Genomic DNA, 72,089 nt, shown 5'->3' with positions numbered 1-72,089 from the left:
TACTTGAGGGATGGGATGAGGAGGGAGGTGGGAAGGGGGATCGGGATGGGGAACACATGTAAATCCATGGCTGATTCATGTCAATGTATGGCAAAAATCACTACAATATTGTAAAGTAATTAGCCTCCAACTAACAAAAATAAATGAAAAAAATAAAAATAAAGCTGCAAAAAAAAAGGCTATACTCTTCTACATTTTGTCACCTAACCAAATTATTTTACTCTGTATCTAAAATTTATGAATAGTAGTAACAATCTTCTGAGTTGGGAAGAGAGCTAGAATACATTTTTATAAGTGCTATATGATACATATATTTACTATTCTAATTGGGGCTTTATTCTATACTCTGTTTCTGTGATTTGCTGAAGGTTTACCAGAGTTCTGTGAAACCCAAACAAATTTATATGAGTAACCAAAATGTCACTTGCTTTTATCAGCACCTCTAGGAAAATAGAAAGGAATTTTATCAAAAGTGATTATTTTACTCTCACTTTTAGGGATCAAATATATGACCACAAAAGTATAACAACAAAAAAAGAAGTGTGTTAATAGCAACTTATATAAGGCAATTTTAAAATGAATTAAATTAATTAAAACCAAATTATATTATCTTTGCTAGCCTTCATATCCCTTCTGAAGAAATTAGTAATCATCCATCTTTACTTAAGAAATTATGCAATTTGGCTTTATAATAGTTTCTGTCAATGTGTTTAAATATGCAGTTTGTAAATCTGACATAATTTTAATAATAATAAACTATGCATTGCTTTGTATAGAATGGAAATTGTCAAAATGAAAACTTGTTCATATATGTGATAAATATTTAGCATTCAATATTAGTTTCATCTGCTTAAAGCTATTAATGATCAATTAAACTATTTTCATAAGCAAATGAATCTTTAATATACATAGCCTTCTGGATTCCATACTTTTTTCCAAGCAATATTTATTTCCTTCCTTTGTCCATTGTAATTAACTTTAATGACTTGAAGAGTTAGTTATTGCAAACTTTGGATGTTCTGCTTGAATTACATTAGCAACATTTGTGTCTTTATTTGTCCTAATTTTATAATTTGTGTTGGAATTCTCTGTCAGTTACACATTAAAAACTAGCTAGTTATCATTAATTGGTTAATGCCCATATGTCGAGACGGAGAACGCAATGGCAACTCACTCTAGTACTCTTGCCTGGAAAATCCCATGGACGGAGAAGCCTGGTGGGCTACAGTCCATGGGGTAGCTGAGAGTCGGACACGACTGAACGACTTCACTTTCACTTTTCACTTTCATGCATTGGAGAAGGAAATGGCAACCTACTCCAGTGTTCTTGCCTGGAGAATCCCAGGGACAGGGGAGCCTGGTGGGCTGCCGTCTGTGGGGTCACATGGAGTCGGACACGACTGAAGTGGCTTAGCAGCAGTAGCAGCATATGTTGAGAGCGATTCAAAACTAATTTTAAGTGGATTTATAAGTCTTGTTTACCTTTTGGTCTTTTCCATCATCATTACAGGAGTTGACTGTCACAGATTCCGTGTAGAATTTGAAGTGAACCCCCCCTAAAAATTCAAAAGAGATACAATTTGATTTTGTATTTCTATGTTTTATCTTCATTTCTCTCCTTGATTAAATCTCTAAACTCATTACCGCAATCCACTAGATTTGTCAACCATCTTCTTACCCTCTTTATCCAGAATGAGCACAGTCTCTCTTCTTTCTAACTACAGCTAGAGATTCTGCTAAACTGGATAAGATCATACAGTAGTTGGTTTGCAAACTTCATAGCTCAGTCACAAAGGAAGACTAACAGTTAATAATTGGAGAGTAAGAAGATGAACATCATCTCAGCGAGAGATAGGGATACCTTTAGCATTTCCTTTAGGGTAGATTTAGTATTGATGAACTTTTAGTTTTGGCTTGTTTGAGAATTTTTGTAATCTCTCCTTTTTTTCTAAATGATAGTCTGGCTGGTTAGAGTATCCTAGATTGCTTTTTTGCTTTCAGCACTTTGAATATATTCTTCTTTCAATTTTTCAACCTCTTAAATCTATTTTAAAATATTTTATATATATACATAATAAGAAATTTGTTTTTGATGAATTAATATGTGATGTAGAAATCATATAATTACACTTTAGCATACTCCTCTCAGGTATTTGATTGTCAAAATTATCTTTTCTTTGATTAATTTGAAAGGAAGCCAACATATCTATGGCTGCCTTAAATGATATATAGTAATAATAAGAAAGGTTATGATTATGACCAAATGTCTAAAAATTGTAAATGCTTGTCTTCAGGAAAAATAAAACTTGACTGCTTTGCAAGCAGATATTGAAGTTTATAGCACAGAAACCCTGTAATGCAGATATTGGTTGGTTATAAATATTTTATTATTGTAGGGCAAAGATAGAATAGGCTAATATTTTTAACCATATAGTTAATTCTTGACCTTGTGTTGGGTTTTTTCTTTAGTTCTTTGCATTTTAATCCATATTTTTCAGGAAAGAAACATGAGATTTAGTGAGCATTAAACAGCACAAGTACGACAGAATTAGTTTGATTTAGTTTCTCACTTATCATACCTAGTAATATTAAAAGGAAGAATAATGAACACATACTTATTTTCTGTAGTAAAAACAACAATTTAGTAAAAAAGGTCATAGATTGCAGAATATAGAAAATGGTATGCTAAAGCACCATTCCAAAACCTGATCAATGCAAGAAGCATCCATGGTTTCCTAACAAGTCTCTATTTCCGCATATCTTCTTTTTTTAGTACTGCTGCCCAAGAGACACCATAGTGGTCTCTACAATACATAAAAATATTATCAGGTGATATGCTTGAATATTAATCCACTACTATAAAGCATAGTTATATGCTTTCAAGGATTTATAAAAATCTGATTAAAGCAGAAATATATGTATTTAAAATAATTAATTATCTCATATGAAACATTTTCTCAAGCATTTAAATAATACAATTCAAAATCTATTCATTCCCTGGTATTAATTAAAGTTATTTATCTTTCCTCTAAAATAGTTCCCAGAAGTCTGGAAACTTACTCTTACACAGACACTGAAATATTTCACTATTAAGAGGGAACATTTTCCACTGCCATTACCAGAAAAGCATGGTAATATTTGGGCAGAATATGTTCTGTGATAGTAAGCTTATATGTGATTAGAACACAAAAACAATATTTAACTTTCATCTCTAAGTTTAGTGAAGTGGAAACCATACAATTTTTTTTCTGTCAGTGCTTACTAGCTTTCCTAACCTTGGAGTAGATCTTCCATAAAATGGGTTAGATAAACTATAAGGGGATGCATAAGCAGATAGGAGAAAACCTAGACAATTGAGCCATAACATTTTCTTTAGGAAGTTGATTTTTTAGAAAAGATTTCTTTTGAAACCTAAAATAAATGTGTGCTGATGAATATTAATGTGCATAAGTATTTAGTAATTTTTAAAATATGTCACTATTCAGAACTTTGTATAGGAAGCTACTTCTTAAAGCAAGACCTTTTACTCTTGAATTTTAAAAACATCAGTGTATTAATCAGAACCAATACATTTCTTTTAAAACTTAGTCCCCAAAATATTTTTAAGTTTTTCTCCTTCTTGAGGAAGCTATTTTGAATATATATATATTCAAATAAATAACATTTGACACCAATATTGATTGGATAGGGGATACAGAAATAAGTACTACAAGTAAATTGTAATGTTAATGGTCATAAAGTAATGGAAGCATAGCCACATTAATGTGCAGCCCAACAACTTTCCTATTTTTTGCCTCATCCAGTATCAGTTAAGATGAATATTATACAGTATAAGGATACATATAACCCACAAGAATGAAACAGGATTCTAGGAAATTAATGGCAATCATGTCACAGTTTTTTAATATTCCTGAATCCAAAGACAAAAACAGACTGAATAACCCAATAGAAAACCAGAATCCCATTGACAAACTTTATAATGAAACTGGGCAATGAGATATTACTATGAACCACAAGATAAAATGAATAGGAAAAAAAATCAATAATGAGAAGTCCTACCTAAGTATCAATATCTTTGGTGCAGAAAGAAAAGAAAACAATAGAGAATCTAATAGATCTGAGAATAATAGAAGTCCAAATAGCCTATGTACTAAAAATCATAACATATCAATTCATATGCAGGGAGTAAAATTAAGAGGAGGTTTACCTACTGCAAAAGTACGTAAGTGATTATGAGATGCTGTGAAGGGTTTGGAGCAGCCTCACAAAATTGAACATCCAGGGTTCACTGCACAACAGCAAAATACTTTAATAAATGACATAAAACATGAACATAGAGAAACTAGGATTACAAAAATTCTAAAATGAGATGTTAGACCACAGGACATAATTAGAAATAAAAAATCATTTCAGATATGCAAACCAAACTAAAGGGAATGAAAGAACAGATAAATAAAACAGACTAGAGTTCTAAAATAAATAAATAGTGAAAAAGATGAAGTTTTGAAAATAAAAAGATTGAGAAAAACTTTTACGAAATGTTTTGGAATAAATGAAATTGCTAAAAAATACTTTTAAAAAGAAAGAAAAGAGACAGAGAGAAGAGAAGAAGAAAGAAAGTCCAAACTGGATAATAGCAGTATCTAAGGACAAATAACAAAACAAGGGAACAGAATAAATATCAACTCAACTATAATTCAAGTATTTTTTCTGAACAATTAGAAAAAATTAAAGTGTCATAAGTGAAAATGACAAGGTGGGGAACTCCCAAAATCTGACATTCCACAGAAGTGGATTAGTTGTGAGGATTGTCAAGAGTACCTTTATTGGAACTTAGAAACTAATCAAAGATTTCCAGCAACCAGGTGATGGTTTAATGGAGAAAAACAAGAAACAGTCTAGTCTGAGTTAAAGAGATGAATGGGGTTTTAATTTGAACGACCTCATCATCCACTCTCCAGCTGTGCAGCAGTCTTGAAGACAATAAATAGCCTCTCTTCTTTGTGGAGATTATTAGTTTCCTAGGAAAGAAGGGAGGGAGCAAGATGAACCTTACTCTCAAAGAATTTTGGCTCTTTGTTTTGAAATATCTTGTGGTTACCAGAAGAGTCAGCTCAAAGGACTTGGCTTTACTTTGCTTAACTCTGAACTTTCCTAAGACTGAGATGGCTCTTCGAGAATGTGTTTGTCAAAACATTTAAAGGCAAATGCATTAGCCATTGCTGCTTGGGGTGACTGATAAATAGTTGGGGCAAATAATAGACATAACTGAAAGCATAGTAAGAAAGTCTAGGGAATGAGATATTTCTGGGAATAAGAGCTATGACAAGCTCCCACATACTATGGAGAATCAAAAAGACAACTGAATGCCCATGGCTGGTGTGCAAAAGATGTGTTCAAACAAACAATCAGATCACAGCTGCAAGTATTTGGATATTTTGTTCTTTCTTGTTTCCAAGTATTTAGGGAAATTGCTGTCAAATCACAAGCTGACCACTAGAATAATGAAATAAGAACTTTAAGGACTATACAAAACCAGAAATATAGACTTTACAAAATTTATGTGGAAAATCAACTAAACAAACAATCAAATGAAAAACTACAACAAGCAGAACAGCAACAACAACAAAAAATTCCTGGGGAACAGAAGAATACAATTTTAAACACAAAAATTATGAGAAATACTAAGAAACAAGAATGTATGACCCACATGCAGGGGAAGAAAAAGAAATTAGCATAAATTATCCTTGAAGAAACCCACGAGATAAAGATTTTGTCAACTATTTTACACATGCTCATATTGCTAAATAAAAGCATGGGAAAGAAACTAAAGGAAATAATGAAAACAATGTCTCACAAAATAAAACCAACCTGTGTCTGTGTGTTCGTCACTCAGTTGTGTCTGACTCTTGCAACCCCATGGACCGTAGCCCACTGGGCTCCTCCATCTGTGGGATTTTCCAGGCAAGAATACTGGAGTAGGTTGCCATTTCCTTCTCCAAATAGAACCAATGAAGGGATAGAAATTATAAAAAGGAACCAAATTGCAATTCTGGAATTAAAAATTATGATAACTAAAATAAAAAATTCACTAGAGAAATTCAGCAGTAAATTTGAGAAGACAAGAAAATTTTAGCTAACTTGAGGATAAATAAAATGAGATTTGGAAATCATAGGACCAGAAAGAAAATAGAATGAAGTAAATAAATAGAGCCTAAGAGACTTGTGGGACACCATGACACATGTCAACATACTCATAGTAAGAATTCCTGAAAGAAGGGAGGAAGAGAAAGAGAAACAGAAAGATTATCTGAAAAAGTAATGACTGATTTCCCCAAATTTGATGAAATATTCAATACATGAATCTGCATACCCAGTAAACTCAATGTATTTAAAGTAGGATAAACTAAAAGAGATCAAAATTGAGATACATTATAATAAATTGCAAAAGCAAACACAAAGGAAGAATTCTGAAAATAGCAGGGACACTCCATAAGATTAAAGCTGGTTTGTCATCAAAATCCATTGAGGCTAGAAGTTGTAGGGAGGCATATTCAAAGTACTGAAATAAAAAACAAAACCTGTCAACAAAATATATATATATCTGACAAAATTATCTTTCAAAAATGAAGAAGACATTCCCCCGCAAACAAAACCTGAACGTTTGTTGCTAAAAGACACGCCATGCAAGAACGCCAAAAGGAAATGCAAGTACAGTAGGCAGTAGCTCAAATCCACACAAAGAAATGAGAACATCAGTAAAGGTAACTACATGAGTAAATATGGAATTTAGCATAAATGTAATTTTGGTTTTTAATTTCTCTTTGTTCCTTATTGATTGACAAAAATAAGACAATAGTTGTAACTATTTTTTTTTTATTGTTGTTGTTTAGTCACTAAGTCATGTCCAACTCTTTTGCAGCCCCATGGACTATAACCTGCCAGGCTCCTCTGTCCATGGATTTCCCAGGCAAGAATACTGGAGTGGGTTGCCATTTCCTTCTCCAAGGGATCTTCTCAACCCACAGGGATCAAATTCAAATCTCCTGCATTGGCAGGCAGATTCTTTACCACTGAGCCACCAGGAAAGCACAACTGTTGATAGCCACAAAATATATAAAGATGTAATTTGCAACAATAACAACATAAAGAGGAGGCAGCTGGATAGGAAAAGAGTTACTAAGAATACTGTTATAATTTAAGATGGTATTTGTAATCTCCACAGGAACCACTAAGAATATAACTATAAATCATTTAGTACAAGATGAGAAAAAGAATCAAAGTGACAACTAGAAAATATTTAATAACACCAAAGAAGGTAGTAAAGGAGGCAATGTGGGACCAAAAAAAAGAAAAATATAAGACATATAGAAAGCAAAACGGCAAAATTAAGTTCTTTATTTGTAATCTTATTAAATATAAATTGATTAAACTCTACAATTAAAAGATAGACTGCCAGTAAGGAGTTTTTAAATTCAATTATATTCTATCTATAATAGACTCACTTCAAATTCCATGACACAAATACATTGAACATCAAAGAATGGAAAAACATATTTCATATAAAACAATAACCAAAAATTATATTTCATGTAAAACAAAAACCAAAAGAATGAAAAAATATATTTCATGTTAAACAGTAACCAAAAGCTGGAGTGCCTATACTCAGCTGGAGTGAGTTGCTAATATAAGGTGATTTATATTTTAAGTCAAAAATTGCTACAGGATATTACATAATGATAAAAGTATCAATCTATTATAAATATATAATAATTATAAGCATGTATGTAATAATAACAGTGCTTCAAATATATGAAGCAAAGACAGACATAACTAAAGGAAAAAATAGCTCAACAATAATTCTTATAGAATAAAAAATCTAGATAAAAGATAACCAAAGAAATATAGGCTATGACCACTATAAAACAATCATATCTAGCAAATATTTGGTAAACCCCTCACCCAACAATGGCATAATACACACTCTTCTTAAATGCACAAAGAGCATTCTTCAGAATAGACCATATTTTAGGTTATAAAAAAAGCCTCAATGAATTTAACAAGAATGAAACCATATAAAGTATCTTTGTGATAATAATGAAATGAAATTAATAATAAATAATAGAAATTTGGAAAAGTCACAAATATGTGGATATTAAAGCATATTCTTTACCACTGGGTCAAGGAAGATATCAAAATAAAAATGAGAATATACTTTGAGATGAACTAAAATTAAAACACAACGTATTAAAACTTATGAGATAGGGTGAAAGCAGTTCTCAGAGGGAAATTTATATCAGAAAACCTTGATTAAAATCAAAGAAAGATCTGAAATCATTAACCTAAACTACTACCTTGATGGTGGTGGTTTAGTCAGTAAGTCATGTCTGACTCTTGTGATCCCATGAACTGTAGCCTGCCAGTCTCCTCTGTCCATGGGATTCTTCAGGCAAGAATACTGGAGTGGATTGTCATTTCCTTCTCCAAAACTACTACCTTAAGGAACTGAATAAAGAAGAGGAGAATACTTTAGAAAAGGAAACTACAGACCAATATAGCTTATGAATATAGATGTAAAAATCCCTAATAAAATACTAGCAAGCTGAATTCAGTAGTATTTGAAAGAATTTTATTCTATGATCCAACGTGATCCATTGGATCCAGTATGTGATCAATTATGATCCAATTATCCTAGGAATGAAAGGGTGGTTCAGTATTCAAAAATCAACTAATATAATACACCACATTAATAGCATAAAATTTCTAAAAACCCACAAAATTATCACAACTAATGCAGAAAAAGCGTTTGACAAAATCCAAAGCCATTTAATAACAAAATCGTTATATACATATGCAATATGATTAAAAATACAGTACATCCCTACATACAAACCTTCAAAGATGCAAACATGCATTTGCGTGTCCAATCATGTGTTAGTTCACATGTCTGGTGCACATTGTCACATGCATGCATCCTCTAGGAGTGGCTGTGATTTTGTGTATTTACTGTGCGGTACTGTACGCTATCTTCATTTCAAGCTCAGGGATGTCTGGAAGCAAACATAAAAGCAGGGGTGGTGCAGCTGGTACCGCTGAGAAGTGCCAAGCAACAACAATGGTAACAAATGGTGAAAATAATTGAGAGAGTGGAGCATGGCAAAAAGATGGTGGACATCACTCATTCTTAGAACATGAATTATTCAACCATCAGCACAAGTCTAAAGAACAAGGACAAGATCATGGAACATGTGAAGTCTGCTATGCAGATGATATCAAGAATAATATCAAAGAAAGTGTGAAAAGGTGATTGAGGACACGGAGAAATTTCTCAGTGTGTAAATTTAGGATCAGCACCAGTGTCAAGTTCCTCTCAGATTAATGTTGATTTAAGAGAAAGCTAAAAACCTTTATGAAGACTTGCAAAAGAAACACAGAGAAGAATCAGAGGATGAATCCTTTAATGCCAGCCACACCTGGTTTCATCAATTCAAGGCTAGAACCAACTTTCACAACATAAAAATTAGTGGTGAGGCAGTGAGTGCACGTAATGTAGCTGCCGGGGAATTTCTGAAACACTTCAAGAAATTACTAGTGAAGGCACATATTTATCCAAACAGGCTTTTAATGTGGATGAGACAGAACTGTACTGGAAGAGGATGCCAGACTGAAATGACATCAGTAAGGAGGAAAAGTTGATGCCAGGCTATAAAGCAGCAAAGAATAGACTAAGTCTGTTGTTTGGTGGCAATGCTTCTGGCATTATGAAGCTAAAGTCTCTTTTAATTTATCTTTGAAAGAACCCAAGAGCTGTTAAAAACATAGCCGAAGTCTCTCTTCCTGTTGTGTGGAAGAGTAACCCCAAAACCTGGGTTACACGGGCCATTTTCCAGGACTGGCTTTTCCACCACTTTATACTGGAAGCAGAGAAATATTACTTGGGGAAGGACATCCCATTCAACATTCTTTGCTGTTCAACAATGCTCCACTCCATCAGAACATCTGCCACTGAATACTAAGTTGTTCATACAATCTGTGGACCAAGGACTCAAAGTGACTTTGAAGAAACATTATTTCAGGAAGTAAATGCAAGTAATGGATGAGGCATAACATTTGGAAGGACTATAACATCTATAAGGCCATTAAATCGTTGACGTTTCTTGGTGTGAGTTTACAGGTATCACCATGAATGGGGTTTGTAAGAACCTTTGTCCACAGTTCACAACTGTCACGGATTTGAGAAGTCCAAAGAGGTCTTCAGCAACTTATTAATGCTCAGCATGAAGCTGAAGCTAGATCTGAAAGAGGATGACTTCACTGAATTCCTTGCAGTGTGACATGAAGAGCTTACTAATGAAGACCTGGTGGAACTGGAGGCCTGGAGAAAGGATAGACAAGAGGGAAGAAGTAACTGAACAACCAAACAGATTTAGGATGCAGGAAACAACAAGGGGATTTTCTTTATTTGAGGAGGCACTGTTAGCTTTTTAGGCATAGGACCTGAACACAGACCAGTAAATGAAGGCTGCAACAGCCGTTTAGAATACAATCCGTTTACTATCATGTCATCTATGATGAGAAAAATAGAGCTACTACCCAGACATCACTGGATCATTTTTTCAACAGGGTAGATAGAATTGAATGCAGCAAGGAATCAGAACCTGTGCCATCAATGTCAGTCATGAGTGAAAAAATTATAACTTGCCCCCCATCTCCTATTGCTGAACATCTTTCAGCTCTGCCATCTCCCACTTCCTTTCCCTCCTCTAGTCCGTAACTCTTCTTGCCTATTCTCCGGATGCCAGCCTCTATATGCCAGCTGTTAGGTACTATACTATAAGGTTAAAGATATTTTCTTTATTTTTTGTGTTTATTTTTTATTTGTATGAAAAGTATTAGGAACCTATTACAGTATAGTACTATATAGCCAGTTGTGTTAGTTGGGTACCTAGGCTAACTTTATTGGACTTATAAACAAATTGGACTTAAGAACCCACATTCAGAATGGAACTTGCTGGTACGTAGGGGACATACTGTAATGAAATACAGTGGACTCTGGAAGATCACAAGTTTGAACTGAGCAGGTCCATTTATAGGTGGGTTTTTTTATAATAAATACATACTACAATACAACATGATCTAAGGCTAGTTGAATCCATAGATACAGAATCTCAGATACAGAGGGCACACTAAAATTATAGGCAGATTTTCCACAGTAAAGAAAGTTGACACTCTTAATCCCCATGTTGTTCAAGGGTCAACAGTATTTAGGAATAAATTTAACCGAGAAATTGCAAGATTTGTAGACTGAGAACTACAAAACATTGTTGGAATGAATTTTAAACCATCTAAATAAATAGAAAGAGATCACATGTGTTGACAGATTTGGAATATTTAATATTATTAGGATAGCTATTCTAAATTGATGTATCAATTCAGTGCATTCCATATCAAAATTACAACTGCCTATTTTATAGATATGGACAAGCTAATTCTAAAAGTAATATGAAATTACAAGGGCCACAAAGTAGCAAAACACTCTTGAAAAAGAACAAACTTGGAAGATTCACATGTTCAGGTTTCAAAATGTACTCTAAATCAACAATAATCATATCTGTGGTATTAGCATAAGAATAGATACATAGATCAATGGAATAGAATTTAAAATACAAAAAATTGACATCTATGGCCAACTTCTTTTTGACAAAGATGCCAATGGATGCCATTCCATTTTGAAAGAATAATATTTTCAACAAATGGTGCTGGGAAGCCTGGATATCCACATGGATACATACCTCATGCCTTATGCAAAAATTAACTCAGTGTATGAGCTGAAATTATAAAACTCTTAGAAGAAAACACAGGGCAAATATTCATGACTTTGATTTGACAATGGACTCTTAGATATGACATCAACGACAAAACCAACAAAAGAAAAAAAACTAGAATATTTGGATTTCAATAGAACTAACTTTTGTGGATCAAAAGACACTATCAAAAAGTGAAAAAAGACAACCTTCAGGATGAAAGACAATATTTGCAAAAATCCAGAATGCATAAAGAACACTTAGAATTCAACAAGAAAAAAGAAAACAACATTTTAAAAGGAACAAAGAACTTGAAGAGATATTCTTCCAAAGAAGATATACAAATGGCAATAAAAATATGAAAAAAAAATCTCAATGTCATTAGCCATGTAGGGAATAGCAAAATAAAACCACAGTAAGATATCACTTCATATCCACTAGGATGCTATAATCTTTTTAAAAAAGGAAATAAGTGTTAGTGGGAACACAGAGAAATTAGAAACCTCTTACATTGCTAGTGGAGTGCAAAATACTACAGCTGCTAGGAAAAACACCTTGGAAATTCCTCAGAAAACATGTGCACAAATATTTAGGTATTTATAATAGACAAAAAGTGAAAATGACTCATTTGTCAACTGATGAACAAATATAGAAAACACTGTATGTATACATAATGGAATATCATTCAGTCATAAAAAGAAATGAACTAGTGATACATGCTCTATCATGTGTGAACCTTGAGAACACTATGCTAAATGACAGACATCAGACATAAAATTTCACATATTGTGCAATTCCCTTTATAAGAAAGTGAAGATTAGTCAAAACCATAGAGACAGCAGATTAACATTTACCAGGTGCTATGAGGAGAGTGAATTGAAGAGTGACTGCTTAAATGACCATCACTTTTATTGGGGGGTGAGAAAAATGTTCTGGAATTAGGTGGTAGAGAAGATTATATAACTTCAGGAATTTACTAAAAATCACTGAATTGTATGCTTTAAAATGGCTAAGATGATGAATTCTATGTTAAGTGAATTTTACCTCAAAATTTTTTAATTCCACATTAAAAGTACACAGTGGCATATCTGAAAATACTAACCAACACTGAGATAAAGTATAGTAAAATTAGTTGACTTGAAAAGAAAATTATTTTGGACATATAAATAAGAAGAACAAGCTAATTAAGAAAAATAAAAAGATTATCATCAGATATTTGAATAACAACATTTTATGTTAGAATAATATTGACTGAGGTATTTAAGTATCAAGGAAAGAAAATGTGAGCCCAAAATTTTGTAACCAGCAATAATGACTTTCAAGTAAAAGGCACAAACTCTTTTTCAACACTCAAGAACTTAGGAATTGATCCTGTGAACTCTTCTTGAGTAATCTATCAATATTTTAACATAAGCTTCAGACAACAGAAAAAATCAAAAGATACTAACATAAGATCTGATGATGAGAACTACATATATTTATTATAGGACTAAAATTGAATAAGATTTTATGTATACACATTATACATAGTACACATGTATCACACATTATAAAATGTATAATCTATATTCTCTAACAATGCATATATAGAATAATTATAAAAACTGAGTCAATTTGGGTGGTTTATGCTTTACCAGAAATTTGCCCATTCCACTTAAGTTTTCAAATTTACTGACTTGAAATCAGTAGTACTAATCTCATATGTTTTAATGGTGTGAATATTTAGTTTCATCTCCTTTTTAATACTTAATATCATTCACTTGACTTCCATTTTCTTTCCTTTTCTTATCACTCTTGCACAAAGTTTATCATTTTTATTAGTCTTAGCAAAAAAACAACATTTACCTTTGATGACACCCTGTTTATTTGTCCCCACTAATTTCAACTCTATATTATTTCATTGCTTATATTTTCATTGCCTTTGTTCTTAGTCATTTTTTAAAATTTGTTGAGTTCAATGACAATTTTTTGCATTTCTCTTATTCCAATACATTGAAGGCTATAAATTTCCCTCAAAAATCCTTTATCTCCATCTCAAGATTTTGATAGGTATTATTTTAACTATCAGTAATTTTCCATTGTGAGTTCTTGTTTGGGCCTGGTCAGGCTCCAGACATTTTCCCCCATGTGATGAGCATGTGGACTGTTTAAACCCTGCCTCTAGTTTTCCATGGGTAATTGACATCTCCAGAGATAAAGCTGATTCCTGCATTGTCTTAGTTCCATATATTATTCCTTGCCATTTGTGTCCTTTGAGGATTTCCCTTGCATTCTGCCACATATTTGAAAATATTATATTGCATTACATTTCACAGGTGTATCATCCATACAATTACCAAAAAATAGAAGCTCAGCAGTTATTTCTACAAATATCTTTACTACTCTGCATTTCTAAACGGCAAATGTTGTCCCTAAACTTTTTCCTCAATTTGAAGACCTAACACAGTGCAATATATTTTGAATTGTGAATAAGTGAATGAATGAGTGTCCATGTGGAAAAGCTTGACAAGTAACTAGAAATTAAACCAAGAAAATCTACATGTTTTTAACTTCACACATTTTATAATATAAACACATGATTTAAATTTTCTAGCATCATTTTAGATAAAAATTCTAGAATCAGATTTTATTATGAATATTTTACATAGTAAAAGAGTAAGTCTGTCTAAGTACTTAAAATGCCTTGCAGAGGGCAATAGTCACTCTAGTTTCAGTAGCTTTTCCAACGGAACTAGACCCAAATATCACAAAAAGGGTTTTTGAATATTATTCTTTAGAGGTGTAATTTTAGCTGTGAATTTCTCCCTTTATCAATAATAAAACATCCAAAAGAGAAGAAAAATACCCTGGCCAGTCAAGAAAATAAAGCAGGATCTTTTTCCATGGCTTCAAAACAAAATATATTTAAAACACACACACACATCATGCAGGACATAGACATAATTTTTCTTTGTTGGAATCTGCCCAAGGTACAAATTTAACTCCTTTGTGTTAACCTAAATACCATGGGATTTTTAATGACCATGAATCTTTATGTCTAATCTAAGAGATGGGACCTCCAACCAGCTCAATTCACTAATATCCCACTGAGGCTGTGAATCACCACTGACTCAGATGCATACCCCCTAGTGAATCCCTCACAACACACTTCCCTTAGCTTTTAAAATCTAGCAGATCAATTTGGTACAATTGCACAGGTGGAATGTTTAGGCTTAAGTTCTTTTTTCATGTTCTCGCAAGTCATTCTCCCCTTCATCCCAGAGTCATTTTCCATGCTAAGAGAGGTTTGTTTTTTTTAACCTTTTATCTCATTCTTATATCCTTTCTTCCTTCCTATACCTTTCTTTCTACTTTATCTTTTCCTTGTCTCATTACTTCAAAATAATGTATCTCTTTTTTACTTTCTCTATTTATACCCTCTCTGCTATTCTTTGCAGAGGTTTGGTATTTGTACTGAACTTCTAGCCTCTTTCGCTTATCAAGGTTCAATTTAATCGACACGGTGAGAGGATGTATAAGTAAGATGTCCTTCTAAATCTTGCTTCCTGTTGTCAGGATGAAGGAGAAAAACAGGATAAATCTCAGCTTCAGTTGTTAAAAGGTGTAAATTTCCTTAGGAACTTGAATTTGATCACTTCAAATTTTGTCCTACAGCACATTCATTTCAATTCTTTTTTTTTTTTTTTTTTTATTCTTTGAATCAGCCATGGATTTACATGTATTCCCAATCCCGATCCCCCCTCCCACCTCCCTCTCCACCCGATTCCTCTGGGTCTTCCCAGTGCACCAGGCCGGAGCACTTGTCTCATGCTTCCCACCTGGGCTGGGGATCTGTTTCACCATAGATAGTATACATGCTGTTCTTTTTGAAATATCCACCCTCACTTTCTCCCACAGAGTTCAAAAGTCTGTTCTGTAATTTCTGTGTCTCTTTTTCTGTTTTGCATATAGGGTTATCGTTATCACCTTTCTAAATTCCATATATATGTGTTAGTATGCTGTAATGTTCTTTATCTTTCTGGCTTACTTCACTCTCTGTAATGGGCTCCAGCTTCATCATTCATTTAGGACTGTTCAAATGAATTCTTTTAAGGCGGTAAATTCCATGGTGTATATGTACCACAAGCCTTCCTTATCCATTCATCATGTGATGGGCTCTAGGTTGCTTCCATGTCCTGGCTATTATAAACAGTGCTGCGATGAACATTGGGTGCACGTGTCTCTTTCAGATCTGGTTTCCTCAGTGTGTATGCCCAGAAGTGGGATTGCTGGGTCATATGGCAGTTCTATTTCCAGTTTTTTAAGAAATCTCCACACTGTTTTCCATAGCGGCTGTACTAGTTTGCATTCCCACCAACAGTGTAAGAGGGTTCCCTTTTCTCCACACCCTCTCCAGCATTTATTGCTTGTAGACTTTTGGATAGCAGCCATCCTGACTGGCGTGTAATGGTACCTCATTGTGGTTTTGATTTGCATTTCTCTAATAATGAGTGATGCTGAGCACCTTTTCATGTGTTTGTTAGCCATCTGTATGTCTTCTTTGGAGAAATGTCTGTTTAGTTCTTTGGCCCATTTTTTGATTGGGTCATTTATTTTTCTGGAATTGAGCTTCAGGAGTTGCTTGTATATTTTTGAGAAATGAAGAAACAGACAAAGGATTAATCTCAAAAATATACAAGCAACTCCTGAAGCTCATTTCAATTCTAATTGATAAGTCTCCTTGCTGGTCAGAGTTCAATTCTTCCTAGAGCCCAGAAGAACTTCTCTACTTGATGCTGTCTTTAGTCACTATTTATGCTCTCTCTTGGCAAAGTCACAATGCACTTGCTTCCATTTACCACATTTGGTCTCTCTTCTCTTCAGTTTCCATGCTGAGTAACATTTTCTGGATAGTACAAATCCATTTTTTTTTTTCCTCCTGTAAGAATAGACACTAAAGATCTCATTAAGGTAATCTCAGCTCCTCTTCTTTTTGAGCATGGTGTATGATGTTTCTTGGAGTCTTCAGAGAGAACTGAATAACCAGCTCTGTTCTGCCATTGCTATTGTTTGGGTGTCATGTCTCTGCACCTGTTCTAAAGAGCGTGTGTTCTAGTTGTATGATTTAAAGTGTTTTATAACATGCTTTCACATATATCATCATTATCTATCACTATTTGAACATTTACCATGTACGTTATTATTCTAAATACCTTACAATATTACAGCATTTAATCTCTGTGAAATTGGTAAAAGTGTCCATCTGCAGTTGTAGAGGCCCAGGGAGAAGTCTGAGGTCTTCTGAAGCCTGTTTAGTCTAACCCAAGTTCTCACTTCTAATCATTATTCCACAGCTGCCTGCTTGGATAATCATGATAAGCTTGATTCTGGGAATTTTACATTTAAATAGCATGCCAAGTGCTTTATTATTTGGTTAGTTGCCCTTCTTATCAGCCCTGAGGAATACAGAAAATATTGTCATTTAATTTTATGGCTGGTGAAAATTAAACAGTCTGATTTAAGATTTCTTGATGTTCCCCAATAATGACTTCCAATCTGCTCTACAGACCAGCAAACATTTTAATTCTCCAAATAGCATGAGGAAGGTGAAAGAAATGAGTATTCATGGCATCTTTAACAGGGTATTTTTAAATTTTGAAGGAAAGATAAAAAATAGGAAAGTCTAAGGAAAAATAGATGTAGTTATTCAGTCTTACAAACTTACAAATATAACCATAAATGAAAACAAAGAGTGAGAATATTCTTTGCATCAAGAATTTCAAAATATATTTAACCAGCACTTACAGGGCACCTACTGTTTGCTAAGCATTATGTAAATTACAGTGAGGAGACTGGCACTGATTATAAAGGAACTCTTTCAGATGGAGGACTTAGGGAATGTGACTTGTGTATATACCTGGTCATGTTCAATCCCCTCTCAGGCGTGTGGTTGATGACAAACAGAACTCAAAGTATCATCACAAAATGTCATTTAATAATAGACCAGACAATCCTCTTGAACATTAATTCCTGTCCCAGTAGCCTCACAAATGGAAATGGAAGAAACACAAATATATGGATAGAATGGAAAGGAAAGCAGTTAAATAAAACTGGAAATCACTATGGTAGCCAAAGCAAATATAAAGAAGGTCAGATTCATTAAGCCTTCCATTAACCAGCTCTGCCAGAGCTTCTCCCACTTCCCCACTGTCTTTCCTGTTCAACACTAAGAATAGACCTTTTGACAAGAGATATCCTCAGGATCCTCCAAATCCTTGAAGTAATGTCTATTTTAAGACTTAGAAAGTAAGAAAGGGAGATATTTAAATCTCAGCATTATTTAGAATTAGCAGTTAAGAAGATGATTTTCAAGTTTTCCTCTCAAGATCCCTCACTCCTATTTGCTGTCATCCTGGACTTTACAATGACTGATCAAGAAATGACTCACAAGGTCACCTATTCCCAGACACTCAAAGGGCAGAGCAGGAAAAATGCTGCTCTCCCCATTAAGCCAATCGCAAAGTTCTTGGAAAGCTTACTGACAGCTTAACCAAGTGGTTCTGGCAGTTTTAATTCCTTGGACTGTTTCAGACTTGCCCTTAGGTAAAGGAAATGGAACTTGGACAAGCTTGAATTTGCAGTATCAATGTTGGCAAAGGGAATGCCAGTAGATTTGTTAGTCCAGAAGAACTAAAATTTCCTGAATACAGTTCATCACCTACATCTACACAAAGAAAGGCAGATGGAGAGCAGAAGAGATTTGAAGTTGAGAGAAGTGGACAATTTTTTGTCTTAAAGAAACAAAACAAAAATCTGAGTCTAAACCTCAGTCAACCAGGAGTTTATCACTTTATGTTGCCTTCCTTGCTTCTGGAAACAGAGAATTTAAGACACACACTGTCATCCAGTCCAGTTATTGACACAGGGCTGTTATTTCACAATAGCCCTTGTAGGCGATTTATCTAGACTCTACATGAACATGTCCAGTGATAGCAAAATCCATCATGGAAAAGAGCTACTCATTTCACCGCTTTGTAGATCTAACAGTTTAAAAACTAAAAAAGGGCTTTTTTACTTCGAGAAAGTTCTGTCTTAGTAGTGACCCTCATACATGAGACTGACCCTCACATATTTTGAGACAGCTGACAGTCAAATTCAACTATTCCACTTCTCTGTGGAGAAAATCTTCAATTCTTTATATATATATATATATATGTATATATATATATATATATAATATAATTATTTCAATTATATATTAAATAACATTTATTTATTGGCAAGATATTGCTCTGAAAACTTTAACTACTTTGTTTGTTCCTCAAACGTGATTTTAATGGTTAATGGCTCACAAAAATGCAGGATTCTGCAGAGTAAAAAGATATAAGCAATGTCTCCCAGTCAAAGGCAGGCATGTAACTACCAGACAGGTCTTGGTGTTGCCAGAAGCTGGCCTAGAATTCACAGCAAGCCTATGGTTTGTTCTGTTGAACATAAGCAAGTTCCCAGAACATCAATAGAAGACAAGGCTACTGTGACTATGATAGATTAAGCCAAAAATAAGGCCACTTTGTAGATTTTACATAGATAAGACCATACATCTTCTATCCTAATTAATATGGGTCCCTATTATTGGATTTTTTTCTTCTTTAGCAAGCTTCAGTCTCACTTCATTCCCTCTACCTTCTCAATAAAAGTAAGATGCCCAGTCATAATGCTGACAACAAAACAAAAGTAAGGCAAAAAAAAAAGAATTCTATTGGATCAGAGAAACGGAAATAAGGCAACAACAGTATTGTACTATCACTATCTCTATTATTAACATTACTAATAATTACAACATAAGCTTAGAGTTAATATTCACTAAGTTCTTGGTTTGGATTATGAAAGACCTTGTGCTAAACAATTTACCTACGTTATTTCTTCAATGTGCACAATTTATTAAGTTTACAGTTATACTCATTTTGCAGAGTAGAGAAAAAGTGAGACTTGTCAAAGCAATTATCACAGATCACTAAGCTAATAATTAAACATTGAAACCAAGATCCAAAATCTACATGCCAAGATTTTATTCACTCAGCTGAAGGCAGTGAGTAGGGCTGATATTTTTGAAGTGATGTGTCTCACCAAAAGATAGATGCCTTTTGAAATTTGTCTGACCAGAGGATGTGCTTATTACAAATGTTCAAGAGGTAAGTGTGTGCCAACTATGAATCTTCTTAACACAGGAAGAATCCATGCCAGTCTTGGCTTAAGCATCCATTCTTTGAAAATTTCTGTGAAGTCTGGATAATTTTTATTTCTATTAACTCTCAGTTCCAAGTGCATCTGCCAATTCTTATATGCCAAGTACCAACTAAAAGGTTATTATGTATCAGCCAAATTATCATTTTGTTCCATCACTCACTAAGCTCCCACTGCCTCATCGAAAGTTGGAAATATTGGTACTCAAGTTCTACTGGATAATCCAGGTTATTATTTGTCACTATGATCTTACTCTGACAAGGAAGATGATGCTATTTAATAAAATCTTTTCTAGATCACTTTTGGAAATTCAAATAATCTGCTTGGTGATTTGTACTAACTAAAAAACAAAGATCACAATCCAGTCATTCTTATTAGCAAAGGCACTTATCAATTACACATTTTCCAATTTAAAACTGCACATAATTATAAATATTACAAAACTATAAAAATAATTAGCAACTCTTCAATGAACCAAAGACACAGGGTGAAACTCCAAAACTAGTGTTAATAGAGGCCCCCAGGTCTTTTCAGAATAACAAAAAGAGGCAATCTATGTAGTTTGCCCTTTCCCAAATAAGTCAATAAACTCTGTTAGTAAATTCAGAAAACAGCTAATACAAACAATGCTGATTTGTGAGGAAAAGAAAGAACTTAGTTGTTTAGTTACCAAGACACTAACAATTGCTTGCTCCAGTTTCATTCTAAATGATACCAGGATGAAAGCTTCGGGAATTAAATAATTTTCTTTGCATAGTTCTTGTAGTTTAGTTGCTAAGTAATGTTTGACTCTTTTGCAACCCCATGGACTCTAGCCCACCAAGCTCCTCTATCCATGGGATTTTCCAGGTAAGAATACAGAGGTGGGTTGTCTTTCCTTCTCAGGGGATCTTCCTGACCAAGGAATCAAACCCTAATCTCCTGCATCAGCAGGTGAATTCTTTACCACTGAGATTACATATATTAGAGGGCACCTTCAGGGCAAATGACTCCACCCACTGTCTGAAAACAGTAATGTAAATTAGCATGGCCCACAGAGCAATGATCTATAAGAAATAATGCTATAGGCAATTGAGATGTGATTTTGTTAAATGGTAAAAAGAACACCATGCTAAATGTCATAGAATGAGAGAGAGAAAGAATCTTACATATAATTACTTGGTTTTATAATTTTTTTTTTTTTTTTTTACTATATCTCTCATCCATTTACTGTAAGCTGGATGAAGACAGACAGCATGTCAGCCTTGATCATAAGGAAGAGAATTAAAGAATGAAAATCTACCAGGCCTTTTGATATGTATATCTGTTATATTGTATTCCCAGCAATCACCCACATTTATCTCATAGAAGGACTTCTATTTTTCCCAAGGCACACACAGACTTTCTACTCCCAGACCATATGTTTCAGGTTAGACTATAAATACCAACCCCTCATGGTTAATTAAAGGCATGTTATGTGATACAGTGCAAACTCATCAACATACTTCTCCCTGGCTGTAGTAATTTATTCAGGAAAAGGCACATGACCCCAAAGAGTTAGTAAAACAAAATTCCAAAGATCTGCGGGAGTACTTTTAGGAGTCTTGGTTATAAGTCTATATATTTTTAAGACTACCAAATGATAAGTTCCTCTCCGGGAATGAAGTTAATATAAACCAATAAGGAGCACTAGAAATAGACAGAGGTTCCTTATACACATACATACAAACCCACCCACACATACACACACACCACACACACACACACACATGAAAGAAAATGATGGGAGAGTACCTGTTAATATTTCTTTATTTTGACCATTCTTGAAGCTTGGCTTCCCAAACAGGTAAATTATCTTCTTATGCTCAAATAATTTTGAATTGGACTACTTTCATTTATAACTAAAAGAATTAATAATATACTCTTCCTTGTATATATGGAAAAACTAAAATTCGAAGAAGAGAAATACCTTGCACTTCCTTAGGTTTAATGCCTTGCAGTGAAAGAAATGTGACTAGAATCATGGTTTCTAGCTTCCAGATCTTTCCCCCATGCCAGGCTGCCTTTATTAACTAATTCATTACATTTATTAAAGTCTTGGGAGATTAAGAACTCTGATACCTATGATTTTATATTTCAATTAATACAAAAATTTTCTTGGGAGAAGAACCAAAAACCTACTTCTATAAGACATACCCTCTTTTCTCAATTATGTTTCTCCAAGTTGAAGACAGAATTTTAATCTCTGATTTCATTTGGCCATTTAGCTTTCTGCTGAGACTCCCTGAAGAGGAGCCAATTGTGCCCAAAGGGCACTCTAAGAAATAAATTATGTAAAATTACTCATTGAAATTTGTATTACCAAAAACAGTACTTTTTTTGGTAATACAAATTACCAAAAATACAAATTACCATTCAGCAGATAATTTGCAATAATGTTCAGTAATTGATAGCTAGAAATTCCTTCACTTAACATAGGTTTCCCTTAGTGAACCTAGTACTAAGAAAAGAAATTAGTGGTTAATGACCATGTCTGGTATTTAAATGCTCTACTAAGCAGAGGAAGGATAGAGTTAAGGAAGAAGTGGCTAACACACAGGGTTAGATTGCCTAACTGGTTTCATACTGAAGTAAATTTCTCAGATTATATGATTAACAAACACTGGGATTTGAAAAGGAAAAGAATACATATTTGGAATGCATTGGGCCTTCCTACATACGCTAGTGGTGAAGAACTTGCCTACTAATGAAGGAGACTTAAGAGATGTTGGTTCAATCCCTAGTTGGGAAGATGCCCTAGAGGAGGGCATGGCAGCCTACTCCAGTACTCTTGTCTAGAGAATCCCATGGAGACAGGAGCATAGTGGACTACAGTCCATAGATAGGGTTGCAAAAAGTTGTACATGACTGAAGTGACTTAGCACCCATGGGGCTTTAATTAATATGAATTTCCATTTAACTTATTGCCTTTTAGGTTAACTCCAAATGCTCTATATTTTCTAGAGGGATAAAATAATTTAAACCTATTGGAAAGTTTTGTGAAGGATATTTAAACCCATTACACTAATTATCATTGTGATAATTAATGGTCATAGATCAGAATTAAATTTCTCTTACTAGAATGGAATCTCCTTAGCAATGCATTTTCATTTTGGTAGATCAAAGAGTAAAGTCACAGCCAGGACTATATCTATGATGTATTGAAAGTTACCCAGTTGTTAAAGGGTTCTATATAATCACTGAATTGACTTAATTCTAAGCTCCAATTGGCTTTAAATATCATTAATTTACTTCACATAAATGTATAAAACTTCAGTAATAAGTTTAAGTTGAAGGTTTGCACATATATACATCACAGTCAGGTATTCAGAGTCAGGTATTTTATTTTCTCTTTGAAGTGCTGACCCTGGACTTCCCTTCACCTCTGTTTCTACCTGCTTGATTTATCCCTCATTTTCTGTTCCTTCTCAGTCTATCTGGCAACTGTAGTATCTCATGGAATATTGTTTATTGTTGTTTCATGACCCTCTTCACAGACTTTTTCTTTTCTTGCAAAAACCCTTTGAAACCCTATAGATCTAAAACTTTGAGTACTATAATGTTCAATAACCAATACCTCATCTTAAGATGTATATATGATCTCAGAATAACAATTTTTAGCATCCATTCCTTCTAGATAAACAAGGAATTTGTATATTAGCAATTTAAAATCTCAGATATTTTAAAGCACATTGAAATGAAGTAAGCATACAAAATACCAAGTGTGAGAACTATTTTGACTTATTGGTTTGCTCGAAGAGTTAGTATAAGTTTTTCCATGAGGTGGTATGGAAAAACTTGAATGAACATCTTAGCCAATGCAATAATAATTACCTTTTTCTTTTAGATTTTTTTCATAATGTGTATGTGTGGTTTGGGTAAATCATTGAAGTTGTCAATCTAATTTCATTCAGTCTCTAAATATCTGAAAGAAGATAATATTTTGGCACTCTCAGTAAACTGGGGTGACTCTGACAGACAACCAAGGGAGGAGAGCTTCATTCCTAAGCCCGTGACCTCTTGAATCCTCCCAGGTTACTGATTTATTTAAACGCATAGCAGTTGAGCTATCATCAAAATGTAATGACCTCTCTGTCATTGAAACCAAGCAACTATATTTAGTATATGAGAAATCTAGTTACATAAGTACCTTGAAATGTTAAAAAAAGAATTGCACATGTAATTAAAAGTAGTTAGTTCTACTAAAATTATGAAGCAAGGGACTCTAGCTTCTGACTACTTTACACTTGCTCTTTAACAACTCTTTCCTTTTCTCCAGTAGCTCAGAGTATCTACATGGCTTTAACCCAGCTAGCTCCCTCTCATATTACTGTCTTAGAAAAATGCAATTTTTAATCTATTTTAATCTATTACTCCTTTCTCTTTACAGCAAATAATTTGCAATAATGTTCCATAATTTGATAGCAATTCCTAATAGTAATAGATAATTGTGGTGAACAAAAATAGACTTTATGGACAGACAATATTCAGAAACCTGGTCTAAGGTCTGCTAACTAAGTGACCTGGGGAAATAATTACCAACTTTTTGAAATTCAGTTTCTTTCTTCCTTTCTTTCCCATCTTCTTTCCTTTCTTCCTCCTTCCCTTCCTCTTTCTTCCTTCCTTTTTCTTTCTTATTGTAAAATAAAGATAAGATTCATCATTTTTGATGTTGCCTTGAGGTAAAAGTGAGATTAAATCTGCAAAAATGTTGTACTCAGCTAATGTGACCTAACTTAACATTTGTTTGTATTCAGCTCGGTATAAGTTAAGGAAAAACTGAACTAGTAACACTAGGTAATATCTATTGAGAGCTCACTACATATCAGGGATCCTTCGTGGCCTATTTTAAATGCCGCCTCCTTTCTAAAAAATTTAATAACATCCCCACTTACTATCATCTCTTTTTCCTTTGATAACTTTAATATCTTTTGTGTGTTGTGAGTTCATTCACACTTGTATTTGTATATATTCCTGTTCTTACAAGAATATAATTTCCTGAAAATAATACTCCTTTTTAGACATCTTTTTATTTCCTGTCTAATCACACAACTTTAATGTAAGTTGTATTAAGTCAAAATAAAGCAAATAAAGTCAAATTTAAAGAGATTAATAAACAACCTCATGCTGAAGTATAACTTCTTTCACTCACATACACTAACACATGTGAATACGTATTATGATGGTGAAATTTAAGAATCAAATATTGCTTAGTTGCTGAAGGGAATGTTTTGAATAAATCTAATTGGTGCAGCAGTGTTCTAATTTACATTCCACAAATTACTTCTGAAATTATTACAATTTAGACTCTTCAATTCACGTTATAATATGTCAACTTTGGTCATTATGTTCTTTTTGTTTTTAAAGCACATGAATCTTCATTCAATTAGCACAATAAACACATTTCAAAGATTTCATGAAAGAATTATAAGTGGAAAAGCTTTGCCATGATTATAAAACTGTTATCAGAGTTATGATCCAGAATATTGCCCAGAGCATTTCATGATGACCCTCATAATACTATCTTAGATTTCAGAGTCAGGAAAACATTAGTTTTCCAGGAAAAAGTTCATATTGTTATTTTTAGCTAATAAAAATCATGCAAGACTTTGTGTTTCTCTACTTTCTTTTGCTGAGAGGAAAGTTAGAACTATAGTTCACACTCAAGTAATTACTCCCCTGTCCCCACCCGATCTGATAGTTCTTTTTCTTTTACTAGTGTTTTAATATTTTGTAATTTCTTCACCTTCTAATAGAGTATATCAAATCCCTTTGTGGAGGTGAGCAGAATAAAGATAATAAATAAGTGAATGCAGTGCTTACTCTTCCATATGCCCAACTTCACTGTTAGATTGACTACTTTTAAACTACTGTCTTAGAGCCTGTAATGAAGGATTTGTTGCCCATCTCATAGAAACACTTGGTAAACAGAACTTTTTCTGTCTGCCTCTTCCAGAATTGCCTTACTGGCAGAAAACCCCCATTATCCAAGGTCACCCTTCTTCCTAGAGCAACCCACAAATGCTGACTGATCATTGAGAGTCTAAAGTCCAGTTCTTTCCAGTATAATCTGGAACAAGTCTGAAGGAACATTCTTAAGCTTCTCAGTTGCTACAAGGAATAGGCCAAAAAAGCAGGATCTAGGATTCTGGCTGGCACCATCAATGGTGGTTCATGGTACATATAGGTACTGGAACAAGTTGCCTATCTAAGTGTTAAACTTTCATTGGCTTTAAATTGGAACAATGTGCTACTGTAAGGGAATGAATTAGCTGGCTCAATGTATTAAGGATTTTGAGAAATATGGGTGAAAAGTAATTATAAAACAATGGCTTGGGATAACTATTCTGTTCTATTGATGTTCTGAATAAGAAAACAAAAATCTAAGAATCATTAATCTAACAGAAAGCTACATGTGAAAGCAGAGAGAGCTTTCTTGATAGTATACAAAGAAGGTCTCATTTTCTACAGAATGAAGGAAGATAAAGTTGAGCACTATATCCGAAACTCCCAGTCAGGGACTTCCCTTGTGGTCCAGTGGTTGAAAATCTGCCTTCCAGTCCAGGGGACAAGGGTTCAAATCCTGGACAGGAAGTTGGGATTCCATAGGCTGCAGGGCAGCTAAGCCCACACACCACAGCAACTGGGCCTGTGTGCTCTGAAGCCCACATGCCACAACTAGAGAGAAGCCTAAGCACCACAACAAAGAGACAGCACGAAGGGTGGGGAAGATCCCACATTCCTCAGCTATTAGTAAGACCTGATGCAGTCAAAAAAAGAAAAAATATATACATCTATATATACATATATATATATATATATATGTGTGTGTGTGTGTATATATATATATATACATATATATATATATATAGGCTTTCCCATTGGATCAGTGGTAAATAATCTAACTGCCAATGCAGGAGATGCAGGAGACAATGATAGCTTATGGTGAACGATGTCAGATTCGTGATCTCTGAAGAAGATTTAGCTTCGGGACCAGGGACCAGGCTTGATCACTCAAGAGCTTTTGTGTAGCTGAGTTTTATTAAAGTAAGAAAAGGAACAGAGAAAGTTTCTGACATAGACATCAGAACGGGGACGAAGAGTGCCGCCCCCCCCAATGTTAGCAAGTGTTATATACTTTAGTTAGCTATTACAATAAATCAAAAGAATGTCTCAAGGTTGTAAAAATTTTACCAGACCCACTCCCACAATTTACATTTTAGGATAACAGGATTAGCCAGAAGCTTTTTAGGAAGGAAAAACTGTCTTCAAGGAGGATACAGTGTTGTTATATAAACCTTAGTAGAGAGCTTAAATTGAGTTGTTTGTTGTGTAATCATCAAGTTCCGGGTTAAAAAAAAAAAAAAAATTTATGTGACTAAGACTAAGGAATGTAGAGAAAAATAAAATACTTGTCCTTTCCTTCTCCTTGATAATTCCAGACCCATGTCTCCTCCTCAAGAGCCCCAGACCCCTATCTCCTCCTTGGGGACCCCGAACTTCTTATCAACCTGCCTAGAAATTGACTCTCTCAACAAGGGTTCAATCCCTGGGTCAGGAAGATCCCCTAGAGGAGGAAATGGCAACCCACTCCAGTAGCCTTGCATGAAGAACCCCAAGGACAGAGGAGCCTGGCAAGCTACAGTCCAGGGAGTTGCAAGAGTCAGACATGATTTAGTGACTAAACCACCATCATGTGTGTGTGTGTGTGTGTATGTGTGTATTTTTTTTTAATTCCCAATCAAAGAAGACTTGCTTTGCCAATGTCAGGATCTTGGTTGGCAGAGTATGAGATATCATCAGATAAGCTAGACACATTTAGGATGATGTCCATGAATATCTATAATCTTCAGATTCCCACAAACCTTCTGAGTCTGTGAAAGCAGCCTAAAAAACCTCTAGTTAAATCTAGTATTCCCATCCTTCTTAAAGATGATTTAGAGAACATTCAAGATAACCTGTGTCCCCATTCCCCCTTCTTGGCCAGTGGTCTATAGCCAGAGTTAAGTCACAGTATAAGCCAGGTAGGGATGTGATGAGAGTCACATAGCTAGTGATTCTATCACTTGGCATTACAACCTGGAAGGCATGCAAGACATCAGTGATGATAAAAGATGTCATGTAGAGATTATGGCAGGTACCAATGAGAGAATCACAACATAGATTGCTGGGGGTCTGGAGGAAGTCATGTCATCAGAATTATGTGCCTCTTTTAAAGAACTATTGACATACCAATGAACCTGGTATAGATGGCATGGATGACCATGGGGCAGCAAATGATAGTTAAGCCTCAGCTGTTGATCATGAGCTGTGTACCATCAAACCCACTACGCTGTAAGGTCAGAAGGCTTCTCAACTATCATTGAAGGTTTTAAGAGGTATATCCAATATCAAGCTGAAGCAGGATTGGGGATCCATAAAAACTCCACAAACATATTGCCACAGCCCCTGTTTAATCCACCAGTGTCATTCCAGCACACAGATCTTTCCCATCTCATATCTATAACAATATAGGGGACTCTTATATCCAACATATGGAGGAAGACAAAGCACAAGATTTGTTTATGAAAGTATCAGTTCAGTATATGAGTACAGTCTGAAAATGGACAGCAGCTGCATTATAGCCTCTTTAATTACACTGAGAGAGAATAATGAGGGAAAATCTCCCCAATGAACAGAGTCTCATATGGGGAACCTGGTTATACATTTTATGTAGAAATAAAACTGACCAACGTTTGAATGTATATGTATTCAAAGGCAGTAGCAAATGGCTTGGCTAGTTGATCATGGGCCCAGAAAAAAAACAGAAGAAAATACAACAAAAGGAGTTCTGGGGTAGAATGAAAACATGGAAGAAAGCATGAAGTATGAAGATTTTTGCATCAGATGATAATGCTCACTGAAGAGCAACCATCATGGAAGAAGTACTGAACAACCAGGAATATATAACAATTTGGCCATTGGTGCCAGGATCTGTCATTGGCTACCCCATTGTTGGCACTTTGGTCTCATGAAATGGCCGAGGGTGCCAAGATGGAGGTTTCATATAAGTTCAACATCTTAAAATTTACTTGGCATACCAATGTTGATCTATACTGACAATACCAAATATCCAACTGTGATCAATAGAGTCCAATGCTGAGTCTTCAGTACAGCAACATCCCCCAAGAAGACTAGTTGAAGTGTTGGTGACCAATTATTGAAAGGATAAGTAACTTCAGTTCAGTTCAGTTCAGGTGCTCAGTCGTGTCCAACTCTTTGCAACCCTAAGAACCACAGCATGCCAGGCCTCCCTGTCCATCACCAACTCCTGGAGTTTACCCAAACCCATGTCCATCAAGTCAGTGATGTCATCCAACCATCTCATCCTCTGTTGTCCCCTTCCCCTCCTGCCCTCAATCTTTCCCAGCATCAGGGTCTTTTCAAATGAGTCAGCTCTTCGCGTCAGGTGGCCAAAGTATTGGAGTTTCAGCTTCAACATAAATCCTTCCAATGAACACCCAGGACTGATCTCCTTTAGGATGGACTGGTTGGATCTCCTTGCAGTCCAAGGGACTCTCAAGAGTCTTCCCCAACACCACAGTTCAAAAGCATCAATTCTTCGGTGCTCAGCTTTCTTTATAGTCCAACTCTCAAATCCATACATGACCATTGGAAAAACTATAGCCTTGACTAGATGTACCTTTGTTGGCAAATTAATGTCTCTGCTTTTTAATTTGCTGTCTAGGTTGGTCATATTTTGATATAAATAAATGTATCTTTTAGGTATGAGTTTGCTTTTTCAGCCAATTTTACTATCTGAATATTTAAAGCATGTACATTATACATTGTACATTATACATATTTTATTGTACATTGCACCTTCTAATTTAAAGTTTAGAGAGTTCAAGTATTTTTCCAATGTGACCAGAAAATGATAAAGCTAGAATATGAATCAAAGCAGTCTAACTACAACTTCTGGCTGCTCTACCACTCCCTGCTTGAGACATGGTAATATCAATATTATTTATCATACAACCCAATGCACATTGGGTAAGTTTTATTGAATTATTGAATAACTAAAAAATGTATATACATAATATGATGGAAGAGACTCTAGAAGAATAGTAAGAATGAAAGAAATAAGAGAGAGAAGGGAAAGGAAGAGAACAGTTTTTTATATTGCACCCACTAAGATTTAGAACAGGGGTGGCCAACAGGTTTCAAAAATCATTTGACAGTTACTGTCTGGCTCTCCAAGCTGAAGATTCTGAAGTCTCACTAAAGCTTCATTTCAGTTCAGTCGCTCAGTCGTGTCCGACTCTTTGCGACTCCATGGACTGCAGCATGCCAGGCTTCCCTGTCCATCACCAACTCCCAGAGCTTGCTCAAAATCATGTCCATTGAATCAGTGATGCCATCCAACCACTAAAGCTTAGGAAGAAAGAATTCTTGCTATAATCCAGGTAGGCAGGGTCCAAGGAATCACAGTAGCACATATTCCATGTAGGTGCTATATTCTTGCTAAGAATGATATAAATTTTTACAAACATTGTTAATACTTTAAAAAATTACATAAAGAACCTAAGAGATTATATTATTCCTATTCTTCAGATAAGGAAATTTACTGAAGTCCGTGAAGCTTGGTCTCTACTTACACTCTAATGACTGAATTAGGAAATAGTGATAAACCATCAGAACACTTCTAATTACTCTTTCAATGGGAACAAATGACTGGATGACTGTCCTAGAGATTCCAAAGGATTACACTATCTAATGATTATTTTGTTATCATTGTCTTTTTTGTGGCTGCCCCTCTTCTTAACCCTAATTCACATTCTTGGTTCCAGGCAAGTAAGTTCAAGTTCAGACAGATCCTCTTCAGCTTCCCGGAAAGCATGGAGAGAATTAAAATGAAAATATTTTCTGCTTCTTCCTCTCACAAAGGAAAGAAAGTTTTCTAGAAAGTAAATCTTGTCAATGGTTACAGCTTTTCTAACAAACAACCACTAGTGTGCAGTTTTAGGATAAAATAATAGTATTTCCTCAGTCACATAGGCATCTAGATTCAGGTACTTTATATAAGTTTACAGACATATTCTTATCTGTGCCCCATGAACCTCAGAAATATTATCTAGTACCTACAGAAATCGCCTTTCAATTTTTGAGAAATAGATAGTCAACTATTTCAGGGTAATTATCTCCTTCTTGCTAGTAGCACAAATTTTAAGGAGGTAACTTTTGCAAGAATGGAGTACCTTTGTTCTCTACCACTATCTCTAATATTCAGTAATCCTGGGCACCAGGAGCATAACAAAGCAATTAACTTCTGACAATGGTATAAATTTAGGCTTGTTAAGACAAGGATTATTAATATTCCCTTGGGTTATCACACTGACCTAACCTACCCAACCATAAAGTACAATAAGACACAGACCTGTAGTTTTGTGGTCACATAAAATGCCCAAGGAAAGAGACTAAAAAAAAGAGAAAGAGAAAGAAACACAAGAACATAGCATAAGAGACTAAGAAAGTGAAATAGATTAATCACATTTTAAAGAGCAGGGACTTTGCATTTTATTTTAAAACCAATAACTACAATAGTACTATAACGATTGTGATAACTTCTTAGAGTCTGTGATGACATTGTGCTCATAATATACTGGTCATTAAAATACCAGAAGCCTCAGGTCAAGCTTATCTCTGACTTTTTAAAAATAACCCTCTCTGGGCTTCTCTGATAGGAAACAAAAACCCAAAAGCATTAAATTGTATCATATTGCTACATAGCACACTTATCAGTCTCAGAGGTAGTGTTAAAGATGAAGAACTATTGTTCTCTTACATGTATTTTATAAGAAGCAAGATAAATTTGACAAGTCAAGCAGAGAAATGGAGATGTATTGGATAGAATACCAGCTTTTGAGACTTGAGTTCAAACTAAGTTTTGCCCCTGAAGTGCTATGACACTTCAAGTCTCAACTTCTCTACACTTCTTTGTCTCCTCATCTGTAAATTAGAAGAGGAGGCCTACATCATAAGTTCTGTGTCTTTACCCCCAGAGCATGGTATACAGTAATGAACACATTTGATAGAGCAATTACATAAGGCAATTGTATAAGATATATTAAGTATCCAGCGCATAGTAGGAACAGAATAAATGGTTGCTGCTATCTTCATTATGTATCATTTACTACAGTTTACTGATATTGGCCCCATCACTTCATGGTAAATAGATGGGGAGACAGTGGAAAGAGTGTCAGACTTTATTTCTGGGGGCTCCAAAATCACTGCAGATGGTGATTGCTGCCATGAAATTAAAAGACACTTACTCCTTGGAAGGAAAGTTATGACCAACCTAGATAGCATATTAAAAAGCAGAGACATTACTTTGCCAACAAAGGTACATCTGGTCAAGGCTATGGTTTTTCCAGTGGTCATGTATGGATGTGAGAGTTGGACTGTGAAGAAAACTGAGCACTGAAAAATTGATGCTTTTAAACTATGGTGTTGGAGAAGATTCTTGAGAATCCCTTGGACTGCAAGGAGATCCAACCAGTCCGTCCTAAAGGAGATCAGTCCTGGGTGTTCATTGGAAGGACTGATGCTGAAGCGAAAACTCCAGTACTTTGGCCACCTCATGTGAAGAGTTGACTCACTGGAAAAGACCCTGATACTGGGAGGGATTGGGGGCAGGAGGAGAAGGGTACGACAGAGGATGAGATGGCTGGATGGCATCACCGACTCGATGGGCATGAGTTTGAGTAAACTCCGGGAGTTGGTGATGGACAGGGAGGCCTGGCGTGCTGCGATTCATGGGGTCGCAAAGAGTTGGACACGACTGAGCAACTGAACTGAATTGAACTGAACTGATATTGGATGTCAGGAATGTTTTTGTTAGGCAGTGAGTAAAGTTCTTTAAAGAGTCAAATCATGCACACAAAGGAAAAAATGAAAGGAAAGATCAGGTCAAAATCAATCGCTCTGTGTGTATATTGCTATAAGCTAATTGTTTAACTCACGGTTTTACCCCACTTAATATTTTTTCTATTTTTTCCACCACTGGATCAGACTGTTAATACACTTAATGAGGCAAAGAAGAATAACAGTATATCTGAGCAATTAAAGCCCATTTGTTCAGACAGCAATAAAACCTACAATAGTCTCCTTTCTGCCTGGAAGAACAACTTTATAGTTTATTGAACAAGAGAGATTGTGATTCAGCTCTATCTCTTCTCCTCAAAAGTCTCTGCACTTTACTACCCTCATCTAGTTCTCTGAAAAGATTTTTTTATCAAATGGGAAGGATTACAAATCAATATTATCAGGACATATCAAGGCTCAGTACATTCTCCAAGCATAAGTCTTATTTGCAACAGCAGTCTCAATGAAACAAACTTTTCTCTCTGCTCTTCATCAAATTTTTGCTCTTCATCAAAAATTCTTTTACTTTCTCAATATGAAACAAATAGGGTAGAATCCAGAGACAGCCTTTTTTTTTTTTTACTCTATTCAAATGTTGCATTCTTGCAGATAAGACCTGCCCAGAGACTAGCACCAGATTCTCAGACAAGCAAATCCTACCCTCCACCAAGCATACTCTACCTGACATATGTGCTAACAGAAGAATGGAGAATATAAACTGGCCGCCTTTTATTTTGAACTTTATCATTTATTGTTTACTTGTACCAGGTCTATAATACCTTTTGTAATACATGTGGAGTTCTACCTTCTCTGATCAAAATACTGACGAGTATTTTGGTCATCTGATGAGAACAGTTGACTCATTCGAAAAGTCCATGATGCTGGGAAAGATTGAGGGCAGAAAGAGAAAAGGGGGTCAGAAGATAAAATGGCTGGACAGCATCACCGATGTAATGAACATGAATTTGGGCAAACTTCAGGAGATGGTGAGGGAAAGGGAGGCCTGGTGGCTGCAGTCCAAAGGATCTCCAAGAGTAAGACATGGCTGGGCAACTGAACAACAACATTCTCTGACATAAAGGAGGTCTGGAAAACTACAAAGGAAGCTCAGAAGTGTTCCACAAATTGACTAAAAGTTTAGAGATTAAATTAATTAAGCTAGAATTCTGCTTCCAATTAAACAGGCTGAAGGAATGATTTTACATTTTGAGTAAGGGATATTTCAGAAAATGATGACAAATTCCTTGTGTTCTCTAAGTACATAATAAAGGAAACAGGTTTAAATGGCAAGATAAAGGACCTAGTAAATATTGTTGATAATGAAATGGCCTCTGTATAGATGGACTCTGAAGTTACTTGTAAGTGAACTATTAATTGGTTCTACCCAGAGATTTGAGTAGATGGGTGTGGACTGTTACCATCTCAATTTACTTCTTTATTCTGTGATACAGTGTCAATGAGGTTTCCCAGGTGGCACTAGAGGTAAAGAACCCACCTGCCAATGCAGGAGACATGAGATGCGGGTCTGATCCCTGGATGGGGAAGATCCCCTGGAGAAGGGTGCGACAACCCACTCCAGTATTCTTGCCTGAAGAATCCCACGGACAGAGGAGCTTGGCGGGCTTTTGTCCACAGGGTCACAAAGAGTCAGACATGACTGAAGTGACTTAGCAAGTAGCACAGTATCAATACAGCAAAGAATAAGAACAAGAAGAATATGGAAGAAAAGATGGGGGTGAAAGAAGAGAAATTGAACCCAGATTCTTCTGGATTTAAAAAAGTCTGCCTCTTCCTGCAGTATGATGAAAAAGACAACAAACCATATTGAACTCTCTCTCTCTGATGCACTAGCTGAAACCTTACTATCTTCAGTAAGCAAAGCATGTTAGACATCCCATCTCAGTCCATTTATAGCACATGTTCAGGTCTCCAGAAAACAAGCATCCCAACACACTGTGATATAAAACACCACACACTAAGAAGAAAATGAAACTTATCATCACTCCTCAGGTTGAAAAGAGCTGTGGCACAGAAAATTATATGAACATTAAAACACACAGAGAATGTTTACACACATATCAGTTAATTTCAGTTCTGGACAGGGGCTATGCCTCTAGAAAGCAGAAGTGCCTCAAGTTACCAATGAAAAAGTAGCATCATTGAAACCTCCCTCTCCTTCTAAAGATAAACAATTCAATACCAGCTTCGTAATGACCACATATTTACAGCCACAGCAGGTTGCTGCCTAGTCCCCACAGGAAAATGACAAATGAATGCTGTTTAATATTTTGCTTGAACAGTTTTTTCTTTCAGAAAACTATTTGCAATACGATAATGAGAAGGGCATAGCTGCAGAGAGTAGCATTTTGTAAGGATGACTACCTTTCTGGGGCATATCATCTGATACACACTTTGTTTATCCAGAGTGAATTCAGTGATTAAAATGATTAATTGAAACCATTTTGTGTTACTCATACTAGTTCTTGCAAAGGAGGTGATTGCTATTTTTTCTTAGTGACTCATACAAAGATGCCAGCAGTACACTGGCAATAGCAAAATGACATTCCTAAATTTAGCAGTTCATAAATCTTATAAGATGCCAGTCACATCCCATCTCCCATCCCCCATGCTCTTCTTCCAGTACTTGCTCCTATGTGCAGAAGTCCTAAATGTGCATGGAGACAGGATGGAGACTTCCTCAGGGCACATTCCTCTGTTCCTTTCTTAGTGCCTACCAACACCTCTGTGCACTCTGGGAGAAGCAATATGTATATTTCCCAAATGATAGCTTTTATTATTCCATTAAGATGCTAAATTTGTCTGGCAAAAAAAATATAGAATATGTGCATGTTTCCAAAGATTCCAATTCAATGAATTATTTTCAAGGGGCAATGTGGAAATGAGCAAATTTCCTCCATCCTCCTATGTTATCTGTTATGTGATATGAAATATGCAGTAATTTCACAGTCTCAAGAAAATTTTTTGCCTCTATCATTTTCTCTGGTTTATACAAGGCATTTACCAAATGTATCATGCTCTCCTGATGTCATTTCGCCTGGTGTTCTAAGATGTCAGGGCTACAAATGCCCTCCAGAAATTTTACCAACATATCACTCACACAGTGTGCAAAAAAAAAAGAAAAGAAAAGAAAATATAGTAGAATTATAGTTGGTGCACTGAACATATGGCTAAAAGAGAGATTTCTGAGCAAAGTGACATACAGGTATGGACCTAGAGATTATCATACTGAGTTAAGTAAGTCAGACAGAGAAAGACAAATATCATATGCTATCACTTATATGTGGAATCTAAAAGCAGGGTACAAATGAACTTATCTACAAAACAGAAATAGAGTTATAGAATGTAGAAAACAAGCTTATGGCTGTTGTTGTTTTTGTTCAGTCTCCAAGTTGTGTATCACTCTTTGTGAACCCATGGACTGCAGCACTCCAGACTTCCCTGTTCCTCACCATCTCCCAGAGTCTGCCCAACTTCATGTCCACTGAACCAGTAATACCATCCAACCATCTCATCTTCTGTCACCCTCTTCTCCTTCTTCCTTCAATCTTTCCCAGCATCAGGCTCTTTTCCATTGAGTTGGCTGTTTGTATCAGGTGGCCAGAGTATGGGAGCTTCAGCTTCAGCATCAGCATCAGTCCTTTAAATGAGTATTCAGGGTTGATTCCCTTTAGGATTGATTGCTTTGATCTCCTTGCTGTCCAAGGGACTCTCAAGAGTCTTCTCCAGCACCATGGTTCAAAAGCTTCAATTCTTCGGCACTTTGCCTCCTTTTGGCCCAACTCTCACATCCATACATGACTGCTGGAAAGACCATAGCCTTGACTATATGGACCTTTGTCAGCAAAGCGATGTCTCTGCTTTTCAATACACTGTCTAGGTTTGTCATAGATTTCCTTCCAAGAAGCAATTGTGTTCTAATTTCTTGGCTGCAGTCACCATCCACAGTGATTTTAGAGCCCAAGAAGAGGAAATCTGTCACTGCTTCCACCTTTTTCTTTTCTATTTGCCATGAAGTGATGGGACTGGATGCCATGATCTTAGTTTTTTTTTTTTTTTTTAATATTGAGTTTTTTTTAATTGATTTATTTTTTTATTGAAGGATAATTGCTTTACAGAATTTTGTTGTTTTCTGTGAAACCTCAACATGAATCAGCCATAGGAATACATACATTCCCTCCTTTTTGAACCTCCCTCCCATCTGCCTCCTCATCCCACCCCTCTAGGTTGACACAGAGCCTCTGTTTGAGTTTTCTGAGCCATCCAGCAAATTTCCATTGGCTATCTATTTTACATACAGTAATGTACAAGAGAAGAAAAAAGATCTACAAAATCAATCCCAAACAATTAAGAAAATGGCAATAGGAGCATACAAATCAACAATTACTTTAAATGTAAATGGATTAAATGCTCCAACCAAAAGACACAGACTAGCTGAATGGATACAAAAACAAGATCCATAATATGCTGTCTACAAGAAACCCACTTCAGACCTAAAGACACATATAGACTGAAAGTGAGAGAATGGAAAAATATATTCCATGCAAATGGGAAGCAAAAGAAAACTGGAGTAGCAGTTTTTATATCAGACATAATATTGAGTTTTAAGCTGGCCTTTTCACTCTCCTCTTTCACCCTCATCAAGAGGATGTTTAGTTCCTCTTTGTTTTCTGCCATTAGAGTGGTAACATCTGCATATCTGAGGTTGTTGATATCTGTCACAGAAATCTTGATTTCAGCTTGTAACTCATCCAGCCCAGCATTTCACATGATGTGCTCTGCATGTAAGTTAAATAAACAGGGTGACAACATACAGCCTTGTGGTACTCCTTTCTCAAATTTGAATCAAGTCAGTTGTTCCATATAAGGTTCTAACTGTTGCTTCTTGACCTGCATACAGGTGATAAACCTACGGTTATCAGAGGGTAAGGGAGAGGTAGAGATAAACTGGAAGACTGGGATTGACATATACACACTACTATATATAGAAGATATAACTAATAAGGACCTACTGTATAGTATATGCAGAGAAGGCAGTGGCACCCCACTCCAGTACTCTTGCCTGGAAAATCCCATGGATGGAGGAGCCTGGTAGGCTGCAGTCCATGGGGTCGCTAGGAGTCGGACACGACTGAGTGACTTCACTTTCATTTTTCACTTTCATGCATTGGAGAAGGAAATGGCAACCCACTCCAGTATTCTTGCCTGGAGAATCCCAGGGACGGGGGAGCCTGGTGGGCTGCTGTCTATGGGGTCGCACAGGGTCAGACACGACTGAAGTGACTTAACAGAAGCAGCAGCAGTATAGTATATGGAACTCTAGTTAATGCCCTGTAATAACCTATATGAGAAAAGAATAATAAAAAAAGAGTGTATATGTCTATGTATAACTGATTCACTTTTGCTGTACACCTGAAACTAACACAACATTGTAAATCAATGATACTTCAATATTTTTTAAAAATAGTTGCTTTTAATCCTTCATTTGCACAATGTCTTAACCATGGAAATCTTCCCATCAGTGAATGTAAGAGTCCATCATGTGGACTTCCATCTACTTGAAATGACTTTCTACAAATGGTTAAGTATATAATAAGCCTTTTGCCTCTCTTCTGTTTTTCTTCACATATCTTTTTAAAATACCCCATTCTTGAGGTCAATGACAACAACAAAATTGTCATTTAAGTGGGATGGGGTGGGAGGAAGGTTCAGAAGAGAGGGGATATATGTGTACCTATGGCTGATTCTTGTTGATGTATGGCAGAAACCAACATAATATTGTAAAGTAATTATTCTTCCATTAAAAGTTAATATTTTTTTAAAAGAGAAAAGAATAAAGGTATTCAATAGATGAATATACTAAAAGGCTGAAATCAATAAGATAATTCTTTACAAAATACTAGCTTAATGGCAAAGCTTAAGTATAGAAACAAAGAAATTACTTACAAGAAACTGAGCTTTATTCAAGGTAGAGAATGCACATTTTGTGACTGTATAGAAGTGCAGACATTTCCAAACAACCTTCCTCCACTCACATTTGCTTTCTCTCTCTTTATTTAGTATTATGCTTCATTCTCCTTAGTTTACCTATTTCTCATTCCTCATCCCTCAACACTTTTTGTTGTTAGAACTTCTAGAAGGAAGTCAGCTGGATTAATTTTCTTAGATAGTAATTGTATTTTCTAATTTATAGAAGGCTTTCTGAACACATAAATAATTCTCTCTAGAGTAGAGATAGCACTGTATTGAAAAATGTAAACATCTAGGATACAAAATTTTGGTTGACATGTGACCAGATTAATCAAAACTTTCATCTCTCTTTGAGATGTCATATATCTCCATGGTGGAATTTGTCCTTAAGACAAGGGATTCCAGATAGGAAAAGAAGAAGTGAAACTCTCACTGTTTGCAGATGACATGATCCTCTATATAGAAAACCCTAAAGACTCTACCAGAAAATTACTAGAACTAATCAACGAATATAGTAAAGTTGCAGGATATAAAATTAACACACAGAAATCCCTTGCATTCCTATATACTAACAATGAAAAAACAGAAAGAGAAATTAAGGAAACAATACCATTCACCATTGCAACAAAAAGAATAAAATACTTAGGAGTACATCTACCTAAAGAAACAAAGGACCTATACATAGAAAACTATAAAACACTGATGAAAGAAATCAAAGAGGACACAAACAGATGGAGAAACATACCGTGTTCATGGATTGGAAGAATCAATATTGTCAAATGGCTATTCTACCCAAAGCAATCTATAGATTCAATGCAATCCCTATCAAGCTACCAACGGTATTTTTCACAGAACTAGACCAAAGAATTTCACAATTTGTATGGAAATACAAAAAACCTCGAATAGCCAAAGTAATCTTGAAAAAGAAGAATGGAACTGGAGGAATCAACCTGCCTGACTTCAGACTCTACTACAAAGCCACAGTCATCAAGACAGTGTGGTACTGGCACAAAGACAGAAATATAGATCAATGGAACAGAATAGAAAGCCCAGAGATAAATCCACGAACCTATGGACACCTTATCTTTGACAAAGGAGGCAAGGATATACAATGGAAAAAAGACAACCTCTTTAACAAGTGGTGCTGGGAAAACTGGTCAACCACTTGTAAAAGAATGAAACTAGAACACTTTCTAACACCATACACAAAAATAAACTCAAAATGGATTAAAGATCTAAATGTAAGACCAGAAACTATAAAACTCCTAGAGGAGAACATAGGCAAAACACTCTCCGACATAAATCACAGCAAGATCCTCTATGACCCACCTCCCAGAATATTGGAAATAAAAGCAAAACTAAACAAATGGGACCTAATGAAACTTAAAAGCTTTTGCACTACAAAGGAAACTATAAGTAAGGTGAAAAGACAGCTGTCAGATTGGGAGAAAATAATAGCAAATGAAGAACAGACAAAGGATTAATCTCAAAAATATACAAGCAACTCCTGCAGCTCAATTCCAGAAAAATAAATGACCCAATCAAAAAATGGGCCAAAGAACTAAACAGACATTTCTCCAAAGAAGACATACAGATGGCTAACAAACACATGAAAAGGTGCTCAACATCACTCATTATTAGAGAAATGCAAATCAAAACCACAATGAGGTACCATTACACACCAGTCAGGATGGCTGCTATCCAAAAGTCTACAAGCAATAAATGCTGGAGAGGCTGTGGAGAAAAGGGAACCCTCTTACACTGTTGGTGGGAATGCAAACTAGTACAGCCACTATGGAAAAACAGTGTGGAGATTCCTTAAAAAACTGGAAATAGAAACTGCCATATGACCCAGCAATCCCACTTCTGGGCATACACACCAAGGAAACCAGATCTGAAAGAGACACGTGCACCCCAATGTTCATCGCAGCACTGTTTATAATAGCCAGGACATGGAAGCAACCTAGATGCCCATCAGCAGATGAATGGATAAGGAAGCTGTGGTACATATACACCATGGAATTTTACTCAGCCGTCAAAAAGAATTCATTTGAACCAGTCCTAATGAGATGGATGAAACTGGAGCCCCTTATACAGAGTGAAGTAAGCCAGAAAGATAAAGAACATTACAGCATACTAACACATATATATGGAATTTAGAAAGATGGTAACGATAACCCTATATGCAAAACAGAAAAAGAGACACAGAAATACAGAACAGACTTTTGAACTCTGTGGGAGAAGGTGAGGGTGGGATGTTTCAAAAGAACAGCATGTATACTATCTATGGTGAAACAGATCACCAGCCCAGGTGGGATGCATGAGACAAGTGCTCGGGCCTGGTGCACTGGGAAGACCCAGAGGAATCGGGTGGAGAGGGAGATGGGAGGGGGGATCGGGATGGGGAATAAGTGTAAATCTATGGCTGATTCATATCAATGTATGACAAAACCCACTGAAATGTTGTGAAGTAATTAGCCTCCAACTAATAAAAAAATTAAAAAAAAAAAAAAAAAAGACAAGGGATTCTCGGTTACTCTATTTGTGTTGTCTGATGTGCTTACTATTTATATTACAACAAATAGAATGTTCTGTATTCGAAGCAATTGAGCTGAACAAGCAATTCTTGCCTTTGCATGTCTAAGATATAAATTTCAAAGACCCAGCGTGTGATATATTATGCCTGGTTACTGACTCAGCTAAGTATCTCTACAATGAAAATAAAAGCATCTGAGTTAAGAGTCCCCTCTGGCTTAAGAAAATAAAGTAATCAGCTTTCCAACTGGATTAAAGATAATGGTTACTCCTTGTTGGAAAGAAATGAGGTCAGATTCTGTTCCTACAATCAGATGACTTTTAGGCTCCCTCCTGAAGATCCACTGAGGATAAACAGAACTTCCAATTATGTTTAAAGATAGGTTGTAGAGGACAAGTCCAAAGTTTACTTCTTCAAGATGATTATTTGCTGAAGTTTGTTGCTGAATTTATACCAACAAGTACACTAAAATTGGATTTCCATGATAGCTCAGTTGATAAAGAATCTGCCTGCAATGAAGGAGACCCCGGTTTGATTTCTGGATTGGGAAGATCTGCTGGAGAAGGGATAGGCTACCTACTCCAGTATTCTTGGGCTTCCCTTGTGGCTCAGCTGGTAAAGAGTCTGCCTTCAATGCGGGAGACCTGGGTTCGATCCCTGGATTGGGAAGACCCCCCTGAAGAAGGGAAAGGCTACCCACTCCAGTATTCTGGCATAGAGAATTCCATGGACTGTATAGGCCATAGAGTCACAGAGAGTCAGACACCACTGAGCAACTTTCACTTTCACACTAAAATTAGCACCACTTTCATTTATTCCCATTTTCTTAATCTTAAAGCATGAAAAAAAGCAATGCTACCCTGAATTTTTCTTTATTCTTTTTACAACTCAAGATGTACACATCTATTCTATTTTTTATGTCTTTTAGATATTGATGAATTATTTAGAATGTAGGAACCATGGGATCCAATTCTTTGGTGACAGTTAGTTCACCCATCCCAATCTCAAAGCAATTTATAAAATAGTTTCAGAACTAGGAGGGCAGTAACTATGTGATCTTTTTTTCTTCTTTCTTTCTGTTTTTACTCTATGGTCATTCCTATCGTGAAGTGATAATTTGGCTTTTCATTGTTGTTGTTATTTTAGTCCCTAACTTGTGTCAGATTCTTCTGCAACCCTATGGATTATTATTGACCACCTGTCTACTACATGGGATTTTTCAGGCAAGAATACTGGAGTGGCTTGCCATTTCCTACTCCAGGCGATCTTCCCAACCCAGAAATATAACCCACATCTCCTGCATTTCAGTCCTTTCTTTACTGCTAAACCACCAGGGAAGCCCATCTTTTTCATTAATCGGTAAATAAAATCTTTCTTATTTCCCTTTCTTTCTCCCTGAGAGAGAAAAACTGTTGGCTGCATGCTGGAGATAGTATTACTAACAAAATATCCATATGGTCTCTTTATCAATACAGGACTTTAAAGGGAGGTAAACTTTTATTTAAGAGACTTCTGTATAAAGATGATAATCTGTCAGCTAGGTGTGTATGAAATAGGGAGATGGAATCACTGACTCAGGTCTCAGGTGCAGAGGGAAAGCCAATGTCACAGGAAACAATGATATGACAAACTGGCCTACATTGATTAAGCTGGGCTATTTTCACAGCTAACTCCAGTAAATACAGGCAGCAGAAAAACTAAGCTGTCAGTCCAATTCTACCCCTTCTCCCCAGATATCACACTTGGCTCTAGAATTCTAGGAAAAGCAGATGCTCACTCTGCCCCTTGTACAAAGTCACTATTTACTGGCATCAGGACAATTTATTTAGGCTACTCCAATCCCTTTAGACTCAAAGCTTTCAGAATAACTGAAGAAATAGACATGGCTTGTCATGACCACACTCCTCAATAAATAGGAAAGCAAAATGCTTTTCTACATAAACATCTGTTGCAAAGCAAATGAATGAAAGCAGTGTAATTTTGTTTTCCCTTTCTTACTACCCATGGTGTATCCTCCTGTGTCACAGAATTTCTACACCTGCATGGTGCAAAAAAATGAGGACTTTGATGTACTATAGTTATAATGCACATCACAAAATTTTCTTCCTCTTAAATAAGTTACAGTCATTTCATCTTAAAAAACATGAAATATGAGGTAATTAAAAAGTAGCTGAAAGAGCAACACAAACTCTAATCTCTTTCCTTTATAAGAAATGGGACCAACCAACTCCTCATTAAATTAACTGATAAGAAAAAAAAAGATGAAAGCTCACTAAAAAATAAGACTTTAGTCAACCTCATGCCAATACATAGGCATCTAGAATGAGAATTAAGTTCATAGCATATCCTTGCTTTGTGTTGTGGAATAGAGACTACCTGGTGTGGCTAGAGAAGATGGGAAATTATAAAGCTTCCTATTAATAAAAAAAAATAGACCTGGAAAAAATGTTAAAAATAATCTACAGCAGCAACTTACTCTTGTAATAAGCAAAGTGGAGTAGAGGGAAATTAGTGGTCTGCCTATGAGTAAACATTTACTTAGAAATAGAACTAAGATTGAAAACAAGATTTGGAAGAGCAAAGACTCTGGAATCAAACAAACTTTCTTTGAATACCAGCTATGTCTTAAGAAAAGTTACTTAAACTCTTTAGCATAAACCCCCTAACTGTGAAACAGAATTATTTATTAACACCACCTATATTGTAAACTGAAATAGTTGCACGATAAAATGAGATAATGTACTGTCTATAGAAGCTATTAGTAATGCAAACAAGCTTGCCTTCTTCAAATTTAAATAATGAGAAAAATAACGGATCATAGCTGAGAAAAGTGAAATCCTCATTCAGAAAGGCCTGACCAGAGTTACCAATCACAGCTAAAAGTGAGAGCAATATTTGATGGGTTCTAGGATGGTCAGTCTAAAGGCAAAGAAAAACAAGAGACTTAAGCAGTTCTTAGCAGTGGCCATTCATGCGATACCCAAGAAAAGACCACCTTGTCAGGCAGACCTGCAAATTTGACCCCCTGGATAAATAAATACATGTTATAGAAAAGGACAGAGTAGGATCCTCAAAGCCTTATTTATTAAGCATTTATATCTTCCAACCAAATTCTCCTTTTCTGGTAGATTCTAAACAAACATCGACTTATATGACTTCCTACTATAGTTTGATTATTGAGAAAAATATCCCAGGAAATTAACACATTGATACATTATCTTCATGAGAACTTTGTTAGCATGAGTCTACATTCTTGAATGTGATCAAATTGGGAATCTTAATGAAAATTTAGTTCACGGATGAAAGCAAGTCCATCATTATGAATACACAATATCTGAGGTCACACTATATGTCTCCACAGTCTGCTGGTATTTCCCAGATGAATTCACTCTGTATTTTCATGTACTATACAGACTTTTGGGTAACTTCTCTAATAATAGCCTTTTTTTTTCATTTATTTTTATTAGTTGGAGGCTAATTACTTGTAAAAGTTATGTTGGAATGATTCAGTTCAGTTCAGTTGCTCAGTCGTGTCTGACTCTTTGCGACCCCATGAATCACAGCACACCAGGCTTCTCTGTCCATCACCAGCTCCCAGAGTTGACTCAAACTCATGCCCATTGAGTCGGTGAAGTCATCCAGCCATCTCATTCTCTGTCGTCCCCTTCTCCTCCTGCCCCCAATCCCTCCTAGCATCAGGGTCTTTTCCAATGAGTCAACTCTTCACATGAGGTGGCCAAAGTATTGGAGTTTCAGCTTCAATATCTGTCCTTCCAATGAACACCCAGGACTGATCTCCTTTAGGATGGACTGGTTGGATCTCCTTGCAATCCAAGGGACTCTCAAGTCTTTTCCAACACCATAGTTCAGAAGTTGGAATGATTAGGGATATATTATATTTAAAGTATCCAATGCAAAGCCTTGGCATATGTCTCAATAAGTGTTCTCTTCCTTTACATTTTTAAGTCAACGCACTTTCTTCTATATCACTCTTATTCCAAGTTTCACTTTTGCACATAAAATTAATGCAAATTAATTGACATATTTCAATTTTTAAAGATCTAAAATAATTCATTTTTCCAATAAAAATACATTCAATATGTCAGACTGCTAAACTATCTGTTAAAGATTCAATAAAAAATAGGATGTTCTAGATACAAAAATCCTCAATGAAATACTAGCAAACCAAATTCAACAATACAGTAAAAAGAACATACACCATGATCGGTGGGATTTACCCCAGGGGTGTAAGGATTTTTCAATATTCATAAATTAATCAATGTGATTGATTAACAAATTAATAAACTGAATAAATTAACAAATTGAATAATAAAAACCATATTATCATCTCAATAGATGCAGAAAAAGCTTTTGATAAAATTCATTAACAATTTATGATGAAACATCTCCAAAAAGCAGGCACAGAGGGATCAAACTTCAACACAATAAAGACCATATATGACAAACCAACAGCTAGCATCATACTCAATGATGAAAAGCTGAAAGCATTTCCTCTAAGATCAAGAATAAGACAATGATGCCCACTCTTGCCATTTTCATTCAACATAATTTTGGAAGTCATAGCCACAGCAATTGTAAAAGAAAAACAAATAAAAAGAATCCAAATTGGAAAGGAAGAAGTAAAACTGTCACCATTGGCAGATGACGTGATACTACACAGAAAATCCTGAAGACACCATCACAAAACTATGAGAGTTTTCAACAAATCTGGTAAAGTTGCTGGATACAAAGTTAATATACAGAAACCTGCTGCATTTCTACACAATAACAAACTATCAGAAAGAGAAATTTAAAAAACAAGTCCATTTACCATCACATTAAAAAGAATAAAACATCTAGGAATAAATTTACCTAAGGAGGAAAAAGACCTCTACTCAGAAAAATATGACACTGGTGAAAGAAACTGAAGACAACACAAGCAGATGGAAAGACATACCATGTTATGAGATTTGAAGAATCAATTGTTAAAATGGCCATACTACCCAAGGAAATCTTTAGATTAATGTGATCTTTATCAAAATACCAATTGCATTTTTATAGAACTAGAAAATTATTTTTAAAACTTGTATGGAAACCCAAGAGAACCCGGATAGTCAAAAAAGTCTTGAGAAAGGAGAACAGAGTTGGAAGAATCACATTCTCTCACATCAGACTTTACTACAAAGCGGCAGTGATCAAAACATTACCATACTGGCAAAAAAAAAAAAAAGACACATAAATCCATGGAACAGGATAGACAGTCCAGAAATAAGCTCATTCACTTATGGCCAATGAATTTACAACAAAGGAAGGAAAAATATACAATTGAGAAAAGACAGCCTTCAATAAGTGGTGCTGGGAAAACTGGTCAGCAACGTGTAAAGAGTAAAATTGAAACATTCTCTAATACCCTATACAAAATAAAACTCAAAATGGGTTAAAGATCTAAATGTAAGACTGGATACTATAAAACTCCTAAAAGAAAAGATAGGCAGAATACTCTTTGACTTAAATTGAAGCAAATATTTTTTGGATCTCTCTCCTAAACTAAAGGATACAAAAGCAAAAGCAAATAAATGCTGGATGGCATCACCGACTCGATGGACATGGGTATGGGTAGACTCTGAGAGTTGGTGATGGACAGGAAGGCCTGGCGTACTATAATTCATGGGGTCACAAAGAGTCGGACACGACTGAGCGACTGAACTGAACTGAACTGGATTAAAGTTAAAAGTTTTTGCACTGCAAAGTAAACCATCAACAAAGCACAAAGATAGCTTACTAAATGAGAGAAAATATTTGCAAATGATATGACCAATAATGGATTAATATCCAATATATATAAACTGTTTATACAACTCAATAGTAGAAAAACAAACAATCCAATTTTAAAATAGACAGAATAACTGAATAGACATTTTCCCATAGAGGACACGCAGATGGCCAATAGGCACATGAAAAGATGTTTAACATCACTAATTATCAGTCAGTCAGTTCAGTCAGTTCAGTCGCTCAGTCGTGTCTGACTCTGCGACCCCATGAATCGCAGCATGCCAGGCCTCCCTGTCCATCACCAACTCCCGGAGCTTACTCAAACTCATGTCCATCGAGTCAGTGATGCCATCCAGCCATCCTCTGTCGTCTTCTTCTCCTCCTGCCCCCAATCCCTCCCAGCATCAGGGTCTTTTCCGATGAGTCAACTCTTCCCATGAGTTGGCCAAAGTATTGGAGTTTCAGCTTCAGTATCAGTCCTTCCAATGAACACCCAGGACTGCAAATGACTGCAAATCAAAACTACAATGAGATACCACCTCACACCTGTCAAAATGGCTATCATCAAAAAGAACACAAATAACAAATGTCTTCCAGCATGTGGAGTAAAGGGAACCCTTTTATACTTTTGATGGGAATGGGAATTGGTACAGCCAAGTAGTATGGCGGTTTCTCTAAAAGCTAAAAATAGAACTACCATCAGTTCAGTTCATTTGCTCAGTCCTGACCAACTCTTTGCAACCCCATGTACTGCAGCACGCCAGGCTTCCCTGTCCATCACCAACTCCCAGAGCTTGCTTAAACTCATGTCCATTGAGTCAGTGATGCCATCTCATCTTCTGCCATTCCCTTCTCCTCCTGCCTTCAATCTTTCCCAGCATCGGGGTCTTTTCCAATGAGTCAGCTCTTCATATCAGGTGTACTGCACCTTCAGTACTGCAGCTTCAGCATCAGTCCTTCCAATGGATATCCTTTAGGGTTGACTGGTTTGATCTCCTTGCAGCCCAAGGGACCCTCAAGCGTCTTCTTCATCACCACAGTTCAAAAGTATCAATTCTTCAGCACTCAGCTTTCTTTATGATCCAACTCTCACATCCATATATGACTACTGGAAAAACTACAGCTTTAACTATATGGATCTTTGTTGGCAAAGTAGTGTCTCTGCTTTTTAATATTCTACCTAGATTGGTCATAGCTTTTCTTCCAAGGAGCAAGTATCTTTTAATTTCATAGCTGCAGTCACCATCTGAAGTCATTTTGGAGCACAAGGAAATAAATTATGTCACTGTTTCCATTGTTTGCCCATCTATTTGTCATGAAGTGATGGGACCAGATGCCATGATCTTAGTTATTTGAATGTTGAGTTTTAAGCCAGCTTTTCACTCTCCTCTTTCACCCTCATCCTCACCCTCACCTTCAGCCTAACCTTAACCCTAACCCCTTTTCATCAACTTGATTAACTTGAGTTTGATAAACTAAATAGAACTACCAGGTGTGTGTCAAGTTGTTCAGTCATGTCAGGCTCTTTGGACTATTGCTTGTCAGGCTCTTCTGTCCATGGGTTTCTCCAGGCAAGAATACTGGAGTGGGTTGAGATGCCTTCCTCCACAGGATCTTCCCAACCCAGGGATTAAACCTGCATCTCTAATGTCTCCTACACTGGCAGGTGGGTTCTTTACCACTAGCACCACCGAGAAAGCCCAGAAGTACCATATGACTCAGCAATTCTACTCCTGAGACTTGAACAGAGTTAAAATTATTAATTCAAAAAGATACATACACACCAATTTTCATAGTAGCATAATTTATAATTGCCAATATATGGAAGCAACCTAAGTGTTCACCAACAGATGAATGGATGAGGAAGATGTGGTATGCATACACACACACACACACACACAAATACTACTCAGCCATGCTCCATTTGTAGCAGCATGGATGGACTTGGACAGCACTATGCTAAGGGAAATGTCAGTCAGAGAAAGGCAGATATATGATACCACTTATACGTGGAATCTGAAACTACAACAAACTAGTGAATATAACAAAAAAGAAGCAGACTCACAGATGAACAAATAGTGGTAACAAGGAAGGGGAATACCAGGGTAGGGGAATGGGAGGCACAAACAAAATAAATTCTTAATATGTAATCATCAGGTAATAAAATGGGAGAATTTTTTAATAGGGTGCTTCTTTGATCTGAAACTTCTCACTTTCTACCTAGTCTCTTAGTTACAGTACTATGTGACTATTGTAATAATAGAAGCAACAATATTATAAGACAGTGGGTGCAGGAGTAGAGCCTAGGCTTGGGGAAGAGTAAGAACTTCCTATGGAAGGTAACAAATAAAATGTTTCTAACAAACAAGATATGGAGGAAATGTTTGGAGTAAGAGAAGGAGGAGGAAAAGGAGTAAAGAAGGGAAAATATGAGTAAAGGCCTAAACATAAGAACTAGTACAGGTAACTCATGGAATTTAAAATTATTCAGGAAGATTTGAGAGTTAGGGGCTTATCTTGAGACAATAAAGGATTTTGAAGAAACACAGCAACATTTGAGTTTCTTTAAAGGAAAAAACAAAAACAAAACTCACTGGCTGCAACAGGATACTTGAATGGAGAAGTAATGCCTATGACAAGGAGACGACTTGTTGTACAATCAAACTAGGAGATAACTTGAGGACATGGCATTGTGTGTAGAAGAATATGGCCTGATTAGATAAACATTTAGTTGTGAGACTAAAGACAGGATGACTTCCAGTACTTTTGCTTAGGCAAATGATTGAATCATTTCTTTCATTAATACCAGAAGCAGAGTGGAAAGAGGTGGAGTGGAGATTACGGGTCATCTTGTGGTATTTCCTTTTGAGAGAACTGTAGAATGGATTGATGAGAACTGTCTGACCTACAGATTTTATAGTTATCGGAATATATTAACACAGTTTTGGAGAACTTCATTCAGGAAATATATGTGTGGTAAGGAGAAAAAACTAATTACAAAATCCTGGATATTTAATAACACAGTAAACAAGAAATACATCCAGTATCTGAGCCAATGAACACATATAAAGCCCTCATCTCTAAAATAATTTTTTAAAAAGATATAAAAATGTAAGCCTCTCTCTTTTATTGAAATGCCATTGGTAAAAGATACAATATCATTGGTATAACAATTTAACCCTAAAAATAAGGAAGTCTGTTTAAATCTATTCAACATATAATTTAAGATTATAATGGCATGTATAATAAGCAGAATAATATCTCCCTCCTGGAACCTATGTATATATGACCTTACATGACAAAAATGGATTTCACAGAATTGATTAATGTTAGAGACTTTGAAATGAGAAGATTTTCCTAGATTACCTAGGTCAGCCTGTTTTAATCACATGACTGCTTAAAAGTAGAGCATCTTTCCTGGCTGTGGGCAGCAAAAGAGATGTGATGATGAGTAAAGAAAATTCAAAAGGATGTGACTGTTTATAGCTTTGAAGATGGAGGAAGGGGACTATGAGGAATGGGAGCTGAAAAAGTAAGAAAATGAAATTTTTCCTTAGAGCCTTCCAAAAGGAACATAGCCTAGATAACAAGTTGATTTCAGCTCATCAAGACCCAAATCAGACTTCTAACATACAGTACTGTGAGACAATTTGAATCATTTAAGTCACTAAATATGTGCTAATTTTTTATACCAGCAATGGAAAACTAATATAGCAAAGCATAGTTGTGAAGTTGTATTATTAAAGAGTGCATACATTGTAGGTTACTACTTTTGAGCATTCCCTCCCTTCATTTGTCTTACTGGAAAATTCATATTCACCAATAAAATGTGATTCAAGTACCAATCCTCCATAAAGTATTTCATAACTCTAAAAGACAGTACAATTATCTCTTTTTCTATACCACTTTTATGTTTTGAATATACATCACATTGTACATATTTGGGATACATATTTGAGTACATATTTGTTTACCTCTACACTTGAAATTAATCCCATGATTAATCTCATTTTACATTTTAGAAATTGTTTTTAATATCCTAGTGAGCCAGAACATTAACTATTATATATTCTGTGCTTAATAAGTGCTTTTGAATTGAACTACTTATGAATTAGGTTAGCATGAACAAATCTCTTAATCTCTTCAAGACTCCATTTATAAATAATAAACCGGCATTCATAGCTGATCAAGAGATCAAATCAAATAATATATATGAAAAGATTAAAGAAAAGGCTCAGTTCAGTTCAGTTGCTCAGTTGTGTCCGACTCTTTGCGACCCCATGAACCACAGCATGCCAGGCCTCCCTATCCATCACCAACTCCCAGAGTTTACCCAAACTCATGTCCATTGAGTCGGTGGGGCCATCCAACCATCTCATCTTCTGTCGTCCCCTTCTCCTCCTGCTTTCAGTCTTTCCCAGCATCAGGGTCTTTTCAAATGAGTCAGCTCTTCCCATCAGGTGGCCAAAGTATTGGAGTTTCAGCTTCAACATCAGTCCTTCCAATGAACACCCAGGACTGATCTCCTTTAGGATGGACTGGTTGGATCTCCTTGCAGTCCAAGGGACTCTCAAGAGTCTTCTCCAACACCACAGTTCAAAAGCACCAATTCTTCTGTGCTCAGCTTTCTTTATAGTCCAACTGCTAGTACTATGCAAAGCTCATTATTTTAAATATATATAACCCTTAGCATCTAAAATTGGAATCAGGTGTTTATATCAATAATCTCAATAGTAAGCTTCTAACAATAAACTCAGATGAATTATTACTACCTTGTTTAACAGTATCAAAGAAATAAATTTTTTTTAATAGTGGGACTTTTAAAAGCACATGTAAGGACAACTCTGAGGACCAATATTTAGGTTGGTGCAAATATAATTGTGGGGTTTCCCTCTCGACTCAGTGGGAAAGAATCTGCCTGCCATGCAGGAAACCAGTTCAGTGCAGTTCAATGCATGCAGGAGACCAGTATTCTCGCCTGGGAAATCCTATGGACAGAGGAGTCTGGCAGACTACAGTCCATGGGTTTGCAAAGAGTCAGACATGACTGAGCAACCTATCAGATAAACATAATTGTGGTTTCAAACCATGAATTTTAAATCATTATAACTAGGCTCAAACATATCTTTATTAATCAAAGTAGGATTAATCAACACATATTTTGTCAATGAGAAATAAGTTTGTTTATTCCTGTAGCATAAGTCTGTGCCTTGGGATTCAGTGAACTCTCCGAAAGCAGTTTCTGCCTCCTGCTGGTTATGGAAGCATTTTGCCTGCAAAAAGTTATTGAGATGCTTGAAGAAGTGGTAGTCAGATGGTGAGAGGTCAGATGAACATGGCAGATGAGGCAAAACTTCGTAGCCCAATTTGTTCAACTTTTGAAATGTTGGTTGTACAGTGTGTGGTCAGGTGCTGTTGTGGAGAAGAATTGGGCCCTTTCTGTTGACCGATGCCAGCTGCAGGCACTGTAATTTTTCAGTGCATCTCATCAATTTGCTGAGCATACTTCTCTGATGGAATGATTTTGCCAGGACTCAGAAAACTATAGTGGATCAGACTGATTGGGAGCAGACCATCAAACAGTGACCATGACCTTTTCTTGCTGCAAGTTTGGCTTTAGGAAGTGCTTTGGGGCTTCTTAGTCACACCACTGAACTGGGCATCACACAAAATTCACTTTTTGTCACACATCACAATCCAATTGAGAAATGGTTTGTTGTTGCTGTGTAGAATAAGAGAAGACAACACTTCAAAAAGGTGATTTTTTTTAAATTTGTGGTCAGCTCACAAGGAATCCACTTATCAAGCTTTTTCACCCTTCCAATTTGTTTCAAACGACAATGACCACAGAATGGTCAGTGTTCAGTTCTTCAGCAACCTCTTGTGAGGTTGTAAGAAGATCAGCTTCAGTGATGCTTTCAGTCATTGTCAACATTTGATGGGCAGCCACTACACTCCTCATCTTCAAGTTTCTTGTCTCCTTTGCAAAACTTCTTGAACCACCTCTGCATTGAACGTCCGTTAGAAGTTCCTGGGCCAAGTGTGTTGTTGATGCTGTGAGTTATCTCCACTGCCTTACAACCCATTTTGAACTCAAATAAGAAAATTGTTCTAATTTGCCTGAATTGGCTTTTTGTCTAACATAATTTTTATAGTATAAAACACATATAAAACAAACAAGTTAGAAGTCATTAGCAAAAATCATAAAGGAAGAAATGCACATTAAAATTATGTATAACTACATTTATTTAAGAATGTATTCCAGTATCTAATGGCAAAGTTCAACAATGCAAAACCACAATTACTTTTGCAACAACCCTAATAATATTTTTCAGAAGTAGGTTTTTCACATATAGATATTTGGAACAAACAAAAAAATAATAATAGTGAAGGACTTTGCTATACAAAGTTAATTTTCTAAAGACAACTTAAAGAATAAAAAATCCCAAGTGGTATGTAAACAACCTGCAACAAGAACAAATGATCTAGTGCAGATAATTGCAACAGTCAATGTAGAACAGGGAGTAATTTGCTAATTATTAATTTAGACACTTCTGTCAATGTTGATTCATATAACTTGTGTTCCACCCACTGTTTAAGAAATAAGCTATTCTCTTTCAAAAGTCCTTCTTTCTCCCATTTTAAATCAATGGATGCCAGAATACAGAATTTTCAGGGGTATTGTTGAGAAAAACTTTATATGGTTATCAATTTAGCATATTTAGTAAGGACTCTATATTTATTATTTAGTGCTACAGTCATCCAATTGCTTAAGGTAGATTCATTTTTGTTTTTACTTTTATCATATATACAAAGCCACTTATCTTAGAATAACTAATCTTCCATTTTCTTCCACTCTACTTTCTTTATAAGGTATATTTTCATTGGTAGTAATGTTTTCATGTTATTGTTATCTCCTGACTATAAAAATGAAATTACATGCCAATGGAGCAAATTTTTCACTCTGCACATAAAAGCTAATGGCTTTTAGAACTCCATGCATTTCAATCAGGTAGTTTTGTAGTTAACATTAAGTTGGTTTCTTGGATGGTTGAGTTAGAATGTTGGCTACCCAATGTGATGATATCAATTCAAGTAGAAAACTAAAGTGATAATAACCAATCATCAATAACTACCTAGGAAGAAACAATAGCTATGAAAAAAAGGCTTAATCTTTCTCCAATTAAATGTACATTTAATAAGAAATATAAAATGTTATTGTTTCAGAGTGGCTATTAGTTTTATGAGATACATTAATGTTTGAAAACATTGCAGAGATTAATATTTTTAAAAATGAAACCAACTACAGTAGAGAACTTACTAATTATTTTTTAGGAGTGTAATTTTGGACTTTATGGCTTCTGTCTACTCTAAAGTTTTTACTTCATATTTCTCTTTCAAAGATCTTAGTGACCATTTTCTCTGATCTCATCAGCATTTCATGGATATTACATAGTCAATTTCTACCATAAAGGTCAAAAAAGTTTTAGAACTTGGCCATCAGTTCTTGTCAGAATTGAAGAACTGATTTCTTTGTAACCCAACCAGCAAAGACACAGATATTGCATAATTACTGACCTGTTCTAGAAGACAGTAACTGACCAATAGACATTCAAATTTAATCAATGGAAATCTGACTAGATAAATACCATTTTAAAGAAATGGACTTAGGAAAAGTGGTGAGCCAGCAATTCAGACATTGAGTTAGGTGATTGAAGGGTATAGAGAAGTTCTAGTAGGAACCAAAAGGAAGGGAAGTGATATAACCAGTGCGTGTTTTGTGTTTGCTTAAACTCAGTCTGTTTAATGCACAACATAAATACAAGAGTTGACTACATTTTATATGTGAGTTCTGTTATTTGTATGTGAGTTCTGTGTTTTATGAACAGGATGTTAGTTATTAACATAAGAACAATCTCTAAAAATTGTTTAACTCTTCAAACAAATTTCATCTTTTGTACATTTTATGTCATTGCATACAAATACGAAATTATTAAATTAGTTGACAATTATTTTTAAAAGCTTATTAGAAATAAAGCAAATGTATGACAAAAAAACATTAAAATTATTTTTGCCTTATAATTACATTTTTACTATCAATCAGTGCTCTATAAAACTACTATTTGCCTATATTTTTCATTTCTTTCACTTAAAAATAAAAATATGATTAATCATAAAAGGGCTAGGTCTCTGTTGAAATTTGCTATTAGGATAGGCCCTGGGGGAAATTACTAGCAATGAAGAGAAAGGGAGGAAAGATAATTGTTCCAACAACAACAAAAAAAGAAATGAATGAGTGAATAAACCCAATAGAGGACTGTGTGAAAAGCAGAATCAGCATGGGGCTCATGAAGCATCCTATGGTACGATTAACCAATGATAAATGAAAGTCAGAATGGGATGTGCACTAAGGTTCAAAACCTGCAGGAAGTGGGGTGCAAAGAGATAGGGGAGGGGTGGGGAACTAGAAGAAACATAAATGGTAAACCATTAGAAAATCTTAGATGAGGTAAAAAATGACTTGGGGATTCAGGTGGTTCCCAACTACTACTATATGGAGCCAAATTCATAGTATAGTATAAAATTTCTAGCCCAGTTCCCAGAAAGGAATGGTCTTTGATGTGTTCCATCAGATATTCAACTGTACTTGTCACCTGGATTCTCTCATTCTAGGTTAACAATACCTCAAAGAAAACTTTTCCTACAGACTATATAGTCAAAGGGATGTTTTGTAAGAGTGGTTAAAACTATATTCTGGAAGGAATCATAAGCAGTTTGTTAGAGAGTTAATACACAATGATCTAGGGTTCATTAGAACAATAATTCATCAGTAGCAATATAATAAACATTTTAGAGAAAAATTTGGTAGTTGTTTGACAGAGTAAGCTGCAGGTAAATTTTGTGCATGTTAAGGGTAGGGGGAGCATAAATTGAAGGACAAATTTCAGTTGTGTGGCAAACTGTGTAGATTCATATACACAACCCATTATGTAGACATATATATATAATCACAAACTAAAAATATATACAGTTAAAATCACATATTAATTTTAATCTCTATTCAAGGTAGGATAACAAAATTATCTCTATTACCATTCTGTTTAAATCCCTTGTTCATCACCTTGGTTTTGCATTATTCATGAATCTGCTTCAATAATCCATTCAGTTCCAGTTTGTATTCCAATCATCACTTCCTTATTATTTCAGGTTTTATACATAATTTTTAGTGTCTCTGCCATCATTTGGTCCATGTTCACATTTTCTCTTGGTCAATTAAATATCTGTAACACTAGCTACTGTTATGCTTAGGTTTCTATTGCACAGATTTAACCAACACTAGTATTTTTTAAAATATGTATTCTTCAAAAGTGTTCTCTGCAAATGCCAGCTACATATTTCACAGAAATAATTGTCCTCTTAACTTTGTAAATCACCCTATGCTTTCTTTGAAATAATAGGGATGGATCTGTAGATTATACCATTGTTTGGCAAATAAGAAAAACAGTACAATTTGCAAAGTTAAAAATTTTTAAAAATTTTTTCTACTGAGCAGTCATCATTAATTCTCTGGTATTTGCTGTTTTGCACTATAATGTCTTCCCACATTGGCACTAAAGAAGGCAGATTTGTCTAACAGTTGTGAATATAGACTACCAGAATCAGCAAGCCCTGATTGTGACTGTTGCTTTGCCACTTACTAGCTGTGTGATCCTAGATAGATTATCAAATTATGAAGTCTCATTAAACCTATGTGTAAAAGGAGACAATAATTCTCATTACCAAATAATTTGTGATGGAAATTTTATGAATAAACATATATAACACTCTTAGCACTGGGATTGGTATATACTGAGTCAAGAAATGATGACACTTTTTTTTTCTCAGTTAATTAATTTCCATCCATTATATAAGGACTATATAAACAAGGAAAGTTACTAGCAATCTACAACATTAGTGAAGTAACAATCTTGTAACCACTGCTCTATAACCAAACACAAATTTGAAGTAAAGAAATGGCAACTCACTCCAGTGTTCTTACCTGGAGAATTCCATAGACAGAGAAGCCTGGTGGGCTACAGTCCACAGGGTCACGAAGAGTCGGACACAACTGCAGTGACTTAGCACAAGATCCCTATTGCCATAAATTTACTTAAAATCTGAACTGAACCCTAATGAACAAAATAGTAAGCCACAGGTAGCTAGAAGAATACTAATCACTAAGGACACAATAAATGTCCTATGGAAATTTTTGACTTTTATTTAGGTGCATTTTTTGCCAGGTCAAGACAAGAATAACTTGAGTGACTAGTGTTGTAGCTTACAGAGGTCAGCCAGATGATCTCCATGAACTGTGGGTTACTGGCTTTCGACATTCTTTAGGAATTTATAGAAAGAAAAAAACTTAGCAACCCACTACAGTCATTTTCTAGGAGAAAAGTAATCAGATCCACAACAAAATAGGGGCTGGTATGCTTCTATAGGCAAAAGCCATCAAATTGGCTTTTCTTCCCAGTGCCCCACAGTTACACAAAATTAATGTTTAACATGGATACTCATTATTATTAGAATAGTTCACTCAAACCATATAGTAGAACCTTTCATTCTGCAATAGACCCCTACATCTTGAGGAATCTCAAAATATGCAGATAAATGTATTTTCATAAATGAAATTGTTCTTTTGCAATCACACACACAGCCACTCTTTTTGTTTTTCACTAAATTTCCAAATAAAAACAGAAATCATTGGAGAAAATCTTTTTAAATAACAGCTGTAATAATTGATGGGATAAGATAAAAAGCTTTAAAAGTGAATATTATTATAATTTTGTTATATTAAGAAAGTAACTTAAAGAGATAGAACACTTTGTCATATTTCACATGGTGATACTGGGAAATATTTACACACACACACTGTGTAAACTATAGATACTTATACTATACTTATTAGTATACTATGGATACTCTATACCAATAGTGTATCCAAGAATATGTGTGTGGGAGATTATGCCTGTGTGTATTTGAAGTATTAAAAATCTGAGAATTTTAATTGTGTCTCTCAAGAAATTTTAAATTCCCTGAAGTTTAGTTAAAGTTAAGAAGGGATGCATAAAAAAAGTAAGATTATTCCCTATTTTTTCTTTCAGTCTGATCTCAATCCATGTCTGAGATTAGGATAAACGTGCAGGTGCTATGATGTAAGCACACATCAAGTAAATACATTATGAATACACTTTCCTTCTCACCATCCCTAGAGATGTTCCATAAGACTCTTAGGATACAGCAAATGGAAAATTGTTGTCTACCAACTTAGGTTTCAGAAATCCTGCAATGTTATTATCTAGTTTCATTAATTTGTTTATTTTTAAATTTTTCAACGAATGATATTATAGAATTTATGCTAGGCCAAATCCAGAAGTAGATATATGTAACACAATACACCTCCATCAAATACATTATAGTCTTCTATGAAAACAAAAGTAAATTGTATCACTACAGCTGTGATAAGTGTCACAATAAAAGCATGCAGATACTGAAGGGAGTCAGAGAAATGGCTTCTTCCCCAGACTGGGCATCAGGGAAAACTCACAGGCTGAGTTGAAGAATGAGTAGAAATAGGAATAAGTTGCTGTGAAGAAATGGGGAGGGGCCCTCCAAGTACAGGAAAAAGCAAGGGGGATGTTGGAGAAAGCAGTAGGTATTTGAGAAACAGCAAATAATTCAATATGGTGGAGAGAGTGCATGTAGGAACATTGTGAGAAACAGGACTATAGAAATAAGAGGAATATTCTTACATATTTAATGAACTACTTATTCTAGGATGAGCAAGAGCACAGTTCTACACACATTAAGAAACATTTTATGTAAGGGAACATAAATCAATAATTATGGGTGTGACTCCAGAATCAAACTGCTTTGTCTGAAATCTCGGCTCTTCCACTTACTAGCTGAGGGGTCTTGAGCAAAAATTTTAACTCGTGTCTCACAAAATCATCTATAAGTGAGGATAAAAATAGTACCTACCTCAAAGACAAAAATAGCACCTACCTCATGATTTATTTAAGGTACAAAAAGTGAAGCATTTAAAGGAGTTTCTGACACAATAAACTGCTTGTTACTTTATAAAGAGAACAAGGTTCAGAGGAGACAGACCTGTTTAATCCAACTTGTCATGAGAACCAGTTTCACAGGGTCAGAATAGGTAGTGAGGCCTTCTTGATATATTGGTAAGAGAACTGAGGAGGACTACTTAGAGGGTGGAGAACACTGAAAGATCAGTTAGGCATTTACTCATCAGTGGAAATGAGTTCATAATGTTTGTGCCTTTGAAAAGGCAATGATATGGAGAAGATGCAAAGAAAAATAAGAAATCAAAGTCACAAAGTGAAAGAAGACACAGGAAAGAGAGAATAAAACTCATGATTGAGCCATTTTTGTCTTCCATAAGTTTTATCTTCCACAACTCCTCTGCCTATGAATGCAGTCTCATTCTGCCCAGTACCTTTAGAGTAGTAGAAACTTTCAAAGAATTTCCCAAACCCCAGAAAGACTGTTCCCTAAGAAGATTAATAATGCCAGCTCTGGATTTACTCTGAGCAGATTGGGCAGTGCAATACAAATACTTCATATAGCTCATAGTTCTTGTGTGCTGTCCTGTCTGACTCTTTGCAACCTCATGGATTCTAGCCCACAAGCTCCTCTGTCTATGGAATCTTCCAGGCAACAATACTGGAGTGGGTTGCCATTCCCTTCTCCAGGGGATCTTACCAACCCAGGGATTGAACCTGCATCTCTTCTGTCTCCTGAATTGGCAAATGGATTCTTTAAAACTGCACCACCTGGGAAGCTGCAAGCACTTCATAGTAAAGGTCTAAATATTCATTTCAAAAGTTGAGAATATGGAATATTTGTTGCCACCATTAATTAGAGATGCTAAGATGGAAATATTTATATATTGCATATATACACACATACTGTAATGCAATTCAATTCTAGCACTAACTATCCAAAACTAGAGTAGATTCCACAAATTAAGTGTATAGTCCTCAATAAGACTGCTTTCATTTAATATGCCACCTGTAAATTCAGGAGTCCTCAGGCCTCTGATATTTATGACCAACTTGCCACATATTTAGTGGTTTCCACGATTTCCTCAGGTTTGATAACTTACTAGACTGACTCATAGAACTCAGTAAAGTGCTATCCTTATAATTAGACTTTTATTATAAAAGATACAAATCAGAGAAAGTCAAAGAAAACAAATATATGGAAAGGTCTGGGAAAATCCTGAGGGTCCTCTCATATGGAACCAAGACATGTTACCTCTCAACACATTGATATGTTTACTAGCCAAGGAGCTCACCTAAGCCTTAATGTCTGGAGATTTTATTGAGGTTTCATTATGCAGGCACAAGTGATTAAATCATTAGCCACATGACTGATCTCAATCTTCAGTTCCTCTCTTCTTCCCAGAGGTTGGGCTTATAGCGTGTGGCTCCAAGTCCTAATCCTCTAGTCACATGGTTGGTCTTTCTGGCATGGCCTGCCTCCATTCTGAGTCAACTTGGAAACTTAGCTGCATAGGCTATCCAAGAGTCCATTAAGAAGCATCCCATGTGTATAAAATCAGTAATCATCTCAGGAGGCCATCATGAACAAAAAATATACTTTTATCACTCAGGATTTTCCAAGGGTTTAGAAACTTGATCCCAGGAATCTGGGACAAAGACCAGATAAATTCTTTACTACACAATAGACACAAACATATGTGCATATAGACATTTGTACGTAAATGGAAAGCAGCTAAGTACTTGATATGCTATATGTACTGCATATATACTGTTACACATACTGAGAGAATAAGAAACAATCTTTGAACTTAAGGAAGTTAGCCTTTGATTACTAAGCTAGGGTGAGGGTAGCACAGTGTCAGTATCCAGCAATGTTAGGTTCTAGGAGGAAAAGGCAAACACTGAAGACTCTGCCACAAAACAAACAGGTGCTCACTAATACAAACATTTCCCTGTTTCCCTGACAAACATTTCTTGTCATTCTCACTCTTTCTGTAGCATAAACCTAGGCACAAGGGCGAATGAAGACAGTTTCACCTTCCCAGTAGGTTTGCTCTCTTTAATTTAGCCTCTCCTTTTAAGACCAAGAAAATTATAACCCTTTGAAACATTAAAATTTTGAACCACTTAGAAGCTTTTCATAAGATATAATTAATAGTTAGGAGGAACTTTACTAGACATTTGGAATGAATTGAACCATTGCCTAATAATCATACTAAGAAAATCTTTTTTAAAAAAGGCTTGGGTGTCCAAATCACTTAGGAAACTTAAAAATGCCACTTTAAGTGAATTGTTGTGGTGTTTATATATTGAAGCTCTCCTGAAATTGTATAAACAGGAAACTACAAGACTAAAATGAATATTTTAAAACCATTAGCCTCTGAGTTCCTTGCTAATTGTGCAATTTTATATATAGTAAAAATTTAGCACAGGTTACGTTTTTCATGAGATAAGCCCTTTTGAATCTGAAATTCTACTTTATTTCATTGCAGTTTTAATTTATTGGTTAGTACTATGTTAATAAATCCACTTAACTTTCAACATTTTTTGCAAATGCCTTGAATTTTTAACTCCCAAGCATCTCTGAAACAAATGATAGCACATAGGCAAGGCGCTCCAGCTCCACTTGTCTAACTACAAATGAAAAAAGGCATTAAGCAGAGAAAATAATCATTAAAGGATCTTTTACAGTTGGCTGAGGGATTGTTATGATTGGAATGGGAGGGACATTAACTTGCACATTACTCAAAGCAAAGTATAATGATATATTTTACAAGTTAAAGAGGCTTTGCATTCTACTAAGATCATTTTCAACCATATAGAAGAAACAGCTGAGCAATTTCATAGTATCTTTTTGTCTCAGTGTGTTGGATTGAAGCATAATTGATCCCTACTAGTTTTTATGAGTTGGGTATAAATGCATGCCATTAATGTAGAACCTATTCAAATACGCCAGCTCTTTAATAATACACTTCTACTGTGTAGTCCTTACACCAGAAGTCCTTTTCAGAGATGCCTACTTGATACTCTGGCCAAGGTTCAGCACAGCTCCAGTCTCTGATAACAATCACATCATAACCTCATTGAGGGGTGCTGAATAAACATTAGGTTAGAAGTCTGCAGACTTATTGTTAAACTCCTCCTTGGATCTTTTGCCCCAGGCTCTCCAATGCCATACACAGAAAGGGAATGTGATCACAACTAGTGATCATATTCCTTTCAAACAACACAAATCCTTATTTTCTGGTTCAAGAACAACTAGAGTTTCTCAAATGTAACTGCACATGCCCTGAACTGTGCTTTTTTTCACTGATGTCACCCAAATATCATGCTCCTTTACCTAGGAAATCAAAGTTCAAAGAAATAAAGAAACTTGTTCACGGTCTTGTTTTAGTAATGAGTAAAGTGGGAATTTAACTCACAGTTTCTGACACCAAGTCATTGTTCTTTCTCCTGTAAGAAGTTTCTATCCTAAATGATGCACAAAATTGAACTTTATCTAAGGTTAATCTCCTTCACAACCACTAGACAAATGGGATCATCTTCCTCTATCTCTAAAGGTTGGTTCTACTCTGATTCTGTTGTGGTTGAACGGTTTTATTACAGCTGTCCTCTGAGTTTACCACTAGACCGAAACAATTCAAGCAATCAACCTCATGTTCATTTAATGAGTAAAGTTTAAAGGAGTGTCTAATATATGCAAATCTTCATTCTAGTCTCACTGAGAGGAAGAATTATATATGGAGAATTATCAATCACATACTCATACACAGTCATATATTCAAGAATGTCAACCATGGCATTGTAACAGCCTAGAATTGGAAACACTTCAATCATTTTCTATGTACTACCAATCTTTCCTAATCCATCCTAAAAATTGTCACAATTTCAACTTCTGAAAGCCTAGCTCTAGTAACTTTTAAGCTCAAAAGCTGTCATCCTTTACTTTACTTCCTTTGCTTCTCTTCTCTAACTAAATAACTGTAAAACTTATCATTTACCATCCAATGGGCAGTGTCCTTGAGGTGGGCATGGCAACCCACTCCAGTATTCTTGCCTGGAGAATCCCATGGACAGACGGCCCTGGCAGGCTACAGTTCATGGGGTTGCAGAGTCAGACACGACTGAAGCAACTTAGCACGCACACACGGGCATTGTCTTGGGCCTTTAATTAGTTAGTTAGTTTTAAACCTGTAGGAAGTGTGATAGTATTCTAACAAATTTTGCATGTCCCTCCCCTACAACTCAATTTTTCAGCAAGTATCACAATTGTTCAGACAATCTAAGCGACCCCATGGACTATAACCTGCCAGGCTCCTCTGTCCATGGGATTCTCCAGGGAAGAATAATGGAGTGGGTAGCCATTCCCTTCTCCAAGGGATCTTCCCAACTCAGGGATTGAACCTGGTTTCCAGCAATACAGGCAAATTTTTTGTCATCTGAGCCATCAAGAAAGCTTAGAGCCTATCAGGGAAGGTTAAAATTTAACATGTTATAAACAGGAGCTGTCCTTCTCAAGGTGAATCAACAGATGAGAAAAATATTTCCAACTATGGTGATTTTTTTTTTTCATGGGAGCTGAGGATTGGGGGAAAAAAAAAATGGAATAGGCACTACTCTCCTTTAAACTGGAGAAGGAAATGGCAACCCACTCCAGTATTCTTGCCTGGAGAATCCCAGGGACAGAGGAGCCTGGTGGGCTACTGTCTATGGGATTGCACAGAGTTGGACATGACTGTAGTGACTTAGCAGCAGCAGCAGCTCCTTTAAACTGAATTCTTAATGGCAATCATGTATCATTACTCATAGCCCATCAAACATGTCTTCATTTTTCTGAATCCAGCTGTGGAAAGGGTTAAGCTTCTATCCAAAGTGATTTGGGACCAGTAAAAATCAGGGAATAGAGATAGATCAACATATCAGAATTAATGTGCCTAGAGTAGAGGAAAATATTTGATGATTCCATCATCCTTACACTGGAAAATAAACATGACTTTAAATTACCAAATCATCACTTTCTGTACCAAAATAAACTCTTGGAAAAAAACAAGTCAAACATGGTAACTAGAAACCTAGAGGGAGTAGAGAAGAAAAGGAAAATGTGACCTAACTTCAAGTGCCTCCATAGGCTACACAGCCAAACCAAAGGATAGCAACCCGCTATCATAACACTTACATGAGCATCACCTTTATATTTTACAGAGTATTTTATAAATATTATCTCATTCAATCTAAATTTCTGTTGCATTTTGATAGCATTGTGATATCAGAGATATTAATATCCTAATTTTCAGAGCCTGTGAATATTTTTGGTTACATAGCAAGGATAATTGTGATTGAAGATGGAATTAAGGGAGATTTCTTTGGAATATCCAGCTGGGCCCAATGTAATTCCAAGGGTCCTGAAAAGCAGCAGAAGAAAGTCATGTATAACTGATTCACTTTGCTGCACACCTTAAACTAACACAACATTGTAAACCAACTATACTCCAATAGAATTTTTTAAGAAAAGAAGAAAGTCAGGAGATACACCTACAGAACCTTGCATCTACATTATCAAATTGAAAAATAAAAACCATATGATTATCTCAATAGATGCAGATAAAGCCTTTGACAAAATTCAACATCCATTTATGATAAAAACCCTCCAGAAAGCAGGAATAGAAGGAACATACCTCAACATAGTAAAAGCTATATATGACAAACCCTCAGCAGACATTATCCTCAATGGTGAAAAATTGAAAGCATTTCCCCTAAAGTCAGGAACAAGACAAGGGTGCCCACTCTCACCACTACTATTCAACATAGTTTTGGAAGTTTTGGCCACAGCAATCAGAGCAGAAAAGGAAGGAAAAGGAATCCAGATTGGAAAAGAAGAAGTGAAACTCTCACCCTTTGCAGATGACATGATTCTTTACATAGAAAACCCTAAAGACTCCACCAGAAAATTACTAGAGCTAATCAATGAATACAGTAAAGTTGCAGGATATAAAATTAACACACAGAAATGCCTTGCATTCCTATACACTAACAATGAGAAAAATATACAAGCAACTCCTGCAGCTCAATTCCAGAAAAATAAAAGACCCAATCAAAAAGTGGGCCAAAGGACTAAAAGGACATTTCTCCAAAGAAGACATACAGATGGCTAACAAACACATGAAAAGATGCTCAACATCACTCATTATCAGAGAAATACAAATCAAAACCACAATGAGGTACCACTTACTTTATGCCAGCCAGAATGGCTGCTATCCAAAGTCTACAAGCAATAAATGCTGGAGAGGGTGTGGAGAAAAGGGAACCCTCTTACACTGTTGTTGGGAATGCAAACTAGTACAGCCACTATGGAGACCAGTGTGGAGATTCCCTAAAAAACTGGAAATAGAACTGCCATATAACCCAGCAATCCCCCTGCTGGGCATACACACTGAGGAAACCAGAACTGAAAGAGACACATGTAACCCAATGTTCATCGCAGCACTGTTTATAATAGCCAGTACATGGAAGCAAACTAGATGTCCATCAGCAGATGAATGGATAAGAAAGCTGTGGTACATATACACAATGGACTATTACTCAGCCATTAAAGAGAATACATTTGAATTAGTTCTAATGAGGTGGATGAAACTGGAGCCTATTATACAGAGTGAAGTAAACCAGAAAGAGAAATGCCAATACAGTATACTAATGCATATATATGGAATTTAGAAAGATGCTGACGATAACCCTGTATGCGAGACAGCAAAAGAGACATAGATGTATTGAACAGTCTTTTGGACTCTGTGGGAGAAGGCGAGGGTGGGATGATATGGGAGAATGGCATTGAAACATGTAAATTATCATATGTGAGATGAATCACCAGTCCAGGTTCAATGCATGGTACAGGATGCTTGGGGCTGGTGCACTGGGATGACCCAGAGGGATGGGATGGGGAGGGAGGTGGGAGGGGAATTCAGGATGGGGAACACATGTACACCCATGGAGGATTCAAGTCAATGTACGGCAAAACCAAGACAATACTGTAAAGTAAAATAAATTAATTAATTAATTTAAAAAAAAGAAGAAGAACCTTGTATCTGTAGAGATGCGGTGTTAATGACTTAGAAGATGGAAAAGCCACAACAAAGGAATGAGGATAGCACCTATAAGTCATGTAAGTGAAGGAAACAGATTATTCTCTGTAGCCTCCATAAAGGAACAAAGCCCTGACAAGGCCTTGATCTTAGCATAGTGAGACCCTTGCCAAACTCTGAACGACAGACAGTAAAATCATAAATGCATGTTGCTTGGAGACAATACATATATGGCCATTTGCTCAACAGCCTTGGGATGGTTTTTTATGTATACTCCTATTTTAACATATGTATTCACAACATCTCCCTTCTCAGTTCAGTTCAATTCAGTCACTCAGTCATGCGTGACTCTTTGAGACCCCATGAACTGCACCACGCCAGGCCTCCCTGTCCATTACCAAATCCTGGAGTCCACCCAAACCCATGTCCATCGAGTTGATGATGCCATCCAACCATCTCATCCTCTGTCATCCCCTTCTCCTCCTGCCCTCAATCTTTCCCAGCATCAGGGTCTTTTCAAATGAGTCAGCTCTTCGCATGAGGTGGCCAAAGTATTGGAGTTTCAGTTTCAACATCAGTCCTTCCAGTGAACACCCAGGACTGATCTCCTTTAGGATGGACTGGTTGGATCTCCTTGCAGTCCAAGGGGACTCTCAAGAGTCTTCTCCAACACCACAGTTCAAAAAGCATCAATTCTTTGGTGCTCAGCTTTTTTTAGTCCAACTCTCTCATCATACATGGCCCCTGGAAAAACCATAGCCTTGACTAGATGGACCTTTGGACAATGTCTCTCTTTTTTTTATGCTGTCTAGGTTGGTCATAACTTTCCTTCCAAAGAGTAAGCATATTTTAATTCATGGCTGCAATCACCATCTGCAGTAATTTTGGAGCCCAGAAAAATAAATCAGCCACTGTTTCCACTGTTTCTCATCTATTTGCCATGAAGTGATTGGGACCGGATGCCATGATCTTAGTTTTCTGAATGTTGAGCTTTAAGCCAACTTTTTCATTCCCCTCTTTCACTTTCATCAAGAGGCTCTTTAGTTCTTCTTCACTTTCTGCCATAAGGGTGGTGTCATCTGCATATCTGAGGTTATTGATATTTCTCCTGGCAATCTTGATTCCAGCTTGTGCTTCATCCAGCCCAGCATTTCTCATGATGTATTCTGTATATGAGTTTAATAAGCAGGGTGACAATATACAGCCTTGATGTACTCCTTTTCCTATTTGGAACCAGTCTTTTGGTCCATGTCCAGTTCTAACTGTTGCTTCCTGATCTGCATACAGGTTTCTCAAGAGGCAGGTCAGGTGGTCTGGTATTCCCATCTCTTTCAGAATTTTCCACAGTTTATTGTGACTACAGTCAAAGGCTTTGGCATAGAAGATAAAGCAGAAATAGATGTTTTTCTGGAAATCTCTTGCTTTTTCGATGATCCAGCAGATGTTGGCAATTTGATCTCTGTTCCTCTGCCTTTTCTAAAACCAGCTTGAACATCTGGAAGTTCACGGTTCACGTATTGCTGAAGCCTGGCTTGGAGAATTTTAAGCATTACTTTACTAGCGTGTGAGATGAGTGCAGTTGTGCTGTAGTTTGAGCATTCTTTGTGATTGCCTTTCTTTGGGATTGGAATGAAAACTGACCTTTACTAGTCCTGTGGCCACTGCTGAGTTTTCCATCTCCCTTCTACTGCTTATATATTCCTTGTGGGTGTAGTTGACTTACTCATTTTGGCATCTTTCAATCTAGAATGCTTAGCACAGAATTTAGTAAAGACTATAACTGATGTAACTTCTGCTTTTTAGTCTCTGATTAATATTTTACTTTTGAGTCAAACTTTCAGAATTTTGTTACCATATACTGATGTATCAACTCCCATGTCTATGAGTTTTGAGAAGACTAAGTTCACATTTCATTTATTTAGTGCCTGGCATGTAAAAGAAACTTAAAATATATTTGATAAGGAAGGAAGAAAGGAAAGGAAAAAAAGAAGGAAGAAGGAAGGGTGCAAGCTATGAAACTAAGGCATAACCACAGATATCATGATAGTAAATATTTAAGAAAGTTCAAGTTTACAGTTTCACATAATTAATAGTGCCTACCTAGTCCAGAGTAGGACTACTTAAATATTTACATATTTGCTTAATGACTGTCTAGATTTGTTTAAAGTTTTGTTAAATGGATGCATATCAAACTTTCTTAAGTTTATTTGATTAAGATATTCAGGAATACTCTGTGTTCTATTACTGAATCTTTAACTTTTTACAAGTGGATAAGTGATGGGCCAAAGATTTCCAAGTAACATATATAATCAGCCAATAGAATGACAGTATTATGAAAACTGGAAACATTTTAATCTTCTTATAAGGACAATTTGGACTTCACCTTTAGTTAAAAATAGATTTGCAATCTTCTGCTTAGTCAAAAAACATCACCTCAGTTCAGTTCAGTTGTTCAGTCGTGTCCGGCTCTCTGCGACCCCATGAACGGCAGCACACCAGGCCCCCCTGTCCATCACCAACTCTCAGAGTTCACCCAACATCATCACTAGGAATTGTCAATTTTAGCATGAAAATTCTAATATAATGTGAATCATGTGATGACACAAGAGTCTGTGACAAACTGTTTCCTTATAACTTCAGAAATTTTATTAACAATGATCATGTGAGACCATTCATTTTTAGATTTGATATCTGAACAAACTCCTGCCTCTTAACTCTATCACAGAAGCTGATAAAATATTTCAGCTTCAGGTAGCCTATTTTATAGGAGATTATTGCACCAAACTGTGCCATTGCTTTCATTTTCCTGTCAGTCTCACTTCTCCTTGGATGGCTTTATTTTGTTTTGTTTAGCATGCAAACTGATTTGTTCCTTTGAGTTGCTGATGTTTTTAACCAGACGACCAAGTTTAAACTGATCTGAGATTTTTATAAAACAGAGCTGTTTATCCACTGGCTACAACTATATTTTCCTTTCTTAGTGATTAAAACTTGGAGAGCCATATGCTCACTCTTATCTAAGTCAAATTCTTTTGGGTTTTGGCCTTAGTCTTTCCTGCTGTTGGCAAACAAAAGGAAATGCTTCCAATATGTAGGGCTGCCCTCTAGTGAAACCTATAAACCAAAGGGGACATTCACTTTTAAAGGTGGATTTAGTTTTAAATTACCTTTCCAAAGTAGGTAATTCTCCAGGTTCCTTCTCAGATTGATCTGCCAAGCCAGCCACTTTGTTAGAATTAACATGGCCTCTTGAATTTGCGAACCACAGATGGTGAAGGCATATAAACCTAGTAGTTGGAAAACAAGCTTCTATAAGGATTCCTAAGCAGCATAAATTATGAATGTGTTTCTCACTTACCTTTTAATTGAAGGCACAACATGTAACTTAAATGATAAACTGAAGGAAATCTCCCCCTAGATATACTTGCCCATCCTAGTCAACTCAAGAGGTTTTGAAGACTAAGAGAGAAAACCTATTTTTGTCTAAGTAGGTCACAGATCTGAATACTATTAATGAGTTGAGCAAAAGGTATTTTCTATTAATAATTTATTTTTTCCCTGAAGTTCCTTCAGTCTTTCTATACCTCTTTTCTAGTTTCCACTTTACTACAGTATTTACAGTACCCACAAGCAAAGTTGTGCCTTCCTCCTTTTGTTTCTGGCTCAGTTTTCTAGTTTATTGTCTCTTATTCAAGCAAAAGTGAACAACTAAAATATTTAGATATCAACTTTCCATATGAAAATGGAAAAACAGAACATTCTCTTCAATTAGGTTTGGAATTATGATTTCTCTTCCTTGAATTTTAATTCTCATTTTATTAGCCAAACAACATGCTTGATCTCTCCTATCATTTTTTCTTAAAAGCATAGCACTGGAAGTGTGGCCAAGGTGGTGGAATAGGAAGACTCTGAGATTACCTCCTTCCACCAGAACACCAAAATTACAACTACTTGCAGAGAAACTATCTATGAGAATGACCTGAAGATTAGCAGAAAATGTTTTCCACATCTAAAATATAAAGAATGAACCACAACTAAACTGGTAGGAGGGTTGGAGGTGTGCTACAGTCAAAACCCACACTCCTAGAAAGGTAACGCACAAATAGGAGGAATGTCACAATTATAGTGGTCCTTTCCAAGGAATGAGATTTCTGAGCTCTATATTGAGCTCTCCAGCCCAGGGATCCTGAACCAAGCTGCTGCTGCTGCTAAGTTGCTTCAGTGGTGTCCGACTCTGTACGACCCCATAGGTGGCAGCCCGCCAGGCTCCTCCATCCCCAGGATTCTCCAGGCAAGAATACTGGAGTGGGATGCCATTTCCTTCTCCAATGCATGAAAGTGAAAAGTGAAAGTGAAGTCTCTCAGTCACGTCCAACTCTTCGCGACCCCAAGGACTGTAGCCTACCAGGCTCCTCTGTCCATGGGATTTTCCAGGCAAAAGTACTGGAGTGGGTTGCCATTTCCTTCTCCTCCTGAACCAAGACAAGCCCCCAAAATGTCTGGCTTTGAAAACCAGCAGTGGTTACATTTGGGAGAATCAGTGAGCTATGGGAAGAAGAGACTTCACTCTTACAGGCAGGCACAAAATCTCACACAATCTGAGTCCCAGCACAGAGGCTTTAGTTTTAAGGGAGCCTGGGTCAAACCCACTAGCTGATATTGCAGAGCTTCCTGGAGAGGCAGGAGGAAACTCTGGGGACAAAGACACTAGCAACAGTCACTTCAGTGTAAGTCACTTTAGTCGCTTACACTATCACAAGGACACTAGTGTTGGCAAATGCAAAGTGCCATTTTAAAATACTCCCTTTAACCTATTAGCAATAGGGGCTTACCCATCCACCACTTGGCTGGCAGCAGCCCTGCACCCCCCAGGTCACACAGTAGACTGCAAGGGAAGACTACCCCACTCTCCAGTGGGCCAGCAGCCACCACAAGAGGCAGGTCCTCACAGACAGCCAGTCCGAGCCAACCACCCCTGCCCACCAGGGCACCTATGCTACTCAGCCTCACTGTAGCAGAAGAGCTCACAAACTCACACAGGGGCACTCGATAGGTCTGGTGATCAGCGGGGATCATGCTGCTGGGTCCCATAGGACGTTTCCCACTTAAGGCCACTTCTCCATTAAGAAACTAAATCACCCTGCCTAAGACATAGAAATTAACATATACAATTGGACAAAATGAGGAGATAAATACATTCTAAACAAAGGAACAAACAAAACTTCAGGGAAAAAAAGCTAAATGAAGTAGTTATAAGCAAGCTATCTAATTTAGATTTCAAGATAATGAGCAAACAAATGCTCACCAAACTCAAGAGAAGAATGGATTAACAGAGTGAGAATTTCAAGAAAAGTTTATAAAAATAAAGAAGAACCAAACAAAGCTGAAGGATACAATAACTGGAATAAAAAATACACTAGAGGGAATCAACAGTACATTAGATGATACAGAGGAACAGATCAACAAACTGGAAGAAAAAGTAGTAGAAATTAGCCAAGATGATCAGAAAAATGAAAATGAATTTTTAAACTGAGAATAGTTTAAGAAACCTTTGGAACAACATCAAGCATAATAACATTTGCCTTATAGGGATCACAGAGGAAAAGAGAGAGAAAGGGATAGAGAACTTATTTGAAGAAATAATAGCTGAAAACTCCTCTAATGGGAAAATAAACTGACATCCAGGCCCAGAAATCACAGA

Source organism: Cervus canadensis, chromosome 14, assembly GCF_019320065.1.
Source record: "Cervus canadensis isolate Bull #8, Minnesota chromosome 14, ASM1932006v1, whole genome shotgun sequence".
Lineage (NCBI taxonomy): Eukaryota > Metazoa > Chordata > Mammalia > Artiodactyla > Cervidae > Cervus > Cervus canadensis.
Note: the sequence above shows the minus strand (reverse complement) of the source record.